At 38.3% G+C, this 60948-nt stretch overlaps 2 protein-coding genes across 2 annotated transcripts; one reads left to right on the plus strand and one right to left on the minus strand.

Moving 5' to 3' along the window:
* Positions 1-6403: 6403 nt before the first annotated feature.
* On the plus strand, positions 6404-7342 carry LOC148845477 (uncharacterized). Its single transcript, XM_088955875.1, has one exon. The coding sequence runs from the start codon at positions 6404-6406 to the stop codon at positions 7340-7342; it is 939 nt and encodes a 312-aa protein (XP_088812001.1).
* A 10581-nt stretch (positions 7343-17923) lies between these two features.
* LOC148845478 (mediator of RNA polymerase II transcription subunit 15a-like) lies at positions 17924-60274 on the minus strand. Its single transcript, XM_088956007.1, has 12 exons — positions 60104-60274; positions 59763-59922; positions 46579-46690; positions 45276-45399; positions 43323-44753; positions 42977-43044; positions 39720-39794; positions 38052-39566; positions 37601-37945; positions 19108-19305; positions 18930-19018; positions 17924-18725 (listed from the first exon to the last, which is right to left on the minus strand). The coding sequence occupies exons 2-12, from the start codon at positions 59885-59887 to the stop codon at positions 18518-18520; spliced, it is 4290 nt and encodes a 1429-aa protein (XP_088812133.1). The 5' UTR covers positions 59888-59922; positions 60104-60274; the 3' UTR covers positions 17924-18517.
* Positions 60275-60948: the final 674 nt, after the last annotated feature.

The following is a 60948-nucleotide window of genomic DNA, read 5'->3' on the forward strand; positions in this document are numbered from 1 at the left end:
AAAATAGGTTTCATTAACTTTGAAGTAAATTACTTCAAGGACTTTCTCAAATTAAAGTCATTAAATTAACAATAATTATTTAATAGTAAAAAATTAACAACAATTAAGAATAAATTATTATTTAAACACTAAATTAGATTAATTAATAGTAAATTAACAACCACTTAACTTAATTCTTAATTAATTTAATTTATGTATTCAATTGCTTAATTTACATAATTGACTTAGTATTATCTGAATTAGAGTAATTTATTTAATTTACTTAATTAACTTTATTAAAGTGGTCTTTTCAAACTTTAGGGTCAAAAGTGGCCTTTTCAAACTTGAGCAGTGCTACATAAGCATCTTTTTATTATTTTATTCTTTGCCTAACAGATCTATCAATAATGTTTCTAATGTTATCTATTTTTGCCTTAAAGTGTCCTTTCCAACATAATTCAAGGGTGAAAATGGCCCTTTTTAATTTTTGGAAAATTCTACTTTAGTACCCTAAACTTTGGGTGTAGTGTCAAATTAGTACCTGAACCTTCAAATGTGTTACTGTAGTACTTAAACTTTCAAAAAGTGTCAAGTTGGTCCATGCTGTTAACTGATCGTCAGTTATCTATTGAAAATGTCAAAACTACCATTCAAAAGAAGACACTGTTTATTGTCTCCTACCTTGAAACTGAACCGATTATCTTCAAAGAAAAAGAGAGGAAAAAACATGAAATATGATAAAGGGAAACAATAACTGAAAATAAAGAAATAACTAGACAATAATGTTTTTTAAATCTAAAGATAGAAGATAATGGCTTCATTAGTTTAGAATCTCAAACACCTCAATCGGTTCAATCTTAAGGTAGAAGACAATGAGCAGTGTCTTCTTTTGAAGGGTAGTTTTGACATTTTCAACAGATAACTGACGATTGGTTAACGGTAGGTACCAATTTGACACTTTACGAAAGCTTAGGTACTGTAGTGACACATTTGAAAGTTTGGATACTAACTTGGCACTACCCCAAAGTTCATGATGCTAAAGTGGAATTTTCCCATTAATTTTTTAAGGTCTAAAGTAATTTTTTACCAAGTTTAAAGGTTGTTAGAACAAAAGATCCTTTTGAACTTTCTTCCTTTACTTATAGTAACTCTTAATTGTTCTTTTTGTGGCATAATCAAGCAATATTCATTTAATTTGCAAGACATAGAGGTTTTGTGGTTGGACAAAAGCACTACTAGAGGATTGAACTGTGTGCATCACTAGAGGAGAATGTGTGAATATATCAAGTGGGAGTACATGTTTTTTATTAAATATTGATCTCAAAAATGAAAGAGTTTGATCATTTGAATCAAGATGCATGACAATATTCTTTTCTAAGCAAATTGGTTGGTGCATAAGTATATGAAATTAATTATCTCCAAGTATTGGTGATTAATCATACTGTCAAAAAGAAAAACGACCAAGTATGAAAATACCTTAATCAGTTGTTCAATTGGAATAATAGTCCTATGATGTAAGTATAGGAGGAATCTAACAAGTTGTATGAAAAATAGGACCGTTCAAAAAAAACATGTAAAAAAGTAGGGATGATGCCATCAACCCATCTTAGTATCTTAGTATGCATTTGCCAAGTTGGCACCGATTATCGATTTGGCATCATAACTGGATTTCTGAATTTAACTTTAAATAGGATTTTCCTTTTATTAGAGATTTAGTTGGTTTCTAAGTAATAATAATAATGACAAATTAGATTAGGATACTTCTTGCAGGATAAGGGCGTGTAGGCTGTACAAGGAGATCCACTGTTAGTAAATTCTTTCAATTATTTTTTTCAATTAGTCTAAAAATGAAAAGTTTTCATGTTTTACTGAAAATAATAATTTTTTTTATATAACCATATAACTTAATTTGTGAATGGTATATATAAGAAGTTAAGATCTCTGCAAGTTTTAGATCATTTTTCTTCTCTTTTTGATCCACTTCACCATCAATAATTTAGGTTCTTATGGTTTACCCACTCTATAAAATTCTTGGTTATATAGTCAAAATCAGTTTAGATAATGTACAGTGCATTCATATATTTCATTCTCCATTATTTGAGATTTACAATGTCAAAGGCCCAGTGTAATGCTTATTGCTTAAATTGGTTCCTCAAAGTTTACATTGAAGCACCATTTGAAGATTCAAACAAAAGGTTTGATTGTGATTCAATAAAGAAGTTCTCCATTGTTTTCAATTGCTTAAATTGGTAAAAATATGAAAAGTCAACTTCCACAGTAGAAGAAGGTTCATTACTCGCTGTCCAAAGTGTAAAATATTTATTGCGCATTAAATATGAGTTCACATCTGCGATTGGTACTTTCATCGGGAGATGTTTTCAATGCACAGCGGGGATATGCTGTGGAACGTCGTGGGACACAGATGTGAACTCGTTAAATGTATGCTCTCTTCTTGTAATAACAAGGTTGTTCTAGGAAAGAAAAAAGATATCAAGATTGTTTTTGCATCTGTGAAAAAGAGCTGCACTATGCACATAACACCTGCAATTTCTTTTTAGTAATTAATTAAGATATGACTCTGTCTGTTAACCAGTTTTTTTGCTATAATTGAAAGTTTTATTTTTGTTTTCTTTCAATAAAAGTCTTGGACAAATGACTTTTTCACTAGATCATATATAGAAAGTGTTATGTATTTGACTTAACTAGTTTAAACCAAGAATCCTTAAAAGAACTTCCCTTCCATGAATGAATGTATCACTTATTTTTATTCTTTTTCCATCATTAAACAAAAGGAAAAAATTAGGAAAAAAAAAAGGAAAAACGAAAGTTCAGAACCCTCTCATATATATTTTAGGTGTAGTTATTATTTTCTTCCTCCAGTTTGGGGAGTTGCATTTTTAGTTTCCCACTTCATTTCCACTATTTGGATCAAGAAAAATTGCAGTTTTTACCTTCATTATTTAAAATTAATCTATATTAAATTATATTTAATTATATATTTCAGAAAGGCAATCAAAATTCGTTAAAAAGCAATAAAATATGATTTTGGGAACTTAGAAAGAAACACACTAATGACAAGAAACAAATGGAAACCTGCAAGTCTTGACCATATAAAACTCTTAAACTAGATAAAGCATTATTAGTTAATATTTTTACAATTAACAACAATATAATATATTAACAAGTAACAACATTAATTATGCCAATCTAATCATAGTCATGATATTATATATATTACCTTAGAGACCATGTGAGTTGATCTTATAGACATTCTAGGGATGTTAATTAAGATAATAGTGATACTTTTTTTTCTACTAATTAAAATATCAAACTAGAAGGATGGCTTGTTGGCTTATCAAGAAAAGTTAGAACTTTTTTTGGGGGGAAATTCCTCAAGAATTCCCAATAACTATGTTTGTTGCTATCTAACTTGTTTCCTGTTAAGCTTGTCTATGTTTTTGTACACGCAAGAAAGAGTTGATACGAGTTGAAATCAGCCCCACCCCCCCACCCCCCACCCCCCCACACACAAGATAGTTTATCACAATGTCCCACAGTACATTCCCGCCATGTATTAGAAACATCTCCTGATGATACCTCATCATTTCTGGTACTCTCCCAATACATGGCAGGAATGTGCTGTGGAACGTTGTGGAAACTATCTTGTGGGGGGTTGATTTGAACTCAGTTGATACAAGGTAAAGGTTCTAATTAGAAAGGATGAATTAAGGAGTTAGATAACTCCTTAGGAAGGCTAAACGGTATGTTGAACCCCTTGTTTTCTTTTTTTCTTTCATTAAAAGTGGCTTAGAAATCAAAGATCCGTGATGCAAAAATCAAGGTAATAAAGTAATTGTAATTACACTATTCATCCATTATTTTGAGAAGGAAATCAATAAACTAATTTGGGCTAGTTATAAACTGATAATTTCCCTGTATTATTATGAATGTGTAAGGGACAATTCAATAGAAGACTACCCCCATAAATCATCTGAGCATCAAATCCATTGCATCTAGCCACAACTTGATTATGAAATTAAGAAAGGAAATGAAGAGTATAATTGTGGTTCTTACTCATTAAGTAATTAATAAGATCCTAAACTCTCTAGACCCTAAGACTCGAGAAATAAACATAGTGGTGATTTATTGCTTGACTGAGGAAAATTTTTACTGTCTGTCCCCACCACCGAGTCCCCACTAATCTATGTAATATCAAAAGTAGAAAAACAGAAGCTTTTTATTTTCAGAACATAATTGATTTTTCGTTCTACTAGATGGAAGGAAATGGAAATTAATAGGGCCCATTTGGTTCAAATCAGAATCAGAATCAAAATCAAAATCTATTAAAATTGGAATCGGAAGAATCTCTATTTTTATAGTTTGTTTAGTTCGGACAGTAATTAAAATGGGATTTTATTCTCAAGAAAGGGAAAAGGAATGACCATTACCCCAAATGGAGAAATATTCATTCCACCAAAAATGGAAAAGGGATTTCGATTCCACCTAATACAATAGTTGGAATGGGAATGAAAATGGGACATTTCAATTCCGATTCCAGACCCTTCTCATGAACCAAATAGGCCCTTAGAGCTTTGCCACATGACGTACTTAAGTGATGGATGGTTTATGTAGCCAATAGCCGTAGCTATAACCCACCTTGTTTCGGTGGTTTATGTAGCCAATAATAACTGTGGCAATATCTTTTGCACAGAAAACTATCCTCTGTAACAAAAAAAAGGGTGGGGGGGTGGGGGGGGGGGGAATTGTCAAAAACTCACCATGAGTTTTTAGCATTTCTCTTAAACTCACAACATTTTAAAATGTCTAAAACTCACTATGTCACTTAACTTTGACATTAAAGAGACTAACGACTGTTAATATATTACCATTTTAACCTTCACAGAAAAATACAAAATATAAACATATATAAAATATATACATATATTTTAATATTTAGATATGAAAAAAAAGGAAAAGTTCAAATAATATTTTCAAATATAAAATACATAAAAACACAGAAATTGAAAAAAAAAATATAAAAAATTATAGAAATTGCACACAAAATAAAAAATTATAGAAACTATAGAAATTGAAAAACAAAATTATAGAAAAAACACCAAAAATTATAGAAAAACACAGAAATTGCAAATAAATAACAAAAAATACAGGAAATTTTATAGGTTGTAGATAGAAAAATATATAAAAAAATTATAAAAAATTAGAAATTATAACAAAACACTAAAGTGTAAAAAAAATGAAAATTGAAAAATGAAAAATACCCTTTTCCTCTAACTCGCCATTCAAGGGTGATTTGGTCATAAAAATTGTTATTTATGCTGACGTGGACACCTCCGTTAAGAAACATTAATGATGCACGAACGGAATGTGAGTTTTAGAAAATAAAAACTTACTGACTTGGTGAGTTTTAGACGTTTTGAAAAGTTGTGGTGAGTTTAAGAGAAATGCTAAAAACTCATGGTGAATTTTAGACAATTTCCCAATATATATATATAGAGGATACATGGGGAGAGGAATATAGGGTGGCCTTTTGGACCAGAAAACAATTTACCATTCATGGGCTTTTACTCTTTTTATTTTTAATTAAAATTATTACTCATTGCATTGCATTTAAGTTTTAACAAATTTTCATTTCAAATTTTTAGTCCAAATTTCGGTTATATTGTGATTTCATTCCCTTTAAATAGAAGTATATTGTAATTTCAAGAAATTCCTCGGCAAAATCAAAGCCCATGATTTAGACTATTGGAACCGATGAACTACAGAGTCAAGTTTGGATAGACGAAGGTAATTAATTTTTTAAATTATTTGACTATATTGTAACGTCACGGTTGGGTTGACTCATTGATTATTAAGGTCATGTTTAATTTGATAAAAAAAAAAAAGGAGAAAACAAAAAGAAACAGAAGAAATTCCCTCAAGCTTCTGCTGCTCTCTTATCTTCTGTCAAACCAAACACACCTTGGGTGGACTAACCAGAAATCAGAATCCACATTGATAGAGAAAATCCCATAAAATTATGTTATGCCTCACGTGTTAAGAACCAAAGATGGAAATAATCTCCTGGAGCAATCCTTCTCACTCATCATATAAATAGGACAGAGCTTAGCTGAGTCATTTACAGAAGTATGAGTTATGAATGTAACGTACTAAGTCGGTACTGTGATATATTTCTGGAATAAATTCACAGAAAAGCTTCTCAGAAGACAGAAAACCTCCAAAAGCTTTCTTCTATGGTAGTTTACTATTATAATGCCATGCATACCAGGATATCCTTCTATTGATGGAAGATACAGCATTCACTCATCATAAATACCAAACATATCTTTCGTCTCTATAAATTCAAACTGAAGCTTTATATAACAATTGCAGTCTCATCAACAACACACAGTATTAGCTCTTCACCATGTCTGTCATGGAAGCACCAGTTGCAGAAGCCTGTCTCTCAGAGACCTCAAGCGTTTCAGCAGGCTCAGCCGGGTCTTCTCCATGCAAAGACAAAGAAGACAGAAACAACAAAGGAAAGCTCCGGGAAACAGCGGAGCCGGCACCAAAGGTGATATCTGAATCTGGGGTTTCGTTTGATCTGAAACTAACACATGAGGAGTTGGGTGAAAGCTCCAAGCAGCAGGAACTCAATCTTCTGAACTGTTTGGCTGGGGGCTCTTCCTCTCAGCCACCGGAGGCCGCACCGGAATCACGCTTGAAGAAATCTGCAGAGAGGAAATCTTTCTACTGTACTTACTGTAAGAGGAAGTTTGATAGCTCACAGGCATTGGGTGGGCACCAGAACGCCCACAAACGAGAGAGGTCCATGGTGAAAAGAGAACAGGGGCTAGCTGCAATTGCTCTGGGATACCCATATGGACGATACCACCCATATTCAAGTATGTCAGCACTTCACCTCAATGGGTCTCTGAATAGATCGTCTCCTACTGCATCCAGCCATGTGCAGCTGCATCCTATGATTCATAAGGCTTATCATCCATGGTCCTCCTCTACTACTCAGGGATATCGTTACAGCCATGGCGGTGGTGGGGGGTTAAGATCAGCTGCCATGGTGAATGCTCAGTCTGCAGTGTCTAGTCTGAGGATGGATGATTGTTGGGCTGGCAATAATGGGTTCAGAATGCCAGGAGTGGCTACGTTTGATTCTGGTGCTTCCATTAACTTGTTTGGAGATTCCTCGGCTATCCCAGCTTTGAGCATTGCAGCAAATAGAGCGGTTGATGGTGGTGGTGGTGGTGGTGGCGGTGGTGGCTGTGGTGATTATCATTCCAGAGGTGTTCCTTCGGAAAATCACACAAGTGAAGCAAAAGAGCCTGACTTATCTCTCAAGCTCTGATATGATTAATTCTTGTTGTTATTGTTTTAATTTGTTTTATTTATTTACCTGTGCATGACTGTTTTCATGGTAGCTAGGGTTTCCTTTTCTTTATTTTTGAATTGCAATGTTTATATATATACATAGTTTGTCATTAGTCCGTTTTATTTTATTATAAAGCAATCTTTGAAATTTTATTTCTGCTTGTGTAAGCAAGGGAAGTGATGTGAAGGGCCTAAAAGCAGAAATTAAATAACAAGTCAAAAAAAAAAATCAACCAATTCAACTATCTAATTTACAGATCTTAATTAACAATTCAATTTCTGGGTCATTAAAAATTCAACTATCTGATCTATAAAACTTTACTAGCTATGGTAAGCTTAAGGCTCTATGGTTAAATAAAAATGGCAATTATTAAAATATCAACATGGCCAATATCTAGGTCCAAGAAGAATGATGTATGTATCAATATTTTAATCCTTGAAGTCTGATAAAGTCTTAAAAGATTCTATATTGCATTGATGCTAGGCTTACATGTCAAATCTTACCAGTCGGAATTTTGTAAGCTTTTCTTTTCTTCCCCATAATAAAGAAGTTTCTTAATAGGGTTTTCTATCTTTGGGCAGGTTGCCAAGGTATTGTTTTACATGCACCTAATTGGAAAATAGAAATTGAAGAAGCCCATGTAATCCGTTAGGCGTTTAGAAAAGGTGGAATGAAATCTCAAAATCCTTAAACGTTATGATTTGTGTTCATTAATACAAGATTTGATTAGCAAGTGAAGAGAGACTTCATTTTGAATTGAGATATTCTGCAAATAAAACATGTTCCAATCCTCTGCCAACTAGATCTAACACCGTACATCTCATCATGAGACTGCTGGATCTGACCTTAAAAGTAGGGCCTGCTATATATGAGATGTGTGGTATAAGATCATATTGATAGAGGGTTGAAACGTGTTTTATTGACAGGTGATCCAGACTTCATCAATTTGGAAATTCTATGTACGTTTTTGAAATTAAGTTTTGAATTAATAGGTTGGTGTTATTTTTAGTAAGCTTTATATAGATTTATAGTTCAGCCAGTAACAACTTGGCTTTAAATGGTTGTCTTTCTTTTCACACTAAAATCAATTTCAAATGTGGTAACTGAAAAGGGATAAGAAGGCCCAACCATAGCTAATCTAGTTTGGCAGTGAAGGGGGTTGGTTGATATAATAGTGTGCAGTTCATCTAAAAGATGGGACCCAGATTACTACTCTTGTTTCTAAAGCTCTTATGAGTAATTGGCATCCTAAGCTTAAGCTTAAGTGGATCAGTGAAACGAATTAGTTGAATTAACAAAAATTCAAATCTTGTATTTTGATTCAAATAGCCATCAACCAAACATGAATTATTGCATAGAATTGAGGCCTGTTTGGGTGGGCCGAAGCTTTGGTTTAATTAGATGCTTTCACACTGAGCTGCATTAATAGAGAAGCCATCATAAGAAGCGAAGTCCTTTTTCTGAGACAGCAAATCTGGGCTTTCCATATTTTTCACCAAACATCGCTTATATACTGCCCTAATGAGACCCACCTCACAAAGACAAAAGCTGCCATTAAAAGAAGAGCCCATTTGGGAGGGCTGTGAAGCCTTGATTGAGTTGTTTCATTGAGCTTTATGCTTCTAATAAAATTTACCTTACCTTTTTTCAAAAAAAAAAAAAAACTTTATGGAAAAACAATATTTTTGTTTGGATTCAATGGATTTTTCACCAAACATTGCTTATACTTATAGGCTACTGGGTGGAGCCAATCACACAAGTCACAAATACCAGAAGGCATCCTAAATTGAGAATTAAGGATCTGTTTGGGAAGACAGAAGCCTTGGTTGAACTGCTTTGAAAAAAGCCACATAAAGAAGCTTCGACTAAAAGTTGTTTTCTTTAATTTTTCTTTGCCGAAATAAGACAACAAATTTGTGCTTTCAACATTTTCACCAAACATTACTTGTAGGCACCTTGCAAAGCCAAAGGCCGCTTTGGGAAAGCCTTGGCGAACAAGCACTAAATGTGGCAACCATATTTTAGGTAAAACTGTAAAAGTTTACAAGGACATTTTCCCTAGCTTGATATTGGATACTAGGGGTGTTCACAGTTCGGTTGGGTTATTTTTTGAACTGGTGATCGATTTTTTAAATATTTAAATCAAAATTGAACCGATGCAACCAGTTAACTTGTGGATCGGTTAACTGTAATTCGGTTTTTTCGGTTTTTCTCATTGGGGAAGAAGAAGAGAGATGAGAGAGAGAACTAAGAGACCATTGGCATAGGTCGGTCAGAGGCTGCCGGTCGGTTTGGGCTTTTTCCCGTTGGAGAAGAAGAAGAGAGATGAGAGAAAGTGACTGAGAGAGAGAGAGAGAATTGACTACTGAGAGACCATTGGCGTTGGTCGGTCTGGGCTTTTCTCGTTGGGAAAGAAGAAGAGAGATGAGAGAGAGTGACTGTGAGAGAGAACTGACTACTGAGAGACCGTTGGTGTTGGCCAATCAGAGGCCATCGGTCGGTCTGGGCTTTTTCCCGTTGGGAAAGGAGAAGAGAGATGAGAAACTATGAACTGAGAACTGAGAGAGAGAGAGAGAGAGAGAGGGAAGCTGGGAAAGGGTATTAAATTAATTCGAAGAGAGGAAGAAAACTAGAAAAAGGATATTCGACTATTCGTTTATTCAATTTTAAAAAATATAATATATATACTGGTCGATTCGATTAACCGTCAGCTTTTTTTAAAAGGTTAATCGAAACTATTGACTTTTTAAGAATATCAAACCAAAACCAAATTAATTAATTTTTTGGTTCAGTTTTTCGATTCTTTTTGCTCACCCCCCTATTGGATACAACAATAACAAATTAACAATTATAACAACGGTGAAAACAATAGATTATTATGAGGGTTTTTGGTATAAGGTGTTGTACAATTAAAAAGTTATTTTCATACTTGATTTGCATTGGAAAACAAAAAAAAAAATGTATTAGGCACAAAGTAAAATGTTAAGTTTTATTTATCATGAATAAAAAATTAAAAATAATTAAACGCCTAATAAGACAAAATGCACACACAGTGCCCTCTAATAAAAACATCCAAATGGTGTTTCCTTCAAAAATCATTTTCACATAATCCAAAAAAAAGAAAAATATAAAACATTTGTACTTGTTCAACCAACTAAACAGGGTTTTGGTTTGTTTAAGTGAAAAACGCCTAAATGACACCTACCCATAATAGCACAACAACTCTATAATGCCTGTCCATGATACCCAACACTACCTATGAATATTCTCATAACTAGAGTAAAAATTCTAACACTGTCACTTGACAAAATAATGCTAAGAGGACAGGAATTTCACCAGTGGTGTAAGCTTGGTAATGGTAAGTACTTGTTCCACAAAATGACCGTATTGGCCAGGCAATCTGCCATTCTGTTGGCTTCTCTAAGTGTTTGTCATAAACACTTCCGTTATAGTCTTCATTGACCAAATATCTATCAGCCATCTATACTATGCGTCTGTCTGGCATCATTGCCGTTGTTCTAGAAAATGGTGATACAACAGCGTTATGTCGAAAAAAAACTGTGCTTCAGGAAATGCCTATTTGTTTGGAACCATTTTTCCATAGAAAGCAGTGTTCTAAACCACACCTTGGAAATTGAGAAGGCATGGTTTGGAGCAATGTTGAATTCGGTGTTTCCTGGAGCTGCAGCTTGTTGCTGCCAACAGGGACATGAGGTGGCAGTGACAAGGACATGATGTGGCACTGGATAATAGGTACCAGTGCTAAAAACGTTTCCTGGAGCATTGGTACCAAATAGAAAATGTTGTTGTTGCTCTAGGAAACGTCCTACCTAGCAGCAACCTTTCTAAACAAAAAAAAAAAAAAGAAAAAAACATTGTTTTCTCAGTAAACGGTGCTTCCAATCCATACATCAGCATCAATGGTGTTGTATCTGCAGCATTGGTGCCAAACATATACTATATATACAAAGCAAGGTTGTCCATGTCACATGGCCTCTCCTTTCTCCCAACCTCCCTTCTTGCGTTCTCCTTAATTCTCTCCCTTCTCATTCCCACCACTCCCAATTTGCCAAGTCATCACCCTTTTGTCTTCCCATTCCAATTACCTAAAAGTACTCTTAAAATCTCTCTACCCTTCCCCGTCCATCCAGAACCTGGATTAGCTGGAGACAAGATTGTGTGCACCGGGCTAGGCTACCTATCACAAGTGAACACGCCGGTGTTCTTATAAAATTAATTTTGCTATGAGAAATTCATTAATCTTAAAACTATTTTTTATTAATTTAAATTTTATTTAAAATAATTACATTAATAAGTAGGCCCATAGCTTAACTTGGCACATGATCACCCCTAATTAAGAATATCATAGGCTCTTTCCACTTCATTTTCTCTCAAAAAGTCCATACGTAATAAAATGCAGAATAGCCAATAACCCATAAACCAATTTCCAACTTAAATTAATAACTCATGAGTTTTTAAAATGTATCACAAAAATACAATTGAAAGATTACGACATGGGTTAGGTTGGCAATAAGTTGAGCCCTACAGGCTTGGGTAGATTGACACAACTTTGACTCAACCCTAACCTGACCCTTCCATTCTTTCACTCGAACCTAACCCAACCCAACTCAATACTATGCATTCTGAACCCGGGTTCAATTCAATACCAACCCAATCCATCTCATAGTCTTTCAATAGCATTTTTGTGATACTCTTTGAAAACTCAAGAACCATTATTAATTTGGGTTGGAAATTGGTTTATGTGTTTCAAGGTTTCGTTTCTCCAGAGTAAATAAAAGGCCAAAAGAAAATAGTGAAAAAAATCACATACTTTAAGGTTAGGGGTTAGAAGTTAGACCAAATTACAAGAATACCCTCTATATGTGTAGGTATTATGACTCGATGGCTAGTGTTAACCAAACCTGAATACATGGGATTAAAACCCTTTACTTAATCATCAATAATGATAACCCGACTTGAACTGAAAACACCAGTATTAGGTTTAATTAGTAACAAGAAGTTACTGCAATGTAATTGTTAGCATTAACATTGAGAAATTTTCCATCACAATATAAACAATGTTGTCTGTTATGATAAGAGGTTGAATTAAACTCTTAATGAAGTTCTAAAATGTGTAAGTAACGAAACACATAGTGGAATTTCACTTACATGAACATAGAAGTGGTATCGCTTCTCATGAGATCTTGGGTTTGCTCTTAGAATTGTTCATGAAACCAGGAAAGAAGCACATGGCCATAACAATGCTAAACAAAAATTTGAAACTCTTGCAGAGACTAAACATTTTTATGTATATGGGTATCTTCGATCTATCTTGAAAGTAATTGGTTTAAGATATTGCCATCAATAATTTTGGCAAGGCCCTGAGATATCTGTACTAATAAAAGTTTTAAGTTATAAAACACCTTTTGTATGCATAACTATGTCATAGTAATTTGGATCGAGAGAGACCTATATAATTGATCAATCAAAGTGGGGGATTGTTAGATTTTAATCTCATTAGAGATTAAATCCATGGGGTTTGATTGAACAGTTACATGAAAAACACACTTGCACACAAGTCTTGGAAAATAGTTTTTCTCTTACTAAAACCAACTTTCAACTTGTCCCACATTGAAAAATTACAAAACTTGTTTTAACTTTTTAAATAGGAGCTTACTTACACCCCTTAGAAATAAAAATGAGAGTATGTAGGCTTGCTACCACGCAACACACATGCACGCATGTGTGCAGCGCAATGAGGCGCTTTAGAGGCTTTGCTTACACTTAGCTCGCGAAGGACGGGTTTGACTTTTGGTGCGAGGCTAACCATTGACGTTTCAACGGTCATGATTCGATCAGGTGTGATCAAGAGGCACTATTCAAAGTTAACAATCATTAACTGTTAACTACCTTTTTAACAATCACAATGTTTGAAATTGTGACCGTTTAATGAGCATTTTCTAAACCAGCACCTTCCTATGCTCCATGCCTCTTCAAAAATTATTTAAGGAGAATGAATCAAACAAATGCACACACAAGCTTTTCGAAAATCACTCTTGTCTCTCTGTTCAATAGGGGTGAGAAAAAAAAATCAAAAAACCAAACCGACCAAAATCGAACCAAAAAATCAATTAACCAAACCGGTCAGTTTGGTTTGGTTTGGTTCGATGTTTTTAAAAAATCAAAGGTATCGATTCAGTTTTGGTGAACCAATATAGAAAACTAGCGATTAACCGAACCGACCAGTATATATATATATATATATATATATATATTATAAATTAATAAATTTGCATTATATATATAAATATATATTCATAATATATTATATATTATTTACTATTTAAAATATAATATTTTATATATATTTATAATTTTTTATTATATATTTATATATTTTTTATAATATATTGTCAAAATTAAAAAACCAAAAAACTGACAAAATGAATCTGATGGTTAACCGAACCGGTCAACCGGTTAACCGACTGGTTTTAGTTCAGTTCCGGTTACTATTTACCAAAAACTGATAGTACTAGTTCGGTTCTGAAAAATGCCCCACACCGAACCGCGAGCACCCCTACTATTCAATTTGCTACTATTTCACAGAAGATTTTTTCGGAGAATCTTCAACTTTGTTGGTTGTAGACTCTCGCCAAGGTTCAGTTGTACCCTAAAAACGGATTTGCCCGTAACCCAAAAGCAAAGTCAGTGGAACTGAGTGGGGGCAAATAACGTTATAAAGACAATGTCTTCATATGTGCCTCAGAGCTTCTCCTCCAAATTTCAGTAAGCCCAACTTTCCAATAGACTTCACCCCCTTTGAGCAAGAAACAACAATTGATGCTTCTAGAAATAGCCTCTCATACATGCATTTTTAAATTATATCCATCTCAACCATAAATATCCACAAATAACAAGTGTATATCAATTTATATTGATCAACCCAAAAACGTTTTCAGGTGATAGAGATAGCAATGATACCAAACACAACCCTAGCAACCAAGCAATCGATGAATATGATGATGATCAAGACACGCAGACTAGAAGAGCACATAATATAGGGTCCATGTCTCATCCTCTACCATTAAGACGCCTTCTCATGGGTGGTCCATGACTAGCCAAACGGCATATTTAATGGAATACAGATGTATGATACTGTCATTCTGGTTCGATTCTGGAATATGGATATTTGATACTAGGGCTGTGATTGGATACAGTGTAAATCTTGACTGGGTGCAAAATCTATACCTAGTTCAGTTTTGCCATGGTTTTGTATTCTATATATTTGTATTTGTACTCCTTACAAAATGAGCCTTATAAATTTAAGGTTTGCATCTCTAAGTTATATAAAATTTGTACTTCTTCTCTTTTGCACTCATTAGCACCGCAAAATTTTCACTACATTTCTCTTATCTGAATTCTCTCATATGAAAAGCGGGAACCTCATCATCTTGCATTCTACCTTTTTTTATCTTTTGAAGGACTAACACAAAATGGGGGTAGCGTATCCCCAACCCAGGTGCAAGCAGGATTCGATCTCAAGTCTCAGCTACAACCAATAGGAGACCTTACCAACCAGCTGATTGGCACATTGCCACATCTTGCGTTCTACCTTACTCCTATAAAAATAACCCTCCTCTTACCTCCATTTCCTTTCATTTAAAGTGGAAATCATTTCATTTTACTTCTCACAAACAAATTAGAGACAGTCAAAAATATGAAGCAAAAGTAAACCAAAACATAATTATACTCGACCCATCATACATTTACAAATTTGCACTGCAACCAAACAACGCCCAAGTGTAAAATATCCAGAATTAGAGTTTCGACATGATTTTGTCTCTCAAATAAACGCCCTTACTACAGTGATGAACCCATATTTAAAGATGGCACTATAATTTTTAATATTCAAAAGAAAAAAATAGGTAAAACCATTCTTGCTCCATAAACTGATGGTTGAATAGACCAAATCAAAATCTTGTGTAGAAGAATTCCAAAATGTGTAAAGATCCAATCATCATTTATTATATTTTACTGTTCTCTGATCATTTATTTTCTTATTATTTTCCCCGATGATGTAAGGGGGAATGCACAAAGTAAACGTATTGAAGAACAGAAACAGTTTTACCAGAAATAATTCGCAAAACCTTTATTGGAATTGTATTTGATGAATACCGTTTTGATTATCATTGGCACTCGAATACAAGTACAACTCATAAAAAAAAAGTAATATTCATCATATTGACAAGCTAAATTCTGGATATTTTAATTAATGTAAAGCATAAAATTGGAGAGAAAACAATTTCCACACAAGTTTAATTAATATCAAATTAGTCATATCAAGAAATTAATATTAAATTAAATAAATAATTTCCATGTTAAATCCATTATGTCAAATCAATCATATATAAGTTTCATACAATGCTGTATGTGTGATGCAGAGTTTTAATACAGTCAAGAAACAATGTCTTGGTATAACTCAGTATTTTCAAAATTGGACCAGATCAGAAAAATCGCTGACTCGGGCAATCGAACCGTCAACCCAGACAATGGTTTTTGGCCATTTTTGTTTTTTTTTTGTCAGAATAAGCCATCCATTCGGACCAGACAGTCGAACTGTTCGACCCGGGAACTGAACCCAGAACGGTTCCCTGTACAATCTGATTTTAAAAACCTTAGGTAGAAATGCATATACATGTCATAGATGAATGAAAAAAACAGAAACACTAATGAAAAAAAAAGGTACATTGCTCTTCTTAGCTCCAATGAATTGTCTGCAGATTTCTATCAAAATAATGTGTTTTTTGAAGATAAAGAACTCTCCCACAAGTAAACCCACTCATGGGCCGGGTAGCCAGACAGGCTGGCCCGGCCTGGCCTGTTCTTTGTTGGACTTGGACATTATTACAAGCATGCAAGCTCGGGCTTGGGCCCAAAACACTACGCCTGACATTTTTCAAGCTAGGTTCGGGATTTCTCAAAAAAGCCTGGCCTAAGCCCAAGCCCAAGCCCAATAATATTTTATAAAATAAAAACGTATAATATATTATTTTCTTTGTTACTCTTCTCTTTTCTCAAGTCATACCAAGATATTTCAACGTTTTTGGGTTCTAAGGTCATTTAATATAAATAAATCAGTTTTTTTTTCTATTGAGTAAAAAACAAGACCAAAAAAAATCTTTTTACCCAATTTACAAGCCATGCCCAGGTTCAATATCTAGGCCCAATGGTCAGGCCGGCCAGGCTCAGACCTGAATGAACAGGTCTATCCACAAGCATCTAGGTTGAAAATGAAAAGCTTGAAATTGAGAAGAGAAATCTGCTCAAAGAGATGGCACGGTTATTTGAGCTCTCAGTGGACCAATAGGACTAGCCTCTTCAACAAAGGCTGAAATTATGGCAGCACTAATTAGAATCAGGATTGCGAGAGATCTGGGTTTTCAGAACATCACCATAAAAGAAAATTCAGCAAATACAATCAGGTGGCTTGATGACTCTGGCAGTGGGTTGTGGGCCATGGGCTTTAGCTCATTTTTTGACTGAAGCAAGGGATATCCTTCTCAACCTAAATGCAAAGCTAGGTTGGATCCCTAGGGAGCTAAACACTGATGCGGATGGTCTAGCAAAAGCTAGTGCTCAAAGGGATGTCTTGTTTAGTGATAATTATATTTCTACTTAACTTTTGAATTGTATTTTCTGTGTACATCTTCTTATGTATCCTCTATTTCTTTAATAAAGTTACCATCTTTTTCAAAAAAATATGCTCAGAGTGCCATATCATTCCACGGTCAAGAAGTTTATTATTCAGTATCAGCTCATATAAACCTGTAGAGGGTTCCATATCCCCCCAACAAGGATTGGATAAATGATAAACCAGCACTGGTGCACATCCCCCAACACGGATTGGATAAATGATGCTGATTGGCACAGGAGGAATGAACGGGCGAGCACCTACGTCGGTCTAACCATGCACATGCCCATCTTAAATAAATTGATATGATATACCTACATATTGTCTCAATATTGTAAACCTCGCAATAAACAAACAAAACAAATCATGGTTTTCAAACCCAGACTGGACCGAACGGTCAGACTGAAAAAACCAGGAACCGGTTTCGTTTTCCCCAAAATCAGATTTTTCCCAAAAACCGTTGATTTTGGTCAGCAAACCACTGACCAGGGCGGTTAACCGTTTAAACAGTTTTAACCATTTTTTATTTTTTTATTTCTTTTATTTTTTTTTTGTCAAAACGAACCAACCCCATTCAACCCGGAAACCAGACCCCTGACAGGTTCGTTCTCCAGGTCGGTTTTAAAAACAGAAACAAATAATTTCCTTAGAAGTCGATATTCAATAGGTATCTCCTAACTTTTTAAAATGAAAACCAACCCCAGCAAATCGAAAAACATACCAAGTGATCGAAAATAGAAATAGATGTGCAGCCTCTGTTTGGAAAACGACTAGGTGAAAAATTGGACCAAGGGTCAAAGTACCGATATCTGAATACACAAATTCTGTATATCGGTCAATATGCATCGGTGGTTGGGAATTTGGGATATTTTGAACCTTGATTGGAATATCATTCTCAATAATTAGTAGTCATTCATTTTACATGCAACCAAACAGCGCTCAAATATAAAGGCAAACAAACAAGGAACTGTCTAGTAGCACCAGAGAGCATCAACCATTCCCACATTACAACTGAAAGATATGATACTGGCAAGCTATACAGCTGAACACAAGCTCAATGGGAGGATACAAACATACAAACTATAAAGTGACACTTGGTCCAGTCGGGGATAATTAATCAAGGGAACTCACCTTTTCCAGGACGGTGAAGGTATCTCTGCATGACCAACACAAAGAAGATGGATGCCTTGCATGCATAACTGCCGACCTTCAATTCAGTCATAAAAGCATTATAATCACATCTAATACAGCTTATGATTTCGCGTTGAACTGTACTCCCTTCAGCTGAAAGCTCAGATAACATATGTAGCCAACCACTGAGGGGCTTGTTCAGAGCATGGCATCAACGGCTGCAACCATGAATCTGGCATAGATGATCTATTCCAGAAATGCAGTTCTGCCTTTGTACATTCCATTGAAACAATATTAATTGGTAACATCATAGTAGTAGTACAAGATGGTCAAGTTGCATTAACACAGCTCTCCCAACTACCATATCTTGAGCTGAAGCTCCTCCCTCCACTCTTCTGAGCATACTCCAAGACTACTGCACGAGCGCAAACATCCCAAGTCTTTGCCATATCTCCAAGAGACATGGGATGTGAAAGGCTGCGAAGTGAGATACGAAACCTTGACTTTGCTTTTAGTGAAAGATCGTCATTTTCCTTACTGTTATAGAAGCATGTAAACACAAAATTTCATGTCATAACAGTAAATTCCTTGAAGATTGCTGGTGAACAGATAAAGGAAAGGATATGATTTATTAGCAAATAGCAATTGATAAAGTTTGATCCAACAGAAGGACATGCATCCAATTTTGGAGAACTCTTGAATCTACATAAAAAATAAGTATGAGGGGTTTCATTGGCTTACCTCAATTCAACTGGTAACCTGTCCAAGAGTATAGGGGAACAATTTGGATAATTTGTTGGAACAAGCAACCGTAATGGCAAAATTGGAGACTGCAAAAGGGGCAAACAGAAGTGAAAACAAGCAGGTAAGAGTAAAACTAAAAAAGGGTCAGACAAGGATTAGAAGTTACAAATCTTACCATTTGTGCTGAAGCATATTGTGATTTCACGTTTGGACTGAGCGCCACAGCACTGAAGGAGCACTTAACAACAGTTCCTTCACCACTTTCAACAGCTGCTCCTGCAGTTGGTTCAACATCCTCATCACTAACATCCACTACAGTATCAATTAACTGCTGGTTTATCTCATCAATTTCCTTCAAAAGAGCATGGCTGGCCTGCAACAACAGGAGACCCATTATTTTCCAATAATAGATTTAAGATAAAAAGTAATTAATAAGAACAAGAGAAAAAGGGAAAAAAATCTAGAAACTATACTGAGGTAGGAGAAATCACCCTATAATCCTTGGGGGTGTATAGCATAGCTGCATTTTTTGGCATTGCACTTCACCATAATCACCAACAATACCCAGTGTTTATGAAATGTCTGTTGGAGACCTATTTCATAGATAATGCTGATGTGGCATTTTAAGTGCTTTATTTTTATTATAAAATACATTTCTGCAATTAGGATGTGACAACTCAAATTTTCTGCTCTTTCACTTTTCAATATACCAGATCAGAGGGAGTGTGGCTGCAATATCCTCCAGATTCATGAAATGTCAGGAAAAAAAACTTGGATATAAAAAAGGGAGTTTTGTTGTCTGCCCTAGCCAAGGATTTAAGTATCGACACGATACACCCGACACGGGGTGTATCATATCAGTATCGGCCTATGGCAGTACGAGATACACTACGAACAGAAGTGTATCCCGTGAGCCGTATCATAGCGATACAGATGCATATTGGCCCGTATTGCACTGTATCGGCCGATACGCAACGATACAAGCCGCTACTCATCGATACACAGTGCCTGTATCACACTGTATCGGCTGATACACACCGATACAAACTGTAGGCATGATGGTTCGAACTCACATCACTAGAGCATGCCCAAACCTTGCACCTTAAATGCGATTCTAAGCCACTAAATCACTTTTGTTCTTGTGATAATAAAAAATAAATAAAATTTATTAACTTTTGTCTCTACATGCTATTTAAACAAAAAGCACATGTTTATATTTAACAATTCTAACTAAAATTTCAAAAGAATAATATTCAAAATCAGTATTTTATGAACTACTACAATAAAGTATCTATCAAATCCATGTTTATATAAAAAGATGATTTTTAATATCAAGAAAATTATACAAATAAAATATTAAGAATAGAATAATAAAATTTATAAATTTGCAAATGATATGTGATGAGGGCGGATTTGGCCCTCTAGTGAAAATATGACACCTGGCACCTCATGCCAACTAAGTGCGGCTTCTTGACAACTAGGTAGCTCACCACTTAGGGGCAGCTCGGTACCTACAGGCAGCTCGGCATAGGTAGCTCGCCACTTAGGGGCAGCTTGGCATAGGTAGCTCGCCACTTAGGGGCAGCTCGCCACTTACAGGCAGTTGGCCACTCCACAGGCAGCCTGGCGTCTTACGAAGAGCTCAGCACTTACAGGAAGCTCGGCATAGGTAGCTCGCCACTTAGGGGCAGCTCGGCGTATCACAGGAAGATCTCCTGCCTGACAACCGTACCTGACAAATCCGGAGACCTGCACCCACGTCTCTTGCCAGGCGGCGCCGTGCCTGCCAACCCTGAGAGTTGTCCCTTGCCTGGCAGAGTTGTACCCTGCAACATCTGCCTGCACCCGCCGCCTCAGCTCTGGCAGTAATGGTTGCGGCAGAGAGACAGAGGCGGTTATGCTTGACTTGACAGAGGCGGTTACATCTGATTTGACTGGACACCGCTATATAAGGACTCCAACCCCCAAAGACAAAGGGGGAATGGAAAAATTGAGGTAATCCCTTCTCTCTAGCTCTCTCATTTCTCTCCAAGCTCCCTACAATCAAAATGCTAACTTAGGCATCGAAGAGTCCCCGCCGGGAAAATAACCCCGGATCCTCTAATTCAGTTCTCGCAAGTTCCTCGGCTCCCGCCGCCTACAAAGAAGAGGAAAAGATGGAGTTCTTGCAAGTCCCTCAGCTCCCGCCGCCTACCAAGAGGAGGAAAAGATGGAGTTCTCGCAAGTCCCTCAGCTCCCGCCGCCTACCAAGAGGAGGAAAAGATGGAGTTCTCGCAAGTCCCTCATCTCCCGCCACCTACAAAGGAGAGGAGATCACCTCATGCAGAGGGCAGTCGGGTTGCGCTACACCAGGGAGCTCCACCATCCCCTGAGTTACAGGCCGCCTAGGAGCAGGTCAAATGACGAGTCCACAAGGTAGCTCACCACCAGGGAGCTCGTCACCAGGTAGCTCACCACCAGGGAGCTCATCACCAAGTAGCTCACCACCAGAGAGCTCATCACCAAGGAGCTCACCACCAGGTAGCTCACCACCAGGGAGCCCGTCACCAAGTAGCTCACCACCAGGGAGATCGTCACCAAGTAGCTCACCACCAGGGAGCTCGTCACCAAGTAGCTCACCACCAGGGAGCTCCACCATCCTCTCCTGGGAGCAGGCCAAATGACAAGGCACTTAGCCAAAAAAATTGATACATCACAAAAATTGGTACGTGACCAGAACCAGTTACATCAATATGCATATTAAAATTTTATATATTTTTACAAATCATTAATTAATATTTTAATTTACATTAATAACAACATATTTATTATTTATAAAAAAGAAAATTTTCATTTATAAAATATTTAAGAATATAACATTAAATTGAATTTATCAAATCTATTAATCTAAATTTATTTCAAAAAATTATTTTACATATTAGAAAATTTATATAAATAAAATATTAATAAAGGAATAATTATTTTAGTAATTAAAAATTATGAATTTTTATATGACATGTATATTATAAATTTTAACAAATTTGATATACTTTAAATTAACATTAGATTTTTATAAATTATTAATTTGTACTTGAGAATTTAATATTTAGTTGACTTTTTGTTAATGTTAAAAATTTTAAAAAGTACAATAAAAATAATTTATATAATAATTAAAATATAATAGGTGCATAAGTTTAGTGCCTTGGACTCTTGATTGATGCATTATTAATAAAATTATATAATATATATGCATCTTGATATATTAATTATAATGTATTTCTTCATATATATCACTAAAATATACAATTCCTATGTATTTATATTCTATTTGTGATTATTTTGATCTTAAATTTAATGATATTATTGTATTTACAGAATTTGTATGTATTTTCCTAGTGTATCCATGCATTTTCATATTTTTCATTCATATCCATGCATTTCCAAAGCATATCCGTATCCGTATCCAAGTTGTCCAATATGATACTAGATTTCGATACTTTAACCCTTCGTCCTAACATATCAATTTATGAATAGTTGGGATCCCCTCCCAACAAAAATTGTCCCAACATGATTTGTGTCTGCATATCACCATAAGACTAGGACTCACCATTTATGGAATGTGTGGACACAAATCAAGTTGGAATGTGTTGGAACGTTTTTGTTGGGATGAGATCTGGACTCGTATGTACAAATAATTGAAGGAGAAAATAATTTACAAAATGCATAGTATTGACAAAATACTTGGATACAAAAACAAAGTGTCTCTCAAAGAGACGATGCAAAATCTGCATTATATAAGACTCACATCTTGAAACTCTTCACGGACAAGCATCCAATCCAAAAAGATTGAACTAATATCAGCATAAAGATGCCTCTTATTCCAGGCTTCCCTTCAAAAATGTGTCAAGTCCTTTCTATTCACACCCCCCCAGCAATCTAGAAATAGGACGGTAACTTCAATATATTTTGGTTTTCCTGCTACCACCAAAAGATGGCGACATGGCAAAGATCTTTTGTAGCAGTGAGGAATGATGCCATGATTTCCTAAATAGAGCATGAAAGAGAGTCCAAATGAAGCATGCCATGCTGCAAGTAATAAACAAATGACAAACATCCCCTAATGAAGGCCTATGCCTAAGAAACTAACAAGTCTGAAAACCAACTCTTCAAGTGATTGAGAATCTATGCTCTCAAATGGAATAAATAAGCCATGCAATACATCAATCATTCATAGGGTGCAACTTGGGCAGGCCCAACCCCAACCCACAATTTTACACTGGCTGGGTTTGGGCCCAAAAAGTCCAAGCATTTTTATTTTTTGAGATGGGCCCTAACCTAGCCCTTAGGTAGCCCAAACCCAGCCCGACTATGTACATATATGCATATATAGATACATTTGCATGCATATATGCACATATGCATACTCTTTTTTGGTAAACCATACATATATGCATACATTTATATCAAATTTTAATGTTGGTTGATTAACCAAACCAAGCCCATCCCAAGCCCGAGCCCGACCCAAGTGCATCAGGAACAATTTGGGCTCGCGCCTTAGGAACAATTCTTAGGGTTATGCCTGGATTGAGTTTAAACCCAGGCCAGCCCATCCAAGTTGCACCTATAATCATACATAGGCGGAGCTGGACAACCCCAAAACTTTACTCTTGGTATAATTCCATCAACCTTCGATGTGTTGCAGCATCTTTGGCTCTCTCTCTATCATCTTAAGATGATCAATCTTTTTCCATAGAGGTTTCAAAGTTCAAAATAGAGTAAGAAATTTCTCTTGCCGTTTGAGATTATTTTCCTTACTTCAAAGCTGGTAGGCTTGAGCAACATTCAATACCTGAGAATTATGATTTAGACACACTATCCCATATTTCTTTTGTAGTTCTCATACACATAGTTTTTGCTAAGATTGGGTTGCATTAACACTAACCAAGAATTCACCATGAGATTCTCTTGTAATCAACAAGCATGCTTCATGCCTATTGTATCTGGCTCTAAATCAACTCTTATAAGATGACCAAGCTTTCCATGACCTCCATTGTACATAAGAGCAAGCTTATCCCATTCAAAATGATTACTCCCATCCAATTTCATAGTTGTTATCTAGGAATTTGAACACTTCCCTGCAAACTGCAATACCCAAAGCAGTCCCAAATAGGCCTCTTGCTTCTCTATTTGATGGCTCCATAGGGACTTAATAAGTTCAAATATATCCTTCTCAATATCACACAGCACATGGAAGAGAAAATCAAAGACAAAAAAGAAAAAAAAAATTGACTACTTTCAGCTGGACCAAATTTAGCAAAAATAGAAAAAGAAAAATAGGGAGTTGTCCACTCAATTCTTCACAGAATCTAATGAAACTTGGATCTATGCCTCTAGAAATATCTTAGTTTAATCTTTAGCTCTACATGAGGTTTGATGAAAAGTGTTCAATTGAATCAAACCTTTCTGCCTATGATTTTTCTTGATATATGGGCAAAATTTTCTGTAACCAAGCTCTAGGAATCAAAGTTGCACCAGCCATCTCCGGAAATCTATAAAAAAACGAGATATATGAACCATTGAACAGCCTTTTCAATTCTCCATACAACCTACTAATCCTAGATATGGGCTCCAATCATGAAGAGGAAGAAAAGCTTGTTTTGGTACCAACTTGTGTATACTAACTACTAAAATCAGTAATAAGCAAATAGAAATAGGTAGAAGAATAAAAGCGAAGAGAGAATAAAGATGGAAAGAGTAAATTGAAAGGGAAAGAATTTTTTTTTTTGCCAATAAATAAAAAAGGAAATTTTATTAATAAAAAAGAGTACACCAAATCCAATGATGAGAGATCACCAGAGTACAACATAGCTCTACAAAAAAAAAAGAGAAAAATAAATACAGTTCAAAGAAAATTGACAGCAACATTAGTTTCTTGATTCTAACTTGTTAGAGCTAGCCGAATAAGGGTAGATTAGTCAATTAACTTCTGTTAAGTTATGTGCTTATGTGACAGTCTTAATAGAGACTTCCTGTCCCATACTTAAGTGGGGGCAGTTTAGTCTTTATACTACTAATTAGAGCCTAATCCATATTAAGGGTCAACTGATAGGGTTTAACCTATTATGTTCGACTGTTCTTTCATCTTCTTCTTGTTCTTCTTCTTCTTCTTCTTCTTCTGGTTCGGACTACTGTAGCAACAGAGAAAACATGGTATCAAAGCAAGACGTTGCCCTCTAATCTCCTCACAGATTCGTGACCTGCTCCTTTCTGTTCGTGACCTCTTCTTTTTTTTTCTTTCTAGGCTGACAATGGAGAACACAGGTTCGGCCTAGGTCTGAGAACACCTCAGTTTCTCTTTCTCTGCGCAGAACCTCTTTTTTTTTTTTCAAGAGAACAACTTCAGCAGTGAATGGTCGACTGAAGCTCTCAAAAGAAGATTGGTTAACTCTTTTTTTGTGCTGTTGGTATTTCTGGGTTGAAAGTCTTCAAAAATCTGCGAGGACTGATCAGAACCTAGAGAACTAGGTTGTCTGTTGCCTTGGTTCTTGGAAAAAGGTCCAAGAACAGGCTGTGTTTACAGTGACCGAATGGTGTAAAGGTTACTGCAGGTGGCCGAATGGTGTAAGGGGTACTGCAGTGGCACTAGTTGAGTGGTGGTGATTGTGATGCACAATCTCTGTTGAGTAGCTGTAAGAGGGCTTGTATGTGGTCAGTAAGTGCTGAATTAATGTCAGTGTGATCCATGGTTTTGTGAAATCAGTAGTGGTGTGAACAAGAACAAAAGCTTGTGTACCTATCATTGTGTTTGGGGACTGTTGTAGTTTCTGGAACATCAAACTCCTGACAGAAGTACTTAGTTGGTGACTGGGAATTCAGATTACAAGCAGCATTGGAAGAGCATCATGGAAGCAACTGGAGATGGCTGTAGTGATCAGAAACCTAGTGTGGTGATTCCCTTTGACTATCTGGGTGTACAGCTAAGGACATATGGGAACATGCCAAGTAGTTGTATTCTGGGCAGGATAATACTACAAGGGTATATCAGCTCTATCAGGAGTATTTTGATCTGCAACAAGGGAATAAAACCCTAGAAGAGTACTATGCCAGTATGAAGAACCTCAGATATGAACTCAATGTCTATCATCCCCTCACTCCAGATGTTAAGGTTCATCAATAACAGAGGGAACAACTAGATGTCACTAGGTTCTTAGTGGGGTTGAAATCAGAATATGAAGCAGTTAGGGCCCAAATATTAGGGGGCTCTACTCTTCCTATACTTGAGGAAGTGTTTGCACGACTTCGTAGGATTTCTTTGGGACCTATAGAGAATCCCACACAGTCTGACAGATCAGCATTTGTGATAGCCAGAGGAGGTGAACGTGGTACTAAAGGGAGAGGACATGCCTCCCAAGGAGGTCATGGTGGTTCCGTATTTGGCCGTGGTGGTGGTCGTGACTCAGGGGGAGGCCGTGGCAAAGGAATAAGTAACTCTACAAGGAAGTGTACCCATTGTGGCAAGGACGGACATTAGGTAAATTTCTGTTATGATCTCCATGGCCCACCTTCTACATGGGCCAATCATGCTGTAGCTGGTGGGGTTGATGTCAATGATAACCAATAGGCAGATCTAACTCCTTCCACATCTACATTTGTTTCTGGAAAGGAGATGGTGAGTGTACCGCGTGATGAGTATGAGCGATTCCTCCAGACTACTTCACAGCATACTACTACCACCCTTGCCCACTCAGGTATAGCTTGTCTGCCATCCAAACCCTCTCCCTGGATTATTGACTCTGGAACCTCTGATCACATGACCGGGTTCCCTCTCTGAAACTTCCACATCTCAAACTGTTACCCTTGCCAATGGTTCCTCTTCCTCCAGACTACTTCATAGCATACTACTGCCACCCTTGCCCACTTAGGTATAACTTGTCTGTCATCCAAACCCTGTCCCTAGATTATTGACTCTGGAGCCTCTGATCATATGACCGGGTTCCCTCTCTAAAACTTCCACATCTCAAACTGTTACCCCTGCCAACGGTTCCTCTTCTCCCATTTGTGGTGTTGGTGATGTTGACACCGCTTCTCTTTCTTTATCATTTGTTCTATATGTTCCCAAATTTCCATTCAATCTTATGTTTGTTAGTAAATTAACCAAGACTCTTAATTGTTCAATTACATTTTTCCCTTCCTTTTGTGTTTTACAGGATCTCAAGACGAGGAAGAAGATTGGTGGGGGGCATGAGGCTGGTGGATTGTATTACCTTGACGGTGGTGGATCGTCAGTTGCACTTCAAACTTCTCTCACTCCTCTACAATGGCATTGTCGACTGGGACATCCATCTCTCAAGGCACTCAAGATATTGGTTCCGTCTTTGAGTCATTTGTCGTCACTCGTCATTACAGTGTGAGTCGTGTCAGTATGGGAAACATCGTCGTGTTCCCTTCAGTCCTAGAGTTGAAAGTCGTATGTTGAGCCCTTTTGCTTTGGTTCATTCAGATGTTTGGGGCCCAATCAAAATAGAGTCTTATAATGGTTACAAGTATTTTGTCACTTTTATTGATGATTGTTCAAGGATAACATGGATTTACTTAATGAAAGAAATGAGTGAATTATTTTCCATTTTTCAAAAATTCCATGTTCCAATCAAAGTTCTTCGTTCAGATAATGGTCGTGAATACTTTCTTACTTCCTTTCAACAGTATTTAGAACAGCATGGCATCATTCATCAAACTTCATGTGCATCCACTCCTCAACAAAATGAAGTGGCTGAACGAATGAACCATCATCTACTTGAAACTGCTCGGTCTATTCCTCATCATATGAGTGTTCCAAAACGGTTTTGGAGTGATGTTGTACTTACTGTGTGTTTCTTCATTAATTGGATGCCCTCCTTCATTCTTCATGGTCGCTCTCCCTTCTCTATCTTGTTCCCCACCTTGTCTCCCTTTCCATTAACACCTCATATCTTTGGTTATGTGTGCTTTGTTCACAATCTGAATCCTGGAATAGACAAGCTGGATTCACACTCCATTAAGTGTCTTTCTTGGCTACTCTCGGATTCAAAAAGGGTACAAGTGTTACAATCCCATTACTCGGAAGTGCTATGTCTGTCCTGATGTCACCTTTTTTGAGTTTGTCCCCTTCTCAGGACCTGAAGTATCCGTGTCTCCACCTTTGCTTCCTCTAACTCTTCCGGTCAGTGATCCCATTCCGGGTGTTCCTGTTGGGGTTGACCCTTCACCTTATCCAGTGCAGATCCCTACTGAACAACTACCGATCCAACACGTGTATACTCATCGACAGACACCAGCTCCTCCTCCAGCTTCTACCTTGTCTACGGATCCTGTTGTTGCTCCTGTCCCTGAACCTTCAGGACTTGATCTACCCACTGCTTTACGAAAAGGTAAACGTAGTTGTACCATCCATCCCATTTCCAATTTTGTTTCAGTATCTCGCCTTTTCGCTTCACATCGCCAATTTGTTTCACTATTGTCATCTATTTCTATACCTAAGAATGTCCAAGAAGCTCTTAGCTCAACCTGGGTGGCGGCAGGCAATGGAGGAGGAACCCTCTGCCCTTCAGCATACTCACACGTGGAAGCTCACTACTCTTCCATCTGGTAAGCATGTTGTGGGTTGTAAATGGGTGATTACTATTAAATACTTGCCATATGGTAGTGTGGAGCGCCTGAAGGCCAGACTTGTTGCTAAAGGTTATTTATAGTTGTATTGTGTGAAATATATGGAGACCTTCTCTCCAGTGGCTAAGATTGGCTTATCCGTGTGTTAATTTCCCTGGTAGTTATGTATGATTGGCCCTTGTTTCAACTTGACATTAAAAATGCCTTCCTTCATGGTGACCTTATGGAGGAGGTATATATGGAGCAACCACCTGGGTTTGTTGCTCAAGGGAAGGATGGTAAGGTGTACAGACTGAAAAAGGCAATTTATGGGTTGAAACAATCGCCTCGTGCTTAGTTTGGGAAGTTTACTTAAGTGGTGAAGAATTTTTGAATGAAACAATGCCAAGTTGACCATCAGTGTTCAACTATGGTTCAAAAGCTGGAAAGATTTTATTAGTGGTCTATGTGGATGATATTGTCATAACTGGTAGTGACAAATTGGGGATCGATAAGCTAAAGGTCTTTCTGCAAAATCATTTTCAAACAAAAGACCTTGGGACATTGAAGTATTTCTTGGGTATAGAAGTTGCTAAATCAAAACAATGTGTAAACCTGTGCCAAATAAAATATGTTCTTGATCTACTGGATGAAACATGACCATTAGGTGCAAAACCGGTTGAAACTCCTATGGAACCAAATGTTAAGTTGAGCAGTGATACAGGGGAAATATTTGATGATCCCAGAAGGTATAGACGGCTAGTGGGGAAGCTGAACTATTTGACTATCATGAGACCAGACATCTCCTTTGCAGTCAGTGTGGTGAGCCAATTTATGCAGAACCCTCGTATACCTCACTGGGATGCAGTTCTTAGAATTGTAAGGTACTTGAAGGGAGCTCCGAGCCGTGGGTTATTGTACAAACCAGGAGGAAAACTTGAAGTAATTGGGTATATAGATGCAGATTGGGCAAGCTCTATGTCAGATAGAAGATTTATTACAGGTTATTGCACATTTCTTGGATGAAATCTTGTGACATGGAAGAGTAAGAAGTAGATGGTTGTGGCTAGAAGCAGTGTTGAAGCTGAGTACAGGGCCATGGCACACACTACATGTGAATTAGTATGGCTGAGGAATCTCCTACAAGAAATCGGGTTCTCCATGGATAAGCCTATGAAATTGTACTGTGACAATCAAACTGCACTCCAGATCTCATCCAACCCTATTTTTCATGAGAGAACAAAGCACAGAGAAATTGATTGCCACTTTGTGAGGGAGAAGGTCCTTACTGGAGAGATAAGCACAGAACATGTGGGCTCAGGTGATCAATGGGCAGATTTGTTTACAAATGGCTTAAGCTTAGGAGAGTGAACTATATATGTAACAAGCTAGGATTATATGACATATATTCTCCAGCTTGAGGGGGAGTGTTAGAGCTAGCCGAATAAGGGTAGATTAGTCAATTAACTTCTGTTAAGTTATGTGCTTATGTGGAAGTCTTAATAGAGACTTTCTATCCCATACTTAAGTGGGGGCAGTTTAGTCTTTATACTACTAATTAGAGCCTAATCCATATTAAGGGTCAACTGATAGGGTTTAACCTATTATGTTTTGATTGTTCTTTCATCTTCTTCTTCTTTTTCTTCTCTTCCTCTTCTACTGGTTCGGACTACTGTAGCAACAAAGAAAACATAACTCAAAACCAAAAACCACTCCCAAGATCTTCCTTGGAAACTCCTTCAAATTCTGGTACAATAATAATCCACTCCATAATTCTTTTATTGCATACACCACTATTTGATCTCTTCTTTTCCCTTCGTCTTCAAAGACCCTCCTATTTTTTTCTTTCCATACTTCCCAACAAACGGCAAAGGGTACACAACTCCAAGTAATCTTTGTCCTGATGTTTCCAATACATAACCAAATAAAAATCCCCATATGTATTTCATGTAGAAACAACCAAAGAATAGGTGCATTACATTCTCTTCAACAGCTTTACATAAATAACATCTTCCTGCCATCTAGACTCCCATGCTTTTAAGTGGTCCAAAGATAGAATGTTGTACATGACTACAAGCCAAGCAGATGCTTCCACTCTTGGTGGAATAGAGTTTCCTCAAGGTTCTTCCCCTTTTTCTTAACCACACCAGATTTATCTGAATTAGGGTAAGAAAATCAAATTTTGGGAGTATTTGAGGGTGGGTGACACTCCACTAATGGAGTTATTTCCCTCTTTGTTTGTCCTTTTAGGAAAAGACCTACTTCTGACTTCTTGGCTCAGTCTCCATCCCTTTCTGGTTTTGGTTATAACTTGGGCTTTCATAGGAATTTGAGGGATTCAAAGGTAGGACTTGACCATAATTGTTACAATTGTTGGACAGGGTTTATATTGATAACAGTAAAATGGATAGCTGATTGTGGATTGGTCATCCTTCTGGGGCTTTCACTTGTGCTTCCGTTTTAAAATGTTGGCTTCTTCTTCTCAGTCTTCTGCACATTTCCCACTTAGAGAAGTTTGGTGCTGCCCAATCCTCCTTAGGGTGATTGCTTTTTGTTGGGAGGCTTTCCATGGTGCAATCAACACATGTGACTTACTACAGAGGAAGAGACATTGGTGAGTTCTATGTGAACCAAATGGTGAAACTGCCCATCACTTTCTCATTTCTTGCCCCTTTGCTTGCTATTTATGGGATCGATTTTTCTTACTGTTTGGTTGCAGGTGGAACACTCAAAATAGTTCAAACAGATTGTTTGATCTCTCTACTTTCAATTGGCCTAAAAGAAGGAGAAGACTACTATTACAGAACAAATCTGTACTGGTTTTAGCCCTAGATTAGCAGAGAATAAAGACAAAAGAAAGAGAAAGAAGAGAAAAAGAAGGAGAAAACCGGTTCAATCTAGAGGAATATTCCCTAATCGGCAAAATTGTATTAAGTAAATTACATAAAGACTCTTATGCCCCAAATTAAGTATGGGACATATAACTTAAACTTGAACATAATAGACATTAAATAACACTAATAATATACTGAAGACAAAACTACCCCTGTATAGTCGACTTTAACACTCCCCTGCAAGCTGGTGAGTACATATCAAATAGTCCCAGCTTGTCACAAATGTAATCCACTCTTCCCCGACTCAACCCCTTAGTGAACAAGTCTGCCCATTGGCTTCCTATGTTTATATATGCAATACTTATTACTCCACTGAGCACCTTTTCTCTCACAAAGTGACATCAACTTCTATGTGCATTGTTCTCTCATAGAAAACTAGATTAGATGAAATGGAATGCGAACCTGCAGCTTGGTTGTCACAATAAAGTTTCATGGAGCGATCAATTGTATATCCCCATCTCTTGTAGAAGTTTCTTCAACCATACTAGTTCACATGTAGTGTTGTCATGGCTCTATATTCAGCTTCTACACTACTCCTTGCTACCACGGTCTGCTTCTTACTCTTCCATGTCACCAAATTGCCTCCAAGAAAGGTACAGCACCCTGTAGTGAACCTTTTCTCAGATATTGAACCAGCCCAATCAGTATCTATATATCCCTCTATCTCAAGATTTCCTCCACCCTTATATAACAAACCACGACCTAGAACTCCCATCAAATACCGGACAATCCTTAAAACTGCATCCCAGTGTGGAACTCGAGGATTCTGCATTAATTGACTTGCTACACTGACTGCAAAAGCTATATCTGGCCGAGTAATGGTTAGATAATTCAACTTTCCTACCTGCCTTTTGTACCTTCCTGGGTCCTCAAACTCCTCACCTACATCACTACTCAGCTTGACATTCGGTTCCATTGGTGTTTCAATTGGTTTGCCACCCAGCAAACTTGTCCCATCCAACAAATCAAGAACATACTTCCGCTAGCACAGATTAATACCATGCTTAGACCTCGCTACCTCTATCCCCAATAAGCAGTTTAACTTCCCAAGGTTCTTTGTTTGGAAGTGATCTTGCAAGAATGTCTTCAACTTATCAATTCCCAACCTATCACTACCTGTGAGGACAATGTCATCTACACATACTACCAATAAATCTTCCCAATAGATGAATCATAGCTGAATACTGAATGATCAACTTGAACTGTCTTATGCCAAACTCTTTCACCACTTCATTAAATCTACCAAACCAGGCATGTGGAGACTATTTAAATCCATAAATAGCCTTCTTGAGTCTGCACACCTTACCATCCCCGCCTTGATCAACAAACCCTAGTGGTTTCTCCATGTAAACCTCCTCAAGAAGGTCAACATGTAAAAAGCCATTCTTGATGTCAAGTTGAAATAGAGGCCAATCATACATAGAAGCTAATGAAATCAAAACAAAGACTGAACTAATCTTAGCCATAGGAGAGAGAGTCTCTATGTAGTCAACACCATATAGTTGTGAATACCCTTTGGCCACTAACCAAGCCTTCAACCACTTGACACTACCATCTGGGAGATACTTAACAATGTACATCCATTTACAATCCACAACATGTTTTCTAAGAGGAAGAGTGATGAGATCCCACATATGATTATGAGCCAAATCGAAGAGCTCTTCTTCCTTTGCTTGGCACCACCCTGGGGAGGTAAGGGTTTCCTGGACATTCTTAGGAACCAAAACAAAAGATAACAAAGAAACAAATTGTTGATGAGAGGCAAAAAGGTGAGATACCGAAACAAAATTAGAAATGGGATGAAGTGTGCAACTACATTTACCTTTCCGCAAAGCAATGGGAAAGTCAAGGTCGGAGAGAGGGAGTGAAACCAATGCTAAAACAATTGTCGGATCCGTCGACGGTGAAGAGACTGGAGGAGTCAGTGCATGTCAATGCATATACACTTGTCTGATAGGTGGTTGTTCAATAGGGGGCTGCACTAGAGACGACGATTGAGAAACAACTGGACCCGGAACTAGAACTAGAACAAGAGAGATGTGATCTGCAATCGTAACTGGAAGTGAGAGGTGGAGAAAAAGAGGAGACATCCGACCCCGAAAAAAAATGGAACAAACTCAAAAAAACGTAGGAATGAGAGGTAAATGAGACAAAGAGGGAAACAAGACGGACAAGGGAGAATGACCTTCAATGATAGACATGGCCATCTGGTTAATGAGAAAGCATAGACATGGCCATCTGGTTAATGAGAAAGCAAGATGTAAGTACAACATCACTCCAAAAACGTTTGGGAACATTCATATGGTGTAAAACGGACCAAGCAGTTTCCAAGAGGTGGCGGTTCTTTCTTTCAGCAACCCCATTTTGTTGAGGGGTGCAAGCGCATGAGGTTTGATGAATAATACCATATTGTTCCAAGTATTGCTAAAAAGGTGTATAAAAATATTCTTGGCCATTATCAAAACGAAGGATTTTAATAAGCACACCAAATTGAATACAGATTTCAACATGAAACTTTTGGAAAATAGAAAACACTTCACTCCTTTCTTTCATAAGACAAAGCCATGCATCCTTGAATTATCATTAACAAAAATTAAAAAATATTTGTAATCATTGTATGACACTATTTTATTTGGACCCCAAACGTCCAAATGGACCGAAGAAAAATGACTTGACCGACAACTATCACTCCTAGACCTAAAGGGAACATGATAGTGTTTCCCATATTGACACGACTCACATTCCAAAGTAGAAAGACTACCCAAAGACGGAACAAGTAACTTGAGAGATTTAAGAGATGGATGACCAAGCCGACAATGCCACTAAAGAGGGAAAAAGAGACGATTTAAGAGCCGTTGAAAAGCTACCACCATCAAAGTAATACAATCTACCAGCTTCATGCCCTCATCCAATCTTCATCCCCGTCTTGAGATCCTAAAAAACACGAGAAGGGAAAAAACTAATGGAGTAATTAAGAGACTTGATTAATTTACTAATAGAAATAAGGTTAAAAGGAAATTCGGGAACATACAAAACTAAGGACAAGGATAAGGAGTCTAGATTAACATTACCAACACCACAAATAGAAGATGTGGAGCCACTAGCAAGGGTAATTATGTATGAAGTAGGGGACTGAGAAAGAGAAGAAAACACACCTAGAGTCCCAGTCATGTAATTGGAAGCTCCAAAATCAATAATCCAATGGAAAGATTTGGATGCAAAGAAACCGCTCATGTAATTGTATTCTGCTATGATGTAGCCTAAAGAAACCGCTCATACTCATCAATATTCAAGGGATCAATTTCTTTTGGTTTCATAAGAAAGTATTCTTGTTCTAAGCCTAATAGAGGTAGTTGAGGCTTAACTTTAATTCTCCTTAATAAAATTTATTTTTCTATTACTGATAAAAAAAATAACGTTTCCCCAAACTCCTCTCACACTGTGGTTTAAAAGTGCAAGATGAAAAAAAAAAACAAGGGACAATTTGTGCCCAAGGGACAAAGCGCAAGGCAAGGTGTGCGCCTTTTCGAAGCAAGACACGCAAATGCAAAATGAAAAATAGAAAATACCAAATTTTCAAAAAATATATATATACATAATATTAATAAAAAATATAAACTTAAATATTAAACATGGACTTGTTTGGGCTTTCCTCAAAGGGCTTTGCCATGGGTCCAGGGGGCATAGCCCTTGGCCCAGCCACTAGGTTCAAAAGAGAATAAAAGGCACAAAAAATAAAAATGGCACACACCTAGGCTGAAGCGCAAGGCACACCAAGCATGCGCCTTTTGAAAGTGTTGCACCTAGGCCTAGACAACTAGGCACGCCTTTTAAATCACTGCTCTCACATTCGACTTCTCCACCTGATTCTTTGCAAGAGCATTGTAGAAAGATTTAATTAAGAAAATGCATTCTTAGCTTCCTACCACCACCTTAAGTCTCTTCATCCACTTTACACTTCTACCGCCTACAACAACTTTAATAACAAGCTACGCATTCCTCCATCTCCCAATAAAATAGAGGCCTTCTAAATTTCAGACAGCACACAACCCTTTCTTGGGTTATTTCAAAACTTTCTGAAATAGACACATTCTTCCTGCTGATGCTGTACAATCGTGAACACACATCACAAAGTCTGCCAAATCCCCACTCAATCATCTTCCCAAAACTTTATGGATGACCCATCACCCACCTTGTAGGAGACAAAATTCAAGAAGGCCGAGTGAAAACTCATAATTCCTTTCCATACACATTATTCCCCAAAAGAAGAATTCACCTCCTTCCATTCCATTGTTTATATTATGTCAAAGGGTAAATGCTTTAAACCTCGCCTGAGTTTTCTGAAAAGACCTTAAACCTCCCTTAGCTTTTGGGGATATAGACTTAATAAATCCCTTCTGTTACTGTGATATTAGCAACCTAACCGAAATTGTTGATGTCATGATTTTATACCAAATTTTACCATGAACTTTGATGATGAGAAGAAATGAAATCCAATCACCAGATTCCCCATTGGCCACACCACCGGCAGACATCTTTCTCCTTCCCTCCCCCCTCCCTCCCTTGCTCCCTCCAAAGGTGCCACTACAGATTTGACACCAGATTATCCTAAGAACCAAACAGTGAATATATAACTAGATCATAGTTATGGTACAAACTCAAGAACCTCCAACCTGCTGCAACCAAGCTCAGAGGACAGACATGTGACCCTCCCTTGACCGTGTTAACGACTATACTTTTCCACTCTATTTTTTGGTGATTAAAATCCACAAACAAAATCAAGAAAAATGTATACGAAGTCAAGGAGGAGTCCTAGCAAATAAAAAGACTTCAACTCCTGATAGATTTATTATCTTAAGGCATGGAACACCAAAAAAAGCACAATCGTGTTCGTCACCACAGGTCACGGTAGACCTGTTCTTTTGCATTCAATTTGGGAACTAATTCTTGTACCCATGTTGGGATGCGACATGGCCTGACAGCCACCTGATTAATTTCACCGTTCAATCTCAACCATCCATTTTAAATACCGGCTTCTCTTTGGAATTCTTTTGAGTTCTCTAGTCTAGCATTAATCAAGAGCTTGAATGATGACTCCGGCTAAAGGGTCATTTGTTCTGTTTTCTATTTGGTTTTGTAGGAGTAATAACTCCAATCGTGCTCTGAGTTGCTATTTGATTTGCATGGTTAATAGATTTACAATGGGTCTATTTTCCATTGGGTTTTATCAATCCTTCAGTCGTTTTCTGAGGACTTGTATCTGAATTTTTACTAATGTTAGGATTTATCTATTGATTGGCGTGTCATAGACATTTGAATGGACTAGGCTGACAATCAAACATTGAAATGTTTGATAAGCGATGCCACAGAATCCATAGTCAACCAATTGGAGAGAGAGCCGCAGATTAATCAGTGGTATCCTTGAGAAGCACAGTGTGTGCTCTGGTTCCCCATGAATTCTAAAATTGACCTTACATTATCTCTTTATGAGGTTCATGAAGTAGTTTATGAGAATTGCCTCTGTAGATTCCACACTCAAAATAAAGTCATGAGAATTGCCTCTGGCTGACTGGGAAAACTAACTTTCTCTTCCATTTGGAGCCAGTTCTTTCTTCTCCATCATGACTGCACTCCCTCTTTGAGGTTTCCCATCTGCACCAAATACCTGTAACTAAAACTTACATTGTTGACAATTGGTGCAACCTGAACCTGCCTTACCCATTTAACTTTGATAACACTAATGGTGGGGGGACCAGTACCCACTGTTAATTTCTGTTAGTTTATGAGATGCCGGGGAAAAACAATGTCAGATTGAATTGAAAAAAAAAGCCAGTACCCAATGTTGATCCCACCAATCAGGGGTCTCGGGAAGGGTAGACTGGATACGGTCCTAACCTTTGGCATTTTCTGCACAAAAGTGGCTGCCCTCATACGCAAACCCACTCACACATGCCAGCCCAAGATTTTACCTTTACACTAATAACTGCCCCTAATGTCAAACTGAATTGTGATTGGAAATACTAGCAAAACATGTGACATTAGTCACATTACTACAGTTGTATAAGATGCTAAACCATAAAAATATTGGGGAATAATAAAATATAATCTAGTAAGATGATCAGAACATTTTTTTCAATAGTCAATTAGAAGTCACAATGGTAAATATCATACCTCAACTCTGGGCTTCTTGATCCTAGAAGTTGCAGTTGACTCCAAGTCAGATGTCTCAAGACCATTCATCTGATTGAAACTATCATTTATGCTGCCATCTGGTGACACAATGTTTAAGGGCATAGCACTTGTATAGCGCCTCATTTTCTTTGTTGCAGAACTTCCATCTTGTGAGATCAAGTTCCTTGCTTGCAAACGGGACTTAGTCATAGCCACCAAATCTTCACCAACTGCTGCTCTAGATCCATTACCAGGTGCTGATCCAGCTATCCTATCAATCATGCTGACAACTGAACCAATGTCACTGACAGAAGCACTAAGCACTTTAGGTGATACTGATTTTACCTGAAAAAGGTCAACAGCATAAGAATTCACAATACACATAGCTAGCAAAGAAAATTCAGTAAAACGTACACAACCATAAATCATTTTGGGCATTTATTCAACTAACCACTTTAATTAGGCGCTCAAGAGGCTGCTTTATTACACTTGATTTGCCTGAAATCATTATGGATGAAGTACCCTGATTTCCATCTGGACTAGTAATCTCTGCAAGCAAGGGGGAAGCAGATATCCCCGGTGTGCCAATGGCAAGAGACTGAGCTGAGGCTAATGTAACAGCTGTTTGTGGATGCCCTACATTTCCTGCATTTGAGAGTGAAGCAACAGTAGAAGCCTGTATTTCAGAGTCACCTGGTATTGGAGATGGAACCAAGGGAGGTGAAGGTGAAGGAACAACAAAAGGGGAATTTGCAGACTGCAAAGGTGTTCCAGCCTTTGGAAGAGATGTTAGTAGACTTTTCTGATCTATCTGTGGAGAAGAATGCTGAGAAATTTGTGGGGATGAAGCTTGAAGGAGTTGTGGAGAAGAAGTAGGAAATGTGGCGCCTGTTTTTAGTGGTTGATGGTGATATGCTGGATACTGGCTTGCAGAATTATGTGGCTGAAAATTTCCTGATTTAGCACCCATGCCCTGTCTCCCTTTAAGGTCACCTACTTCATTCATATGATGAAGTTGCGGCATTTGGTGTGCCTGCAATTGTGCAGGCTGTTGTTTTTTTTGGTGTAAAGGTGGCTGCTGCTGCTGCTGCTGCTGCTGGAATTTCTGTTGCAGTTGTAAGTGATGCTGCTGCTGTTGTTGCTGCAACATCAGCTGCTTCTGTTGCTGAATCAATTGGGTATGTATTGGCCTCTGTTGAAATTGTTGAGGCGGCATCACCTGTTGCTCCTGTTGTTGCTTCAAATGCTGCTGTTGGAGCATATTAGCATTGGGCTGAATGGGACCGATGTTAGGCTGCAAAGCATTAACACTGCCATGTGACAATGTGCTAATGTTTGACTGTTGGGACATACTCACAGTACTCTCCTGTAGAGATCCCACAGCACCCTGCTGCAAAGAACTTGATGCATTTCCCTGTCCTGACTCCAAATTAGAACTAGACTGCAGGGAATTCATCACATTTGGCCGTGCATTTGGTATATGCGTTGACGAAGGAGGTAAAGAACCATGCGGCATACTGGTCACAGCAGTTGACTGCATTGATGTTACAGAACCTTGTAAATTAATTGGTTGAATTTGGGGGTCATGCTGCTGTTGCAGCTGAGATATTTGAGGTTGCTGCTGCTGCTGCTGCTGTTGCAGCTGAGATATTTGAGGTTGCTGCTGCTGCTGCTGCTGCTGCAGCTGAGGAATATGAGTTTGTAGTTGCTGATGCATGGAGTTTGGAAGGACACCAGGTGGATGAGATTGTTGTTGTCCATGCAGTTGTGAAGGAACAGGCTTCTTGGGCCTGTTTGTATTAAGGATATTAGTTATCTGCTTCTCAAAACCAGCCAGTTTATCCTTGTAAAGTAAGCAATTAGCTTTGGGCAGTTGCAAGAAACTTATAATGCGCTCCAATACATTTTTAAACATTTTAAGCCTGTTAATATGTTCTGAATTTGGAGGCTGTGGAAGAGAATCATTCTGCAAAAAAAAAAATCAAAAAGAATTTATAAATGTGGGAAGAAAAGGAATAGTAGACATGAAGATATCAAATGCCTAGGGTCCAGATATTGATGCTTTTGGGCCAATATTTATTGATAATCAACATGATGAAATACAATGATGGTCAAGTACCTGATGGCATTTGAGAGCGATCTTCTGGAACATTTCATTAATGTCAGGTAAGTACATTTCCTTCATTGTTTTTATCTGTGCAAAGCAATCCAGTAAACTTTCAATTATAAAAGGCATAAATTTTCCAATGAGAAATATGTAAGAAGCCATTGTCCAAAAGAAAATTGCTATGCTCAACATCCAAAACCACCATCATAAACAATTATCTTCCCCTAAAATAAGATTAATGTAGTAAGGATATATGGCACACATAAAGCGAAAGATTGGTATAATGCCATAAATGTGATATAACAACTGAAGCCACAAGAAGCCTTATCCTATCTAACCATTCCATTCAATCAAGGGAATTATCTTTCTTAAAGGCCTTAGCATGCCTGAAAGACAATGCAAAATTCATGTTCATAAGGCTTTGGTAAAAGTTTTATGCTAGTTGCCAACTAATGCAATCCTCCTTTATCTGCACATGGATGGTGCAATACAAGCTCAATACTGTCAGAGTCGCAGATCATTGCATGACATAAAACAAAGGAAATTATCAAGAACTGGTAGTGGAACTCACAAAGAGAACAACCTCACAATATGTTGATTATGTTTAGCAAGATTTTTTTGCAGCTAAACATGCCAATGAACATTTTCAATAACAACAAGGTAAAGTAGAGAGATGAACTCTACCATAGATGTATCTCTGAACTGCAAAACATTTAATCCTTATATATATTGATCAATAACTGAAACAGCTTTATTAAATTAAAATAAAGGTAGAGAGGTACAAAGGAGGGAGAGATGAACTCTCTTAACTCTCCCATAAAAGAAGATTACAGCAAAGCCCAAAAAAATCGATTCCTTCCCATCCCAATAGCCTCTCTTTTTACCCACTGAAAAGATACCTCCATTTCTTGTAATAACCATCTAATTATCCCCTCCTCATAAATGTGGCTCAACCACCCAACATCCTTGCCTTTTGCAGCCAGTTTGTAACTAGCTTTGAATCCCCTTCAATTACCAATTTGCAAGTCCTTAACTTTCTGAATTCCTTCCATAACAGCTAACATTTCAGCCCTCAAGGAATCACCTTCCCCAATTGGACCTGAGTGCCGAGTGAAATGCAATAATACTACCTTACCTTCATCATTTAATCCTTGTATATTTGCTATCAAAATCTATTACTTTCACCTCTTCAACTATTGCATTGTTCTGTCTGTGTTGTGTTTCTATATAGAGCATTAGATCTCTGCTAAAAGACGAACACTCATTACAAAAATAAGTAGAGGTATCTATGTTCTTATAATTTTATGTGGGTACATACATACACATATATTGAATATGCATCTTAGTAAAGTTGGTTCAAAATTTCAAATATTGTATGTTTACCACAAAGTCGTCGGTTCAAGTATTATAAGGTTAATTTCAAGTAATTTTATTCATGGAATACAATATCAAAATCATTTTTAGTTCATTTTACTAATAACATATAATATTATGATCACTTTTAGTGTAATTTATTAATGGTAGTCAATCTGAACCCAAATATTAACAAATTAAATTTGGATTTAGGTATGTCCAATATAATTGGATCTGTTTGCAGCCCTAATGTATATACGTTTCACTCCACAGATAATGACATAGGACTGAGTAAACCATAACTCAGTTCATATATAGAATGTTGATAAACATCATCCTCATCTATGATACCCGGATACCAGTACAAGAGTGCAGTATCATGTTGGACACTTCAATTTTTAGTGTAAATTTCATATGCAATACCATATCCATTCATGTCCTTGCAGTATCCAGGTAACATAGATCATCATCAGAAGAAGCAGGAGTAACTACTGACATTACCATTCAATGTTTTTAAAGGCATTTGAGGTGTACCTCCAGGCGAGGCACACTCAAAACATCCTGAGGTATGCTGAAGACATGGATGCCCTCATGCATCTCGTGCATGCCTCAAGAAAGAAAGAAACAAAGGAAAAGAAAGAAAAGAAAAAGAAAAAGAAAGGAAATGAAAGAAAGAACTCCTCTGGAGAAGGCATACACCTCTTTACACTCCGGAGGCTTACGCCTTTTGTGCTAAACTAGCCACACGCCTCTGGGTAGTGGAACACCTCTACATTCTAGAACATTGCCACCATTATAGCTGCTGCCATTACTGCTGCTAGTGCTACTACTAATACTGCTTCTAAGTAGAAGATCAAGACTGTAATCAGTCTTGAATCCTAATAGGTTTTAGGTTTGCAAAACAGAAGAAAAGGAGGGAGAAAGGAGAGAGAATAGAAGAGAAACAAGAGAACACAAGTTGTTGAAAGGAGAGACAGATTCTTACTAATCTGCCGCCGCCACTCTCTTAATATTTATAGGTTATGTTTAGTACATAATGGAAAGGACACATCTGCCCTTGGTACTTACATAATAAATAAAGTAAATAAAAGCTGAAATAAATAACAACTGAATTAACAAGCTGACTCAAACTGACACTACTACAACTGAAACAAATAACTACACTGCTGTCCTACAAACACAGTGGGGACCACTGCAGTGGGGCCCACATCAGTGTTCTCTACAAATACTATCACTGAAGATACCAGTGCTACAATCACAACTGCAATCTCTCTTTCAGGGGCACCAGTTGTTTGTGTCTATAAGCAACAAGAGCCTTGTCCTCAAGGGGGACCCACAGTTGGTGATTGAGATGAGAAAGGCATCTTATTGGTGATTGGGCTATGGAGGTGTGGGAATTTAATGCTACTTCTAGAAAGAGCTTATTGTGTAAAAATATTTATATGCATCTTGTTTAGGATGGAGAATGTTGTAGATATGATTTTTGGGGTCTGTTTTTATTTTGGGATGTTGCATGATATTCCATTAGGTGGTCTGCAAGGTTTTATAGGGGGAAATGGATTTTTAGATGGTTCATTTGAGGGCAGGGATGACTGCTGTTCTAGTGGACCTCTTGATGATTTCTTATCACCAGCTCTTGTATTCCCTTTTCAGACCCTAATAAGCTGGTAATTGTATTTTCTATATATGTTCTAAGGAAAAGCTCTTCAGCTTGCACTGCCCTGGAATTCTCTTTGATGTTCCCAATGCATGTATTTGACTATTTTTGTATTAGTAATTATCTTTTTGTCTTGTTGCCAATTAAAACAATAATATAATAATAAGAACAACAACAATGATGATAATATGTGTTCAAGAATCATTAATTTGAATTATGTAATGTATTATATATTCCAAACAAAAGTTATAGGAATCACCTTTTCATAAACCTCTTCATGCAAATCAGCATTTGCATGTCCTGGCTGAGCTGCCGAATCAACAGATGCTACAATTCAAAAAAGAAAAAATAAAAACTAGAACATGAAGAGAATACTGCACAGAAAATAGAAGATTTTTCTTCAAAGGAAAATAAGTAATTTCTTCCCTATCTTTTCAATTAAAAATATGAAATACATTAAATCAAAGATGTAAAATATCAGAGAACATGAGAGAACCATGACAAATATGCAATAATATAAAGCATGAGACACAGGATTCAAAAATATAAACAACAAAAGAATAGTGGGAACCTATCTATAACATTATTAAAATTTAATGGCATACTTGACGAAGCCTCTGGAAGCATTCTTTGTGATTGAAATAGTTGCTTTGGTGGCTCAATTGCATTCTGGGAATGAGGCAATGCACTTGATGTTTGAATTCTTTGCTGCATATCTCTTTGTAATGAATTGGATTGCTGTTGTAACCCCAGTTGTTGTTGCAGCTGACCAGGCTGTGTTGGAAGATGAGACATCATTTGCTGCTGTTGTGGTTGTGACTGTGATTGTTGGCCTTGTGTTGGCAGAACAGTCAATGATGTCTGCTGGGTTTGTTGTTTCTGTGCTACAAGCTTGACTTGTTGAAGCATGTTTACTGAGTGCCGATTTGGCTGCATGTTTGAAACACTAGACTGGGGTGAAAGAAATTGCTGCTGCTGTAATCCAGGAACATAACTTTGTGAACCCAACTGCTGCATGTTAGACAGATTATTTTGCTGGCTAAGCAGTCTCTGTTGTTGTTGCTGTTGCTGCTGCTGCTGCTGTTGCTGTTGCAATGGTGGCTGTGGATGTGTCTGCTGCTGCTGTTGAGTTTTCTGCACATGTGGAACACTGTTTTGCTGTGCAACCAGTTGATTCTGCTGCATGTTTGTTGCATTTGGTTGTTGCCCTATTAGTTGTTGCTGCTGAGATGACAACAATGTCTGCTGAGAAAGTGGTGTTTGGTGTTGAAGAACAGGAGGCTGTTGGTGCAATGACTGTTGTGATTGTTGTTGTTGCCCAAGAACTGACTGTTGATGTTGCTGAAGCACCAATGAAGTGGATGACTGAATAGAAGTTTGTTGGTTCTGTTGAAGCACTGAATGTGGAGCAGATTGCATAACAGAAGGCTGTGTATGCTGCAGAGAGGACTGGCTTGATGGGAGACTTGATGACATTTGCATAAGGGACTGCTGAGAAGATTGCAGCTGAGTTGGCTGCAATAGATTCTGCTGCCTCTGTTGTTGCTGCTGCTGCTGTTGGATGTGTTGTTGCATGAGGGACTGTTGCTGTATATTTCCCTGCTGGATCTTTGGCTTCAGAATCTGTTGCTGCAACTGCTTCTGCGGGTAAATATACTGCTGTGAGTTCTGAGACTGCTGCTGGAGCTGTTGGGGAATAACCTGTTGCTGTAGCTGTCGTCCTGGCATTTGCCTTTGTGAAGTGGGAAACACACTGGAAGGTACACCTTGTGCCAGAGGATTACTTACAGGGTTCTGTGAAATGCCTGACACATTTGGCATGTTGGAACTCTGTCCACTAGCATTCGGAATGGTGTTCTGAGTTAGACCAGAAACAGATGGCTGTACAGATGGCAGACTAACAGAATTCTGCACTCCAGAAGGTAGAATGTTATTTTGAATAGTCTGGGGCAGCATATGCTGTCGTGCCTGGTTAGGCATAGAAATTGGTAGCGACATCCCTTGGTTGTGCACTTGGGACTGCATACTCTGAGATGCTATTAAAAATAAAAGGCCAAAGAGAAAATACAGGTCAGCAAAATGAAATTTCAGAAAAATATAAAGAAAATAACCATGCATTATAATATTATCAATTATCAAACAATAAAAATTGAAAATGTTCTTTGTTCACTAATAGATCTTTCTTATCAATGAATAAATTTTCTACAGTCATGGTTATGATCAAGATATCTATAACCAATCTGCTGATCAGTCATAAGAAATTCAAGAAAAAACAGACACAGAGAATCAAGAATCAGTGGGTAGAAGTTAGAATGACCAAATCTAACAAAGAAAAAGTAATAAATAATAAATAATAATTAAATAAAAAGAAACTCATAACGGCATACAAAAAGTCTGCAAATGGTAATTTAAAAAGTTAAACTTGGCATCTGTTGTATTGACAAGTATGCGCAAAATAAATGCCAAGTAGAAATACCAAAAAGCAGTTGTATCATATGAATTTTCACTTTTCTGTTATCTTTATTAGGTAAGAACCAATTTAGCAAATTCTTGTTTACCTGGATCAACAGGATTTGGGTTACCACCAGCTGAGTTTGATGGTAAGGAATTAGGGACAATATTAGGCTGAGATTTTGTCTCCATTGTCAGCATCTTCAAAGATATTTTGCGTAGATAATCTTCCTGGAATTAGAATTTAGATAAATTACATCCCTTCAATAAACAAATGAAACCTTAAAGCACAAAAGAGGTCAAAAGGTACACTAAGAACAAAGGTAACTCATGAAGAAAATCAAGCATAGTTACTGGTTCAAGATATATCAAAGCCTTCCCATCAAAAGTCCCAGTCAATTTTCATATCCATGAGGTACCAATATAACTACACTTGGAATTTAAAAAATAAATACAATATTGCAGTTGACATTGATATAATTTTTAGTCAAAGGTAAGAGATCTTAGGAAAGCTTTTACAACATGCAACAGAATATTCAAATTTAGTCCAACCACAAAAGAAAACAGAATTACAAGGGAAGCAATGGTGCATCTCCACCCTAAACAGACTAGTCTTGGCTGACAGGTCCACATCCTGGGGCTCTCTGGTATTGGAGGAACCCTCAGGGATCATAGAGTTGAAGCTTCCTTTTCTACTCAGGCTCAACTGGTTCACAGAACTTAGTTGGGGCTAAGACTATAGCACTTCTCCTTACTCAACAAAGGCTGAAAAAATGGCACTTCATCAAGGACTTCAGTTGATGCAATCTTTTGGTTCTATTGAGTAGAAGCGGAGAATGACTTGCAGGTTGTTAGATGGATGATTCATTTCTTTCTTTTTGGTAAGTTTCATTAAAAAACAGCAAACTAACCAAAGTACAGCAACAAACAACATAAATAAAAAGGCTCCCAGACAAATGGAGCTCCAGAACAAAAAAAGGAACAAGGCAACCAAAGAAAACTATTACAGATTACAAGTTATAGCTCAGCCCAGGACAACCCCATTCTAGACTTTCCTTTAACACATGCTATTGTTCAGATATTGGGCTCCTTCCTTGAACATCTTTTTCAGGCAGATTCCAAAATTGGCTCATCTAGAGCAAATGGCCTGGCAAGGTGATTTGGGGAGTAGAAATATATTTTTTGGTATTAGTCTTTCAGGATGGTTAGTTTTGCTTGTCTTTGTGTTTTGTTTTCAGTTGTATCTCTGTTGCTCTCTCTAAGTTTCTTTCCTGTTTTTTGGTCATCTGCTTCAGCATAGGGGCTAAACAATATTATCTTTTAATCATCATATCAAAAAAAAAAGTATATACAATAGTAATACAAGCAATAAATTACAAAGAGAAGAAGCCATTTCAATAACTAGCGTACCTGACTTGTTGCTGAAGTGTAAATCTTTTCCTCAAATCTTCCAGCAATTTTCTTTAGTTCCTGTAGCCCATCAGGTCCAGAAATTGGAAGGTGCTTCTTTAAAGTCTCCATTCTACATGTGAAACGGTTAGCTAATAACAGGTAAAGTAGCATTGTTCTTGTCCGAGTCATTAATGCTAAAAAAATCTTAAATCTTAATAGGTAAACCTCATAGAAACTCAAGAATCATTATTAATGCAGGTCCCAGTTTATAATAAAATGTCAGAAGCAAATGCAGATTGTTTGCTGAAATAGGGCTGTCGAATGAGAGAAGAGGAAGAAGAAGAAGAAAAGAAATGAAATGAGCGGCAGAATAATGCTCAGCCAGCCCTAATCTATTATATATAAGGACATTACATAATGTTACATAAATAGACAAGAATGCCCCTGATTAGTGATGGGACACCTAGTCAAAATAAACACTAAATAAGATTAGGCCCAATAACTAATGACTTAAGACCCAACAAAGATAAACATACAAATTAAGACAGCCGAACCAACACTCCCCCTCAAGCTAAGCATGGATGTCAATCATGTTTAGCTTGCCAAGTAAGTCCACGAATTTCACTGTAGCTCGCCCTTTAGTCAGAACATCTGCAATCTACATCTCGGAGGGAGTATAAGGAATGCAGAGTTCTTCTGAGACAATCCTTTCTCTAACAAAGTGACGGTCTATCTCAATATGTTTTATTCTATCATGTTGCACTGGGTTATTTGCAATGTTGATGGCTGCCTTGTTGTCACAGTACAACCTGAGAGGGCACTCAATCTTTATTCCAAGTTCACCAAGCAGGATCTTCAGCCATAAGAGTTCAGCAACACCATGAGCCATAGCTCGGTACTCAGCCTCTGCACTAGATCTAGCAACCACATTCTGTTTTTTACTCCTCCATGTAACTAAATTTCCTCCAACAAAGGTACAGTACCCAGAAGTAGACTTCTTGTCCCCAACAGAGCCAGCCCAATCTGCATCAGTATACCCTTCAACTTCAATTTTACTGTTTTTCCTTAACAGAATCCCTTTCCTCGGGCAAGACTTCAAATATCTGATGATCCTTTCCACAGCTTTCATGTGAGGGATTTTAGGAGTGTGCATGAACTGACTAACAACATGTACAGCATAAGCAATGTCAGGACGAGTAAGGGATAGGTAAATCAACTTCCCCACCAGCTTTTGGTATCTTTCCTTATCAAGGTAGTCCTCTCCTACTGACACCTGTAGACCATGATTCTGTTCTATTGGAGTATCGGCTGGCCTACACCCCATCATGCCTATCTCTTGAAGAAGATCAAAGATGTATTCCGCTGACATATATAGATGCCCTCTTTGGATCTTGCAACTTCAATCCCAAGAAAGTATCTCAGTTGGCCCAGATCTTTGATCTCAAATTCAGAAACCAAAAACTCCTTTAGTCTTTTAATCTCTTCCTAATCATCCCCTATAATTACCATATCATCCACATAGACAATAAGTGTCGTAAGTTTGTCATTTCTCTTCCTTATGAATAGGGTATGATCTGCTCCACTTTGAGTGTAACCCCCTTTCTTCATGACTCCACATAGCTTTTCAAACCAAGCTCGAGGGGACTGCTTAAGGCCGTATAGGGCCTTTCTTAGTCTACATACATTTTTGCCAAAAACATAACATGGTGGAGGATCCATGAACACCTCTTCATGCAGGTCGCCATTCAAGAAAGCATTCTTCACGTCCAACTGATGTAGCTCCCATGAGAAATTTGCAGTTAATGATAATAGAACTCGGATTGTGTTGAGTTTTGCCACCGGAGCAAAGGTTTCTTCGTAGTCAATCCCTTCTTTTTGAGTAAACCCTTTTCCTACTAATCTAGCCTTATACCTCTCAATGGACCCGTCCTCCCCATGCTTCACAGTGAACACGCACTTGCATCCAACAGTGCCTTTCCCTTCTGGTAGATCCACTAATTCCCAAGTCCTTGCTTTCATTAAGGCTTTTATTTCTTCATCCATAGCCTCTTTCCATTTTGGGTCAGATACTGCCTCAGTATACCTGGAAGGAACATGCACAGAAGATAGAGCAGACACAAAAGAACAATAACGAGGAGACAACTGTGAGTGATATACAAAATCAGCAATGGGGTATCTGATAGTACAAGAACGAGTAGACTTACGAAGGGCAATAGGAAGATCTAAGTCAGAGGAACTGATAGGATTACCTTGAGTTTCTGAGACAGGTTGATCCGAGTCCAATTGGTCGCTGTCATGAGTTAGAGGACCCTTCTTCCTTCTGTTGTAGGTGATTCTGATATCTCTTTGTAGCCTGCTGGAGTCTTCAGTAATATTTGCAACATCACTAGTAGTAGATGGTACAATGGGAGCCTCACTGGATTCACCCGGGATACCACAACTAGGTAGATCAGGAGGAGAAGATGGAAGGTCTGAGGTCGAGAGAGGTACAAAGAATGAGGGAATAGAAGAATCCTCTTCCATCCCACTAGTCTCCCCCTGAAGAGGATTCTGGGAAGAGTGAAAATAGGATTGAGACTCAAAGAATACCACATCCTTTGTGACATTTTTTCTTGGTGACTGGATCATAACACTTGTATCCCTTCTGAGTAGGGAAGTACCCCAAAAAGATTCCCTTTGTAGCCCTAGGATCCAATTTGCTCTTCTTCGGATCCTTGACATGTATAAAGCATACACAACCAAAGACTCTCGGTGGATCAGGAAGATGAGGACAAAGAACAGAGAAAGGAGTTTTCATCCCCAATACCTTGGATGGCATTCGATTTATCAGATATGATGCAGTAAGGATTGTTTGATACCAATAGCTTTTTGGAACTTTGTGCTAAAATAGTAAGGCTCGAGCAGTCTCCAATAGGTGCCTATTCTTGCGCTCAGCAACCCCATTCTGTTGGGGGGTACTAGCACAAGATGATTGATGAATCATTCCAACATCCTCCATAAACAGATTCAAGGACCTTTCAAAGTATTCTGCAGCATTATTTGACCTAAATTGTTTGACCTTCGTACCAAATTGTGTTTCAATCATTTTGCAAAATGTCATGGATACCCGCGGCACTTCTTCACGTTCTTTTAATAAGTAGATCCATGTGCATCAAGAATAGTGATCAATAAAACTGATAAAGTATCGAAAGCCATCAACAGAAATAATGGGAGAGGGGCCCCAAACATCAGAGTGGACTAAGTCAAAAGAAGCTCGAATTTCATTACTTGAAGTTGAATAAACAATTCTACATTGCTTTGATAGTTGACAGACTTCACAAACTAACTCTTGACTTGAAACACCTTTGAATAATTCTGGAAACAACACTTCCAATGAAGAAAAAGGTAAATGACCTAGCCTAGCATGCCATATATGTAACCTAGCTATTGACTCCACATTGGACTGACTACAAGTAGCAGATGTTTGCAAGGCCGAACTGATGTCTGCATCAAGGTAGTAGAGACATCCACACTCATGACCGCTCCCAATCGTTCTCTTCGTCAATCTGTCCTGAAAGACACAATGAGTAGGCAAAAAGGTTATGTTACAATTCAAATTTTTGGTAAGCTTTGAAACAGATAAGAGATTTGAAGAAAGATTGGGAACATGCAAGATAGATTTTAGTGAGAGGTCCTTGCTTAGGTCAACCACTCCCTTCCCAGAGATGGTAGAGAGAACCATCAGCAGCCCTCATTTTATATTGGCCAGACATTAAATGATAGGAAGAAAATAGAGAAGACATGTGTATCATGTGGTCAATTGCACCAGAATCAATAATCCAAGAGACAGGATCAATAGAACTAGTTGCACTAAAGGCAGAGACAATATCTGATCTAGCAAGGGAGGAGGATGGAAGAGAATTGGTCCTTAGATGGGCTAGGGCCCGGCTAAGTACCTCTACCTCATCGGCAGTAAAACCCAAGGACCCGGTTTGAGGGGAATTAGAAGTCTGTCCCATGGAAGAGGAAGCAACTGTAGATGAGTGTTTTGAACCATCTCACTTTGACCCGTAGCCAAATTCACACTTGCAGATTGACCCTTCAAATGCTTCTTAAATTTCCTCAATGCAACTGGCTTCAGATGCGGATGGAGAACCTAACAGGTCTCTTTCACTTGCCTTTCCTTCTCACCTCTTCATTCCTCACATGGTAGTAAACATGATGTAAGTCTGGCATTTCATCCCTTCCCAGAATTTGGGATCTTATGCTCTCATACATAGGATCTAGGCCAGCCAGAAACTTAAATGCTCTACCCTCTTCAATTTGTTTGTCATGCTTTTCTTTGTCTCTGGCACTCTCCCAATCAATAATAAGGTGGTGATCTAACTCTTCCCATAGTCCTTCTAGTGTAGCAAAATATGTTGCAACACTCATATCTCCTTGCCTCAAGGCAGCAATGTCTTGATTCAGTCTGTAAACTCTGGCATTATTCTTTTTCTGCCCATAGGTTTTAGAAACATTTTCCCATATCTTGGCAGCCATGGAGAAATGTTGAACAGTCCTAGCTACTCTTGGAGTCATTGAGGCAAGTAGCCAGGACATAACTGTAGCATTCTCTTTGTGCCAAGCTGCATATTCAGCACTCCCCACTTCTGGTTCCTTCTTCTGCCCGTCCAATTAACTAGTGAGTTCACGAGATGTGATGAAAAGCATGGTTGAGACAGACCATTCCCTGAAGTTGTACTCATCCAACAACACACTTGTGATCTGTAGGCTGTGCAGATTTGGATTCTCCAGATTAGGAGACCTTCCATAAGCCCTAACATCTCTAGAGGACACTTCCTCGAATATGGAAGACATCTTCACTTATAAATGTCAAGACCGTAACCGCAATATATAGAGAATTGTTTCACACTTACGGAACTTGTTGCACTGTAAACTCAGTCCTGAGAACCAGACACAGAGCTGAAACACTGAGTACTACACTGCACACTGTGCCCTAATTACTGTTGTGTTCTAAATACTGCTGCCGCAGCCTGCAACTTGCTGTGATGGCTTCTACTGTGTGCTAAGCACTGCTATCGCAGGTTATAACCTCACCCACGAACAGTTCTAGGACTGCTGAGATCAGTCCTTCCGTCTAGATCTGTTCTACACAGTTCTATCTTAGTCGAATGGCTACAGTCTGCTGTATTGCATCTATTAGGGCATCAACCTCTGGGTCTAACTTCCCTTGGGCCCTACAACCAAGGGAAACCCTAGATGTAGGTCTAGTTGTGTTCTACGACCAACCCTAGGGTTTCTTTGCAGCAACCAACAAGAAAGATGGGAGAGTTACCTGCGAGTAGAAGAGGATGCGGTTGCTGTAACCAGTCGAAAGATCAGTGCTCTGTTACCATGTTTGCTGAAATAAGGCTGTCGAATGAGAGAAGAAGAGGAAGAAGAAGAAGAAAAGAAATGAAATGGGCGGCAGAATAATGCTCAGCCAGCCCTAATCTATTATATATAAGGACATTACATAATGTTACATAAATAGACAAGAATGCCCCTGATTAGTGATAGGACACCTAGTCAAAATAAACACTAAATAAGATTAGGCCCAGTAACTAAGGCCCAATAACTAATGACTTAAGACCCAACAAAGCTAAACATACAAATTAAGACAGCCGAACCAACACAGATCAACACAGAAGTCTATTAAAAGCATGGTTCCAGTTCCAAAATCGATGAACACTTCACCATGCAGAGATGGGGGAACTTTGGGGATGTTTCACAAATTGTGCTAACATATTTGGAAAATCTAAATAAGTTAAGGAAATCTTCTTAAATAACGGAATTAGTTATTAACCTTCACGGAATCTTTTTTTATCATAAACGATAACTTTCATTAGAGATAAATTAACTTGAAAAACAGAATTCAACCCTTGATAGAAAAGGTTGATCCAATAAACATCAAACATTACAGCACTGCCCAACAAAGACTCTCCCTTACAGTCCCTTGTTTTGCTAGGGCATTAGCAAAACCATTTGCTGATCTCCTTACCCACATGAACCAAACACCCACCTCCCTTGTTATGGTAAGAATTTCCCTCATCAGCTGTCTATATTGCCAAATTCCCAGCTGCCCTGATTGCATCCACCCAATTACCAACTTGGAGTCTCCCTCTATCTCAATCTGTTGTAGCCCCAATTGTTTGGCCAGTTTTACACCTTGATGTAGTGCCAAGATTTCCGCTCTTAAGGAATCTCCAACTCCTATTGGACTTGAAAACAAAGCCATTATCTTGCCTTCATTATCTCTGAAAACACCTCCTATACCAGATAGGCCTGGATTACCTATAGAGCTTCCATCAAAGTTCAGTTTCACCCTTTGTTGTGTCGGTGGGGACCAAACTTCATGTACCATAGTTTTGGAAGTAGTAGTAGATGCCACAATACCCTAACTTCTATAAATGTCTTCAACTGAGAAATCCTTAAAAAGATCACAGGATTTCAAACAATGGATAACCTTAGTAGTTTTTCCTTCCACAACCTCTTCCGTAGATCTACATCTGCCTTTAAAGATCCTATTGTTTCTTTCCTCCCACACTGACCACAATATAGCAGCTCTAGTGGCTCCCCACATAAACCTTCCACAAACCATTGGTTGCTTGTAAAAAGTTGGATCAAAGAGGTTTGCCACACTTGAGAAGGGAGTCCACCTGTAGCCAAAGAGAGAAGAGAACCAAGACCAAATAAAAAACACAAAGGGACATGAGATTAGTAAATGTGAAATTGTCTCACCAGAACCCAAACAGAGGCAACAAACATAGGGGGAGAGGCACATATTTGGCCTCTTTTTCTGCAATAAATCCAAGGTGTTGATTTTTTGGAGTACCACTTCCCAACAAAAGGCCTGAATTTTAGGGGGTACAGGGCTACCCCACACCTCCTTTGAAGGAAAGTTCCCTACAAAGTTGGAGGTCTGAAGCAAAATGTTATAGAAAGAAGAGCAATTGAAAAAACCAGACGGGGAAGGTTTCCAAATTCTGCTATCTCTACAGGACTGATCAAGAAAGACTTCCCCTAACTGAGTCATCAAATCATCAACCATCCACATTTCAAAATCCCTTAGACCTCTTCTCAAGCCCAAATCCCAGGAGTTATCAACAAACACTGAAAATATCACTTTTCTTTTGTTTTCAAACAAGGAGTAAATAGAAGAAAATCTATCTCTAAGGGAGTTTTCACCAAACCAAACATCTTCCCAAAACAAGACTTTATTTCCAGCACAGACATCATATTTGAAATAAGGAAGCATAAGAAGCAAAATACTTTGAATAGCCTTCCAAGGAGAACACTGAGAATCCCTAGGGTCGAGTCCTGCATCCCAGCCGTTATCTGCCAATCCATGAATACTAACAATCACTCTAGACCAAAGTTTGCCTTGTTCCATCGGTAGTCTCCAAATCGATTTCCCAAGCAAAGCCATGTTTCTTAATCTTATATTTCCTAACCCAAGGCCTCCAAAATCCCTACTCCTAGAAACCACCTCCCACTTCACTAAGTGATCCTTCTTAGTATCCTGTGGTTCCCACAAGAAATCCCTCATTATCTTCTCTAACTGGTTAGCTACTTTCATTGGTACTCTAAAGGTAGACAGGAAATAAACTGGCAGGTTGGCTAAGGTTGACTTGATTAAGGTTATCCTACCCCCTAAAGATATGTAATTCATCTTCCAATTTGCTAACCTCTTGGAGAATCTTTCAATTACAGGGTACCAAAAACTCTCAACCATTGGGTTCCCTCCCAGTGGTAGCCCCAAATATTGTAAAGGCCAGCCCCCCACTTCACACCCCAGAATCCTAGCTAGGGAATCCACCTCCTCTCCCCCTAAAAATTTTTTCCCCAAACTTTCAAATTGAAGCACTAGACTCTTTAAGTTTCGTAATTGCCCTTCCTCCCCTTCACAAAACAAGATGATGTCATCTGCAAATTGTAAGTGTGTGACCACCACCTCCTCCCTACCAATCCTCCAACCTCTTATCAAATTGTTAGCATCGGCCCTCGAAATCATGGCACTCAATACATCAGCTACTAGGGTAAAGAGGAATGAGGACAATGGATCTCCTTACCTAATACCCCTCTTTGCAGGAAAGAAACCCCTAACTACACCATTCACCAATATTGAGAAATGACATAAAGAAATGCATCCCTTTACCCAACTGCACCATCTCTCCCCAAACCCTCTCCGCTTGAGAACCTCTAGTAAAAAATCCCAGTCCACCATCTCATATGCCTTTTTTTTATCAATAACATCATTTTCATTAAATTAAGAGAAGAGAGGGAATAAGTATATACAAAGGGGGAGATAATGAAGGGTTGAGAGATCCATCACATGGACGCCCAAAGATTGCGGAATAAGGGGCGAATTTAAAAAAAAAAATTCTCTCCCTTCAACTGGGAATCACATTCCCTATTTAGAAAATCATATTTTCAAGGATAAATCTTGAACCTTAAACTGAACCAGATCTGAACCAAAAGGAATGGGAGAGAATGATACCTGATACGGAGAAGCAATATCTCCCAACGAAGGTGTTCACGCCCAAGGAAGGATCCAAAGACTGCTCCCACTGAAGATGGCGCAGTGCAGGATGGAGCAGAATCAGCAGTGTTCTTCCCCAAGAACGCTGTCCTTCGCAAGAAACAGCAGGATGGAACGTGAGCACAGCTCCCTTTTCAACCCTTTCTCAAAGAACTGATGTCAAGATCCAATCTTGACTTCTCCCACAGCTGGAGATCGAACTAGCAAACAGGGCGGCAAGAGAGTATTCGCAGGGGGCAGAATTCTCTCTTCTTGATTTCAGCACTAAAGAGGATCTGATGTGTTTCTTGGTCTCTCTCAAGGCTGCCGCCCCCTTCCTTCTTTTGTTAACTTGAAAAAATCAGCTCCTAATCCCATTAGGAGGTGCTTATCCAAATCATATTTGGATCAGCCTTCTCTTCTAGTGATAAGGTTAAACCATTATCTTATCTGCAGATTAGATTAGCTTTATCCTAATCTTATTAGGAGGTTTCTAGATCTGAATCACATTCAGATCTGGACTCTCTGAGTGGATAGGATTAAGACCATCCTAACTGCTAATCCATCTCAGAATTCGCCCCTTTAATTAACTAAATTAATAGCCCAGTTCGAAATGGGCTTTAGGCCCATTAAGATTATGTGATCACTTAACCTTCCTAACTGCTGCCCAGTTGAGCTTCCCTGTATGGCGTGGGACTCAAGCATTGATCTACACATCAGCCACATGGGTTCGGCCCAGCCTTTGTTACAAGGCCTGGTCGAATACACTGTTAAAGACAGTGCACCCCCTGAAACCCATCAAATGGGCTCTATGGGCCCAACACTTACCCTAAGTGGTCCCTGGGCCAAGCCACCTTGTAACACCCAGGGACTGTGGGCAGATGCAAGATTAGCCCATCAGGTATTATCCTCAATGGTCTTACACTTAACCTCTCAGCCCATAATGATCATACACTGCCCGACTGCCCGACAAGAGAGGACCTCTCCCTCGGCTGCAATGAACAGTGTTGCACTCTCCACTTATATGGATCTCGGGAATTAAAACATTTTGCAAACATTTTAGAAACCATAATATATATACTTTTATATCTCATATAAAATATATTTTGCAAAACAAATTTCAACGGTTGAAATCGACTGCCGGCAGTCTTGGTTTCCAACAGTGAGAGCACATCCCCGATCATTGCCTTTGTCCGACAAGGGGGTTGATCCTGTCACTATGACCACCCACTCAGATGAATTCTCGGATTGTCCCAACATACCCAGGTTTTGACCCCCGCTAAGGATCTCACTGATTGGTACATCAAAGACACCCCGATCCGACACCTAGTGCAGTATCATAATCGAGTTTAGGGGTCGGGTGTAACTTTCCAGTTTTTCCCATCAATCTCCAAGGTCCAAGGCAATACTGGAAATCTGGTCCAATTCAAAGATTCAATTAATCCCACACTGTATGTGCCTAGGGTCTCACCCCGGTAGCTGAGACAAGCCACCCCAACCGACTTGGTGGCACCACAGTGTCAGCCTTGTCAGGATAGATCTCCCCAGACCGACCCACTGGCTGTGAACATTCTAAACTAACACGAGTCTCAATAAGTGTCCAGTTTAAGGGTATTACACAGAAACATACCAAGGGAACATGAATCAAATATGTACTTTTATTCATTTACAATAAACTCATATAAAATACATCAATTTTGATTGAAGCTAAGGGCATACAAAACTGTCTAACAGATAAAATAACTTAGCTCCCCAAAAACAGAAAACAAAGGGAATGAAAAGAAAAATATTAAAAACTAGCCCAAAAAACAGCCTCCCTATTCACTCCTTGCTTGGCCAACCCATCCGCAAATGAGTTGGCATTCCTTTTCACCTAGCTATATTGAATCTCAATGTCCCTACCCAACCATGTCATATGCCTTTTCAAGATCCTATTTGTAAACCAACCCCTTTTCCTTTCTACTCCTCTTCACCTCAACACGTTCACTGGCAATAAGTATTTGATCTACAATTTGTCTTCCTTCTACAAAGGCCCCTTGATACGATGAGATTAGAGACAGGAGGATCTTTTTTAATCTTAGCGCTAGGACCTTAGAGATGATCTTATACATGCTTCCCACCAGGCTTATAGGTCTGAAATCCTTTGGTTGGAGAGCATCCTTCTTCTTAGGAACCAAGGCAATAAAAGTTGCATTTGCTCCCAAGTTAAATTTGCCTCTCTCATAGAACTCTTCAAAAACCTCCAACAAATCCTCTCTAATTATCTCCCAACAATCTTGATAGAAAGCCATCGAAAAACCATCAGGCCCAAGAGCTTTAGCTCGATCCATGGAGAATATTGCATTTCTCAATTCTTGGGCCTCAAATCTTCTTTCCAAAGATTCCAATAAGACACTATCTTCCACCCTCCACTCCAAGTCCTCTAAGCTCTCACTAGGTCTCCCTGGGTTGTCATACACTAATTTGAAGTGATTAACCAAAGCTTGAGCTATATCATCTTCCCTTGTCAGCAATTGCCCATCCAACTCCAATTTTGAAACAGAATTCTTCCTTCTCCTCCCATTTGCCAACAAATGAAAAAACCTTGTATTGATGTCCCCTTCCTTTAGCCATTTGCACCTAGATTTTTGCCTCCAACTTATCTCCTCCTTCCTAAGAAGATCTTCTTGTTCATGTTTCAAATTCCATCTTCCACCCTACCCTATTCCCCCAGTCTTCTTTCAGCTTCATGGAATCATTAGAAAAAGTATAATTGCACATTTAAGGCTAAAAACCATAGCAAACAATTGGACGAATCAAATAGAGGAGATTATAGCTATTTTTCTTTATCTCCTTTAGTCTTTTATCTATCTTCTCTTTATTATGTATGTCATTTACTTTCCATTTTGACTTTCTTTTTTTTTTCTTTTTTTCTTTTTTTTTTTTTTTTGGGGGGGGGGGGGGGGGTTGGGAGGGGGAGGTTACTATATGTTTTGATACCAGACCAAGAATCCTCCTTTTGTAGTTGTGTGAACTCTTTTTCTTTTGAACATTGACTTGTGAACCATATCAAAATAATAAACCAATCATTCAATCACGCAAGCTCCATCTGTTCTTTTAGGAACAGGTTTTTTCAAAAATTATAATGATTTAAATGAAATATCAGAAAGTGATATTCTAAAATTTTAAACCTTGAATATATAGTTTATCAAGGAAACATGAAATACTGCTGATAATATCAACAATATACCAGAGATATTAGAGGGGAAAAAAAAGATTCCCGGAATAATAAACCAATCATTCAATCACGCAAGCTCCATCTGTTCTTTTAGGAACAGGCTTTTTCAAAAATTATAATGATTTAAATGAAATATCAGAAAGTGATATTCTAAAATTTTAAACCTTGAATATATAGTCTATCAAGGAAACATTAAATACTGCTGATAATATCAACAATATACCAGAGATATTAGAGGGAAAAAAAAAAGATTCCCAGATAATTTCGTATCACCCCCAATAAAATGGTGACGGAGAAATTTCGCCAAATATCACTGATATTGTGAATCATGATTATAAGCATATTTTCTTTAATAAATAACCATTCAATTTTATAAATTATCAAACATAAAGAGCATATATGTACAAGACCCATTGGAGAGTTAGCAATAGCTGCTATCTCTCCACCTTCTTGTTAATTATAAATGTGCCCTAAACATTTGAATTCTCCCCATCCCTTTCTTTGCTAATTCATCTGACATGCTATTGGCATCCCTTGGCACCCATATGATGTTCACTTCAGTGTCTTGATTCAGCCATCTGAACCTTTTTAGCTCAGAGACTATACTGTCATAGTCAATCATAGAAGTAATAACTTATAGGGTGGTCCATTGGGTAGAAACAATGGAGATATTTAATGACATTCCCACAGAGACTATACTGAATAATTGGTAGGAAGCGGCAGCCTCAGCTCCAAGCAAATGTATTGCTCACCCTCTATGGTCTCCACCTTGTGCAGGTTTTATCAAGCTAAAATTTGATGGCAGCAGTGAAGGTAAACCAGGACCGTCAAGGATTGGTGGTGTTTTAAGGACGAAGTAAGGTTCAATCATAACTCTATTTTCTGGCCCAATTGGTGGAGACTCACTAAGAGCAGAAATTTTGGCTTTGATGGAGAGTGTGAAAAGGGCTAAGGAACATAGTTGTCAAGGCAACACCTAGGCGACAAGGCACCCTTGGAGGCTCGCCTCGCCTAATTGCCAAGCAACTTCTTTTTTATAGATAATAAGTCAGTATAGGAGAATGCACAGAAGTGTACAGGAAGTCAATATAAAGCCAGAGACGAACAACCAAGTAATTGGAGAGGGCAATAGATTGGAAAAAATACTAAAGTTAAAAAAGGCAAAAATGGTCAGCACTAAGAAAAATTGCAAAGATGCAGCCAAGTCCTAGAAACTATGTTTTTTTTCTTCACTAATAACGAAAGAATATCATACTGAAGATGGTTATTATCACTAAGCTACTAAATTGAAATCAGAAATTAAACATATTCCACTGATAAGTGATCACATATTGTTCCATAAAAAGAAAAAAGGTAATAAACTAAGAAAATAATAATAATAATAAAGGATTTGACTATCATCACCAACACCGTCTCATGTATGTAAAAAACTAGAAAGCTTACATTTTGTTCGCAATCCTCTGCCGGGCATCTGGTGGTAGCTGGGCTCTCCAATCGGTGTTGTCCATGGTTGACATGGTGGGCAAGGCGGGTTCACCTTGAGCAGGTCTCCAATTATTGTTATCCATCAAGCTCTACCAAAAACCACTCGAACCCAGTAACTCTTCAATTCAGATACAGAGAAACAACCAGTAAGAACAAATCAGAATCACAAAATACAGTCAACGCCATTAAGCCCTAGACAGAACCAATTGAAGCATGCAGAGAAATATAATATTTTGACAAGAAACCCGAGAATCAAGGCATACACGCTGAAGAAGCATGAAATTGCAGTCCAGAAATACCTGTAATCCTAAAACCCTTATAGTGGATCCTGTGAATTGGCTTTCTGGGTGTTGAGAAACTGGTCAGCGTCAGCGATTGGTGCGGAATCCGGAAGCTCTCAGCTGTCTCTTCCGAGGAAGAGGAGAGACCCCAGCGAGAAATTGTGACTTCCGTTGGGTAAGTGGGATGTCAATTGAAGACAAATCGTGTGCATTATAAATTCAATTCTATTCGAGTGCGAGGTGGGCCCACGTTAGAGCAGATGGTGGGGCCTAAGTTGCCGCCTAAGTTGGTCCCACCACAAGGGATCATGTCGTTTGTGGTGCGGACACCCTGCAAGGTGGGACCCAGTGAGTGATTTATCATGATCTTCTCCTGATGACACCTGGCAAGTTGTTGAGTTGGAAAGATGCAAGTACATGTGCTCTGGAATCTGGATGCGTTTCTGCCTATTCTCTCTCGTTCTTTTGTTTGGCATTCTGCATGAGTCAACACGAAGAATCGTTTTCTGGGGATCGTAGTCGTGGGCCCCTTGGGCCTTGGGCGAGTTGGTTCGGGTTAAGGACTCACCCGGACATATGTCTTTGGTGCCTGGAACAATAGCGGGAAGCACCATATTTGAAAAGCTCCGAATGTATAGTGCCCGTTAGCAGGGCTTTCACGCAACAGCTTCCGGCTTTGCGAGATGGACCCCACCCAACAGTCTATAAGCCATGTTTGGTAATAACCGTCACTATTTGAGATCCAAGTATGGCTGTCAACGCATCTGATCTGACCCGGCGATCCGATGAAATCAAACCGATTGGGTCGGTTCTGGTTAGGAGAATGGGAACCAACAGGTCGGTTCCGAGTCCTGATATAGGGT

This window comes from Nelumbo lutea, chromosome 7, assembly GCF_056320005.1.
Source record: "Nelumbo lutea isolate HS-2025 chromosome 7, American lotus-T2T, whole genome shotgun sequence".
NCBI lineage: Eukaryota > Viridiplantae > Streptophyta > Magnoliopsida > Proteales > Nelumbonaceae > Nelumbo > Nelumbo lutea.

What these genes read in the sequence shown, in the direction of transcription:
- LOC148845477 (XM_088955875.1), top strand. Translation starts at nt 6,404, where the DNA reads ATGTCTGTCATGGAAGCACCAGTTGCAGAAGCCTGTCTCTCAGAGACC.
- LOC148845478 (XM_088956007.1), bottom strand. Translation starts at nt 59,887, where the DNA reads ATGGATAACAATAATTGGAGACCTGCTCAAGGTGAACCCGCCTTGCCC. An exon ending in CAGAGGATTGCGAACAAAAT is followed by an intron (nt 46,691 to 59,762) that starts GTAAGCTTTCTA and finishes TTTCACATGTAG; the next exon opens with AATGGAGACTTTAAAGAAGC. An exon ending in CCCAAATCCTGTTGATCCAG is followed by an intron (nt 44,754 to 45,275) that starts GTAAACAAGAAT and finishes TATTTTTAATAG; the next exon opens with CATCTCAGAGTATGCAGTCC.